Source organism: Tenrec ecaudatus, chromosome 2 (genome assembly GCF_050624435.1).
Source record: "Tenrec ecaudatus isolate mTenEca1 chromosome 2, mTenEca1.hap1, whole genome shotgun sequence".
In the NCBI taxonomy this organism is placed as follows: domain Eukaryota; kingdom Metazoa; phylum Chordata; class Mammalia; order Afrosoricida; family Tenrecidae; genus Tenrec; species Tenrec ecaudatus.
This window is the reverse complement of record NC_134531.1, coordinates 263150568-263222656: the sequence shown is the minus strand read 5'-3', so window position 1 is coordinate 263222656 and position 72089 is coordinate 263150568.

Genomic DNA, 72089 nt, shown 5'->3' with positions numbered 1-72089 from the left:
ATGCTGTGTACATTAAAAGATAAAAATGCCAGTAGGTTGTACAAATAAATTTTCATTTTTATTCAAGTTTTTATATGGACAAAGATGTTGTTAAGTGCCGTACAGTTAGTTCTGACTTATAGCAACCCTATGTACAACAGAAATAAACACTGAGCTATGGGGGACAGCACTGGAGACACAGTGCGGGAATTTTGCCCGATCTAACTGCTCCACCTGCCTTCCTCCAACTGGGGCAAAACATGAAGGGAGTCCAACAGCGCAGCCAGGGAAACAAAGCAATGAAGTCCTCCAGGAATCCTGAAAACAGACTTCTGACTCAGGGGGCAGGGCTTGTCGCCTCATCAGATCTGATTAGAAAACATTCATAAGGGTCAGCTGATAGACCTAGAACTATTTATAGCTTTTTAAATTTTCATATCTATATGTATAAGATAGGCAGGAGTGTTTACAATCCTGAGGAGTAAACAACAGGACTGATGGTTCGGGGGTGGGGGCATGAGAGAGGAGGAGGTAGAGGAAAGGTAGCATGGAGTCAACAAACCCAGGGACAAGAGAACAACAAGAGATATAAAAGTCAATGACGAAGAGGGCATAGAATTCTAGGTGAGGTTTGATCAAGTACAATGTATCCAAGAGGAATTACTGATAGCCAAATGAAGGCCTAACATAATACTGGGACAGGATGAAAGTAAAGGAAAGAATGGAAAGAACTAGGAGGCAAAAGACATTTATAGAGGTGTATATATGTAAATATAATAATATATAATGACAATGATATAGGTCTATGTACACATATTTATATGTTAAGTATTAAGATAGCCCGTGGCCATTGGGTCCTCTCTCAAGTCCTCCCTCAATGCAAGAGCACTTTATTCTGATAACCTGGCATTCTGTGATGCTCACCTTCCCGACACAATCACAGAAGACAAAATTGTGCATAAGCAAATGTGGCGAAGAAATGATGGTGCCTGGCTATTCAAAGATATAGCATCTGGGGTCTTAAGGACTTGAAGTTAAATAAATGGCCATCTAGTAGGAAAGCAGCAAAGCCCACATAGATGAAGCACACCAGCCTGTATGATTATGAGGTGTTTATGGGATCAGGTGTAGGGCATAAGGAGACACAAAACTAATAATCATATTGATGCGAACAAGGCGGGTCAGATGTGCCCAAAGTCCACCTGTAGACATTTGGACATCCCCTCACAGAAGGGTCATAAGGAAGGGATGAGTCAGTCAGAGTGGATTATAGCACTGATAAAACAAATATTATTTCCCTACTTCTTTAATGTTTCCTTCCCACCTCCACACTATCATGACCCCAGTTCTACCTTACAAATCCAGCTAGACATGAGCATGCACACTGCTAAAGGTAAGAGCTCTTGATACACAGAAGCCAGGACAGATAATTCCCTCAGGAACAATAATGGGCGTATCGATATGAAGGTAGGAGCGTAGGTGAGGGGAGAAAGGGGGAACCAACTGCAATGATTGACATATAAACACTCTCCCCACCACACACACACACACACACACACACACACACACACACACAGGGATGGACAACAGACTGTGGGTAAAGAGAGATAGCAGATGGTGTAAGATATAAAAATAATAAAAATTTATAATTTATCAAGGGCGGGAGGGTAGAGGAGGGACAGAATAAAGAGAAACTGATACCAAGGGCTCAAGTAGAAAGAACATATTTAACATATTTTGAAAATGATGATGGCAACACATGTACAAATGTGCTTGGTACAATTGATGTATGGATTGCTATAAGAGCTGTAAGAGCCTCCAATAAAATGATCTATTAAAAAACACGTCATTAGCACCTTAATTCATATGTATCAATTCTTAAATATTCCTTACTTAATATCCAACTCTCATGCATATGAGGTGATTAAAATGATCGTGTTCAGTTGCACCTTGGCCAAGAAAGTAATACTCTTATTTTTGAACAGTGTAAAGACACCTTATGCTGCAGAATCACCTACTGCATTGCCTCCTTTGATCTCTTGACTGCTGCATCCATGAGCACTGATGTGAATCCAGCAAGACAAAATCCTTGACAAGTTCAATCTTTTCCTGTTTTGCATGATGCTACCTACTGATCCAGTTGTGAGGATTTTGCTTATCTTTATATTTAGTTGTAATCCACATCTAAGGAAGGCCGCAACCCTTGATCTTCATCAGCGAGTGCTTCTAGTCCTTCTCCCTTCCAGGAGGCAGGTGTGTCGTGTGTGTATCACAGGTTGTTCAGAAGTCTTTCACCAGTCCTGATACAGCATTCTTTTTGAAATAATCCATCTTCTCTGATTATTTGCAGTGTATACAAACTATATGAGCATAATGAGAGCATACAACCGAGAGGTACACCTCTTTGAATGTTAAACCATGTGAGCTTTTGTTATGTTTGCACAACTGCCTCTAGATCCAGAGACAGGTTCCACAAGAGCACAGTTAAGTGCTCTGGAAGGCCCATTCTTCACAAAGCTGTCTATAGTTTGTGATGGCTAATACAGTCCAATGCCTTTGTATCATCAATTGAATATAAGTAAACATCTTTACGGTATTCTCTGCTTTCAACTAGGATCCATATGACAGCAGCAAGGATATCCTTTGTTTCCAAGTCCTCTTCTGAATCCAGCTGGAGCTTCTGGCAGCTCCCTGTCAATGTTCTGGTGAAACTGCTGTTGGATGATCTGCAATACAATTTTGCTTGCATGAAGCATTAGTGGTATTGTATATTTTGAGCATTCTTTTGGCCACTTTTCTTTTGCATGGATACATATATGGATATCTTCCAGTCATTTCATCAACCAGGTGTCTTCCAAATGTATTGGCATAGAAGTGAGTGCTTCCAGTGCTTTATCTGGTTGGTGAGACATTTCCATTGGAGCCTTGTTCATGAATCCCATCATTCATGGAGCCTTGTTTTTGGCTAACACCTTCCGTGAAGTTTGGAATTCTTCTTTCAGTACCATTGGCTTTTTGCCGAGTTTCATATTTTGTTTGAGAGACTTTCAATATTGAAACATAAGGATGGACATGTTTCTATAGTTATTTACTTTAAAATAAGCTGAGTGCGCTCTTCCTGTTTGGTTTTCTAACTCCGTCTTTACACATTCCATTATAATATTTTATTTTTCCTTCTCATTCTGTCAATTGAAATGTTCAGTTCTTTTTATTTCCTCCACTTGTCTTGCTTACTCTACAACTAAGAGCAAGTTTCACACCATCTTCTGATATCTACTGTGATTTTACCTTCATTTTTAATGACCGTTTGCTTCCTTCATGTATGATGTTCTTGATGCCTGTCATTCCACAGCTCGTCAGGTCTTCTGTGATTATTATCCAATATATTAAATCTGTTTTTGAAATATTATAAATATTCAGCTGGCATCTACTCAAAGTCATATGTTGGGTCTCCTGAGCTTGTTTTCATTTTCCTCCACTTCAACATGAACTTACATATGTGCAGTTGAAAATCTGTTCCAGAGTGGGCACTGGGCCTGGATTTAATTGATGATACTGATCTCCTTCATCAATTTTATTTCTGTTTATTTCTTTTGGAGAAATCCACATGTACATTCACTTTTTGTGTTGTTCAAAGTAAATATGTATGATGAAGTTGTTGGTCTTGCAAAATTCTGACATGTGATCTTCTACCACCAATGCCATATTTCCAATTATTGTTCCTTCCTCTTTGTTTCTGACTTTTGAATTCTAATCACTAATGAATATCAGTGGCTCTTGAGTACTTATTTGATCAATTCATTCTATAGACATTGGTAATATTCAACTTCTACATCATTAGCTTTTATAGTTGATGCAATGCAATAATATTTGTATTGACTGGGTATTCTTGTATCAGATATTTTACTATCACAGACAGGTCTTTAAAATGTCTTTGGGAGTATGGATGCTATGTCATTTCCAGTCAATCGGTCATTCTCAGTATAGTAATCCATACGGTTTACTGATTCAAAATAGCCAGTGTCAATCCATGTCAGCTCACTAATGCCTAGAATAACAGTCTTTTTGCATTCCACTTCACTTTGATGACTTCCAGGTTCCCAGATTCCAATTAATAGCTATTTGTAGTCTGTTGTTCTCATTTTGAGTCATGCTCATCAGCAAATGAGGGCCTCAAAGGCTTCACTACTAAAAGCTCAACTCCTGGAGGCGCGACTCCACCCATCTCCTTACGGCTGCTTTGACTTTGAGAAGACAGCTCTTCATTCATTCTATTTTGAAGGACTTCTGGCTTGATAGGTTCATCTTCTGCCATTAACTCAGACAATATTCTGCTGCTAATCATGAGCTTTTCAGTATCTCACAGTGTTTCACAGCTCTCCATAAAGGTATCCATAAGGGGATAATTTATCTGATGCGGACAGCCTACTCCTTCTTCATGGGCTTTATTTAGTCTGGAAGTTCTGCTCGAACTTGTTCATTTTGGGTGACCCTACTGGTATTTAAAAATAACAGTGGCAGAGCTTCCAGATTTCCAGCAGCACACAAGCTACCACATTATGACAGACTGACAGATAAGTGGTGGGTTGGTGTTTCTAGGTCCCACGAAGTCAGTTCCTACTCAGATTGACTCTTTATGCAACAGAATAACACTCTGCCTAAGAGTATGTGTTCTTCACAGTTGTTATATTTGAGCCCAATATTCTAGTTAATGTTTCCACCCCTCCTTCCTTCCACCCACCTGATATTGCCACTCTCAGCACTGGTCCTTAAGGGATCATCTGACCTGGATTCCCTGTGCTTCCAGTTCCTATTTGTACCAATGTACATCTTCTGGTCTAGCCCAATTTTTAAATATCATTTTATTGGGGGCTCGTACAATTCTTATCACAATCCTGACATACATCTGTTGTGTCAAGTACATATGTACATTTGTTGCCATCATCATTCTCAAAACATTTGCCTTCTACTTGAGCCCTTAATATCAACTGCTTATTTTCCCCCTTCCTCCCCACTCCCCCATCCCTCATAAACCCTTCATAATTCATAAATTATTATTATTTTGTCATATGTTACACTGTCTGACATCTCCCCCCACCCTCTTGTCAGCTATCCATCCCCCAGGGAGGAGGCTATACATGGATCCTTACAGTCAGTTCCCCCTTTCTACGCCACATACTCTCTGCCCTCCAGACATCGCCACTCTCACCACTGGTCCTGAAGGGGCCATCTGTCCTGGATTCCCTGTGTTTCCAGCTGCTATTTGTACCAATGTACATTCTCTGGTCCAGCCAGATTTTCAAGGTAGAATTGGGATAATGATAGTGGGGGAGGAAGCATTTAAGAACTAAAGGAAAGTTATATGTTTCATCGTTGCTACACTGCACCCTGACTGGCTCATCTCCTCCCACAACCTTTCAGTAAGGGGATGTCCAGTTGCCTACCGATGAGCTTTGAGTCTCCACTCTGCATTTACTACTTACAATAGTAACTAACAAAAATCTTAAAAAGCTCTATTTCAAAATATGATCAAATTTACAGGCACCAGAGTTAGAATTTCAAGCTTAATTGATACATTGCAATTCATAGTAACTATATAAAGCTCCTGTTTGATAAATTTTATCCAAAAATGATACTTAATATGTAGTTGATGTCAATACTATTGCTAGAAAGGATATGTTCTCTTGGTTCTCTTTGGTGATAATATTAAATATATGAGAAGGACCTCCATTAAAATTTCTATACCACACTCCTATAGATATTAATTTATTTTTAAGTCAAGTGCGAATCACAATATCTTCAATAACCTTTGTTACACTTATCCTCTCCTTCATTCCCCTATTTTTTCCCCCGAGCAACTCCCCTTGTAACTGAAAAGGTCTCTAAAATGTCTCCCTTTTTTAATGGCAGAATAGCAATTTCACGCTAAATGCATGAGAGACCTCATTCCTTGGGAGCACATATCTATTAATCTTTCCTTTTTTCCTGCTTTTTAAAAAACAGTAGGTACATTTTGTATTGTATTTTCTTTCAGAAATTTAAAAAACAGTTCTATTTTGCAATTATGTACGTCAATTATATCTACAATTACACTTGAAATTTTATTTCTCTATCTTGACTTAGAGAGACTCCTAATGCAGTCTCCTTCTTTCCAGTGAGAGAATCACACAAATGGAGCAAAAATAGGTTTCTGAAACAATTTACTAAGAATAATGTTGAAACTAAATATTTAATATGTTTACATCTTCTGCTTATCATTTTTATGCTTCTTAATGCTGATATGTGTTTCTTATGTAAGATAATAGCCAGTGGGAAGTGGAAGGACTGTATACCAAGAGTATCATGGCTGCTTTCTTTCTCTTGTATATAAAAGAGTCCCACAAGTATTTTCTCAATTGTATTTAGTGGAGGGTTCACATATAGGGTGTGTGACATCACAGCTAGAGCCGTAGTTCTGATGAATGAACTGGAAGGTGATTCCCCAGTCCCTTCCACCTTGACATTCAGTGTGCAGTGCCCACAAAGGAGTTCCTAGTCATTTCCCCTAATTAGAAAAGAGAAATAGAAAAATTAGTTGTGAAATACTAGCTATTACAATACATAACCTAATTTTCAATTTAGAATTTAAAGCATAATCAGTAAGACTGAGTGAAAATGGAAATGTCTTTTTATTCCAAATTTTGAGTTTCCAAAATCTTACTACTCTATTGATTATTGATTGTTCTTAAGTATACTCACTCTTTCATGATTGATTTTCATTTATTCCTAGAGGAATATATTGATTCCTTTACATTGTCTCTATCTGGATTATGAAATATCCAGCAACAAAAGATTCCAGGAAGACGACCTTTTGTGCCAAACAGAAATGAACAAAATCTTTGTCCTTTCGACTTTTCTGAAGGCACAAGTATAGGCAGCCTATAAACCAGTGGAAAAAATACCACCTGCGGCCACATTAGCAAGCAATTGGAATACAGTTGGGTGCACCAGTTTATATATTTTTCAATGGTTACGTTCATGAACAATTCCTGAACTTAATAGATTTTATTTTCACTATAAGGCTAGTTAAATGGGAAATATTCAATATTTATACATTTACATTAAAATGTTTCAACATTGGTGAGATCATTGATCATTACATTTGTATATAATTCATATACTTTATATCATCTTAAGATATTTAATTACTAAAATATGCACATAAATTATATTTTCATAATAGAACTACTGGGAAGAAATCCCATCTGTAGAAAAATTTTTCTTAACAAGATAGTTTTAAACATTAGATATATTTTATAATCCAGGATGATCATAGATTATTTTATGCTGAGTTCTTCCCATAAAGAAGAGTATTTTCATGTGTGTTATTGACTGATGGTTGTACCTATTATAACAGACATAAATTTAACTAGTCAAATGCAATAGTAACTTGATTACATTGGGCTCTCACCCAGTGAATTTAAGTGTGTAAGACATAATTCAGATGCTAGACACAAAAGAGCTGATATTTCATGTAAAAACCAAACACTATAAAATTATTAAAATTTATAGCTTACTTAGAGTTATTAGATACAATTTCTTATTAATAGTATATTGATGGGGATATGCTTATAAGCAGAAGAATTTTTGTACAGTTTGGATATTTGAATCATATCTCACAACAGTAAAAGGGCAGGCACCTTTGGAGAAATGCTGTCTGCTTAATATTAAATGCCTTGCCCTTCCGCTGTGCCATCCCTGCTCTGCATGCTGGAGCTCCCTTGGGCCCTGCTTCTTCCTTTATCACACAGTTGTAACGTAGCATTTTAGCAGAAGGGCAAGATCTTATACCTAAAAGGAATATGTGAACTTACCTTCACCTCAGCACTCTAAAAACCATGGGGAAATCTTTTTTCATTTTATTCTTGAATACTTCTTTTCTGCCACAATTGTAATATTGTGTTATGCATTGAATTGTGCCCTTCCCCCACACTGACCCCCCCAAAATGTTACATTCATAATATATAGCACTTGTGAAGTGGACCTTTTTGGGGAAAGATTATTAGACTATATTACCAATTAAATTAGCATGAGGTGTTATCTGAGAAGGTATGACCTAATGCAGCCTGTCTGAGTACCCTATATTCAAAAAGGGAAAGGACAGAGAGACAAAATAAAAAGTTCTTTTGACTTTGAAGTTTTGATACAATAAGCCAAGAAATGCTGGGGTTACCAGAAGCTGGCGGAGACAAGAAAAGACCTTTCTCGGCATAGGTTCCCAAGTGTATTTGCCTGCCACCTCTTCTTCAGAGAGATGAGCACTTACTCAGTGCCTTCTCCTGGCATTATAATTTTTGTACCCTAGCTCGTAATCTTTTGCAGGAGCCCCAAAGGGGCGCTATTGTCCACATTGGGAAACGAGGTTTCAGAGAGGATTACAAGGACCTGGTGACACAAGACCCCTAATGGGGCTCCGAACTAACTAAAGTTTAGTGGTTACACATTGGACTGTGATCTGCAAGGTTAGCAGTTTGAAATTCTGCTGGTCCAAGATGGGCTTTCTACTCCTACAGAAGAATTGCAGTCTTGAAACCTCAGAGAGGCAGTTCTACCCTGTCCTCTAGAGGCGCTATGAGCTTGCATTGACTGGAAAGCAGTGAGTTTTTGTTTGATAACACTCTGAGTTTGGATGACTGAGACAGAGAACTGTGAAATAATTAATTTTTGTTTTTAAAGCTACCGAAAAGTTGGTACTTTTTTGGCAGTACATATTGTGTCACCTCCTCAAAACCATTAAGTGAGAGATAACAAACACAATGTTTATGAAATGTTCTGCCTCCACTCCAACAATATTTGAAAGTATTATTAAATTTGCTGGAGTTAAGAAAATAAATACTAATGTGAATATGTGAATGATTATTTTTTGCTAGTTCATCCAAATGTTTAACATTAATATTACATTTCTATTGCTCGGTGGTTAAAACAACACAAATATTCTATCTTCCTTTTCAGTAGGTCAGAAATTCTAATATTAAGATGTTGGCATGATTGCATTCTGATAATCTCTCTTTACTGTTGACACTGTGTTATTAGCTCAGTGGTTAGGTGCCGGAGTGCTACCAGAGAGGTTAGTGGTTCAAACCCATCTAGTGGCTATGTGGGAAAAAGACCAATCTGATTTTATAAATATTACCTCCCCCCTCCAGAAATTAATACACACACACACAGAAAATGTTTACTTTATCACACAAGCGGTGGCTGTGGGTCAGGAATATATTTGATAGCTCCCAACAACAAACATTGTCTGCACTGTGAGACTTTTCTCCATCTTGAGAGCACATCTTTCCACCCTCCAGTTCCACTATCACATATCTATAATTGAGACCATTTGCCTTCCCTCTTAAAAGAATTCATAGAGACCTGATGTACAGTGGAAGGAACGATTTCTTAGAGATGTTCTAGTTTTACAATTGAAATTCAGTTTGAATCCATTGTTTCATTCATGGTGTAAATCCATTTTATCAAAAGCCTTCCTCTTTTTTTTTTTGCTGATCCTGTATTTTTCCAGTTCCTGTTCCCTTCTGATAATATGGCCAAAGAATTTGAGACAAAGCCTTGCCCTCCTAACTTGTGAAGAGCATCTGATTGTACTCGCTCTAAGAAAAACTTCTTTGTTCTTCTAATAGTCAGTTAATTATAGTTTCAATAGTCTTTGTCAGCAGCATAATTCAAAGGCATTGATTCTTCTGCCATCTTCCTTATCCACGTTCCAGATTTCACCTGCATCTGAGGAAACTGAAAATATCATGGACTGGGTCCAGCATACCTTAGTTTTGAAAGTGATGTCTTTGCTTTTTAGCACTTAAAAAAGATCTTGGACAGCAGATTTGCCCAATGCAGTAGGACCTCTGATTTCTTGACTGCCACTTGCATCACTTGACTGTCACTTCACACTTTCCCCCATTTATCATGATGTGATCTATTGGCCCAAGTTGTGAAGACTGATTTTCTTTACACTGATTTGTGATCCAGACTGAAAGCTTTATTCTTTTATCTTCATCAGTGCACTCTTCAAGCTCTCTTCACTTAAAGCAAGCAAGGTAGTGTCATCTGTACATCCCAGATTGTTAATGAGCCTTCCTTCAAACCTGATACTTGCTTGCTTTCTTCTTCTTCTTCCTTCTTCTTCTTCTTCTTCTTCTTCTTCTTCTTCTTCTTCTTCTTCTTCTTCTTCTTCTTCTTCCTCCTCCTCCTCCTCCTCCTCCTCCTCCTCTTCCTCTTCTTCTTCTTCTTCCTCTTCTTTCATATCCATCCCTCTTCTTTAGAAGGTTCAACTTCTCAGATTTTTGTTCAGTTTACATTTTGAATAAATCTGGTAAAATTATTCCAAATCTCTCTCTCTGAGATGTTCATTAAACTCAGGTGGGATACACTCAGGGTTTTATTTTGGTTTCCATGGATTGTTTTAATATTCTCAGCTTTAGCGTGAACTTTCAGACATGCAATTGACAGTCAGTTTCCCAGTCAGCCCCTGGCCTATTTTTGGCTAAGCATATTGTCCATGCCCATCATCACTTCCCACAGAGACCTTCAATTTGATTCCTTTGTATTCCAGCTGGTGAGGTATTCATGTACAGCCAACTTTTAGATTTTTTTTAAAGAGCTATTTACAATAAAGAAATTGTTGCTCTTGCAAAAATCTTTCATGTGATCTCCAACTTTGTTTCTATCACTGAGGTTATATTTTCACCAGTAATTACCAATGTATCTTGATTGAATGCTTGATCAATTTCAGATTGAAGAAATTCATAGCATTATTTGTTTTCTCATGACTAGCTTTAGTGATTGTCACATAGATTGAATAACACTTGTATTAACTGGACTTCCCTTAAGATTTATGGATACTAACCTACCTTTAGCATTGTACTTCAAGATATATATTGACATTTTTATTTTGACATTGTGTGCCACGTAACTTCTCTTGAAGTTGTCATTCCCACTGTAGTAAGCCATATGATTATCTGATTTAAAATGACTAATAACAATTTATGTAAGCTCAAATGTTCAGATATGAATAGTTAGATGTTACATTTCATTTTAATTTTTGATGACATCAAGTTTTCCCAGATTTATTCTTTGTACATTCCAGGATTTGATTACGAATGACTGCTTCCCACGGTGTTTCCTCTTGAATCATGCCCCATGAGGAAATGTTGTTACATAGTTTGTGCCCCATCCATGTCGTTCAGGTTAACTCTGCTTTAAGGAGGTATCCCTTCTCTAGTCACATTTTGAGTGCCCTTGGCCTGCGAGGATCATTTTCTCGCCCTGTAGGTACCAATGTTCCCTTGCTAGGCAAGATTTTCAGTAGTAATTTTTTTTCCGGAAGTGAAGCCCTGGTTCCTCCTACCCAGTATATTCCTAATCCATAAGCTCTGATTAAATTTCTTTACCATGGGAGACCCTGCTGGTATTTGAAATACAAATGACATAACTTCCAGCATCACACTATTTTGTGAGCCATAGCAAGAGTGGGATTTAGACCAGATAATTCTGTATTATGTGGTCACCCTGTGCATGTGTAAGATAATTTGCAGCTTCCTTGGCTTGTATTCACCAACAGTCCCTTCCTCATTGAGACCATGTACAATATGTCCAGGATTGACAGATGTTCCCTTTGGTGAAATCACCCCAGTAAAGAACCACTTGCTTTGACTTATGAGAACATACATGCTGAGTTGAAATCAGAGAATTCTATTGATAATTGAATAAAAGTTGGGTTCTATTCAGAAGAGGGGTGATAAAGAATATTGGTAAGTTATCTGCAATACAAAGTTGGACATTGAATAAGGAAGACTGGAAAAGAATAAACATGTTTGCATTGTGGTGCTGTTGAAAAATATTCTAAGTACCATGAACTGTCAAAGACAAATCTGTCTTGGAAGAAGCATTGCGAGACTCTATCTTACGTACCTTGGAGATTTTGTCAGGAGAAACCAGTCCCTGGAGAAAGACATCATGCTTGGCAGGGGGACAGTGAAGAAGAGGAGGCCCTTAACCAGCTGGAATGACACAGAGAGCACATAACCAGCTGGATTGACACAGAGAGCACACGGCCAGATAGTGCTTCCTTCTGGAGTACATGGGGTAGCTATGAGTCAGAACAGGTTTGAGTGTATTATACAGCATCTACGGTACCCACACTGTGTATCCTAATAATTTACTTGTCTGTATCCCCTACTCAAAACTAAGGACCTATCCAGAAGCATTGTTCTGTTTCTTATTTTTCTTATCCTCATTACCCAATATATAAAAGAATTGGATACTCTTTTATTAAGTGCATAAATAAATTTCAAATTAGGAAAGGTATTTTTAGTAGTCTTGGATGCTACCTAGGAGGTACTGCAGCATTGTATGTTTGAGAACCTATGCTTTCAATGGGAAAATATTTCCAGATTGATAGAACAGAGAGATTTGTTTGCACGGGAGAGATGAAGGCAGAGTGATGAAGTGGAAGACAGGGGTGAAGGAGAGGTGAGGTTACTATTTTTAAGCGAGGCAAACTTGATGTCTCTGTGAAAAAAGGAGGGCAGTGACCAGGATGGAGATATAAATACAAGAAGGCACCTGTCCAGACCACTCACTTGCTAGTTGCTCAGAATTAGAAACCCAACGTTGAAATTGTGGTTTGTGACACAAGATGCCACTATTGATTTTTTTCTATGAACAAGCAAGTCTTTTCTAAAGTGCTTGTCCAAATCAAAGCTTGCTTGCATGTGGGCACATTGGGATGCATGGCTGGTTTCCGAAACTCACATGCTTGACTTAACGGACTGACCAGAGGACAGATCAACTTTTGATCAGAGCTTCACATCAAGTTTTCTCTTTGCTTGCTTAGTTTCTCTAGTTAAAAGTTAATCAGTTTCTCAACTCCTCAAGTTGTTGAATTTAACCGAAATATTAGTACATGACAAAGCATGTTACACTTCTATAAGTTGACAATTTAAAACTCTGTGTTATGCGTATACATTTTGATAATTATATTTTACGTGGAAGTTTATTGTTATTTTTAAAAATAAAATAAAATAAACTTAAACCAAAACAGAGTTAAGTCTTCATAACTTGATTTATTCGAGATCATTGAATTTCACAACAGGATATGATTTCAATGTTATTGACCAGGTTTTCTTCCTAAAACCTCAAGCTATGTGACCTTTACTTCTAAGTCCCTTCCTGGATCATTGTTTAGGTGCTTAGAAATTTGTCACAGCGTGAGCTGCCGCTTTCATTTAATAACTGAAACTTAAATGTTACGTTAAAAAACTCACTGGTCTGCTGCACAGTGATCCATGGGAGAACAGTGAACTTGTGTCTCCATAAATCTGTTAGTCATCTATGAGGGAAAGCGACGGCGACCTCGTAATGTCAAATCCCATTTAGAGCTGGGGAATAGGTTAGACGAGGTACTTGATACCTTTTGAGCTGTATTAAGAAATACACTTCTGTGTAGGCGGATGGAAGCCTTGGTAAATTAATGTGGAGATTGTGGTCTACCCAGATAATTTACAGTTGAATCCTATCATGCAGAAGGAAACAATGCAGTTAATAAAGGTTCAGACATGAACAAACAATTTCAAGGGACACATACTTTTCAGTAAATACTTGTTGTACTAATTCTGAACTTCCACCTTCAGAGATTCCTACCAGCAACTTTTGCGAAAGTGTTATTACTAAGGAACTGTTTGTGGCATTTATACCTTCATCACAAGTAGAATAACCAAATTTATTGGTGGGGTATAAACTGTATTTTAAGATTGTTTTGTGTATGTTTATTTAAAAATATGTCAGTAATTTTGAATTACTTCTAGACATAATTTTTCAGTGATGTTTATCAAGTCAAAAATAGATTATTATTTTTCTAGGCAAAAAATAATTTTATGTATTTATAGATTTCAGTGTCATAAAATGATAAAAATTGATTTTTTTTAGTTGTCAGGTTTACTCTTGGGGTTCATCTTAGGTCATGGTTACTCACTGTGATGTGGGAAAGATGCTGCTCCCCAATAATTTCCATGATTATATCATTAGGGTGGGAATTTCAAGAGATCAGCATGACTTGATATGACTATATTGCACAAATCTCTGCAGTACCTAATTGTAAAAGAAAGAGGCATTATGTATAAATATTAATTGAGTGGCTTTCTATATTGAAAATCTGAATAGAAGATTACCACTTCCATTACTTTAAAACTCTCACAAATCCTTCTTTATATAACTGCAATTAGATGTCTTTTTTCAGATCCAAATAGTAATTTAAACTTTCATTGATTAACCTTATCATTTTAAAACCTGATTATATTACTCTTTTTAAAAATCTTTGTCAGATTTGATGACGTATTCCATGGCTTTAGTTAACGATCAAACTGCTGATGGTGATGAATTAGGCTTTGTTAAACTGAGTTCTGTTCAATGTTTGCCTCTCTCGCCATCTGCCATCAGAGGTCAAATGGAGCCATTTATCTCTCACAAACCCAACATGCTTTGCTGACTGTGTCTTTGCTCCTGTCGTTAGATTGGTCTGGATTGAAATCTGTTTTTGTTTAATAGCTGATTCAAATGTCTTCACAAATGCAGAAACCTACGCTGCACATATATTTTTTGATATAATAAACTGCAAGGATTAATTTGTGTTCTTTCCAGCCCACTAGTCAATGAGTTCCTTGAGAGCGTGGACGTGGATGGAAAAGATCTTATTATACGTCTGTGCTGAGTGATCATTTTATGCTTTCCCCGTGTGTGTTCCTCATTTTGTTGTTGTTTGTGACCTTTCCCTAATCAATAAAAAAGTACCATATTACCTCGAGGAGAGTTGGAACCATTACAACAGAACTGTTGGGTTTTAATGCTTATTTTCAGGGACAGCAGCAGGCTTTTGTTTCATGGAGACCTGGTGTTTGCAGTGGAGAGCTGTTCCATAAGGTTTTTGGTCTTGTTGCTGTTCTTTTTTTTTAAACCTTTTATTGTGAATTAAGTGAAGTTTTACAAATCAGGTCATCGGTTTTACTTTTAATAATTCATATGCGTTTTGTTTCTACTCATCCATAAAGCTTCACCCGCTCTACTTTCTCCTCATGTTTCTGGTTTCCCTTCCTCTTCATTTCTTAACCTCCTGAACTCAGGCACTTGGGAAGTGCAGTTCTCATGATCTCATATGGATATATATATATATATATTTCTGGTTTTTAACTGTCGAGGTAGATTCTGTTCTATACCTGAAGGGTGATTAAGGATTGTAGACTATGGAGTCTGAATTGTATATTTCTAACCAACATGATGGGATTGTTTTGGAAGCGGATCACCAAACTTATTTTGCCAGGTACTTCTGAGTAGGCTTGAATGTCCCACTTTTGTACTTGTAGTTGCGTTCCTGATGGTTTGAGTTACCCAGGGACTTTCAGTGACAACAGACTATCTTTAAAATGAAAACAAAATGTTTTGAGCAAACCGCTTCAGAGTTGACACTGAAGAAATCAATTATAAGCAGCTTAGAGGAGAATCCGTACGAAAGACAAGGCCATAAGGTAGATACATTTAGTTAACCAAGGTTTCATTTGGAAGGAGCACAGAAAAGGGCAATGGGGTAGGAACTCTGAGGACCGTGTCGCTAAGAAAGAGACCGGCTGGAAGCAGATCAGAAGGAGACATGTATGAGAAAGAAGGCAGGCAAAACAAAGTTTACAAATGTTCCATGTGAACTTTTCTCGTGGCTCTACTTCTATCTTCACAGGTTTACCACCAAGTTTTACTGCAGTACTATGGGATCGCAGTACTAATGGTTTGTTAGCAGTTTCCATTGTCCTTGAATAAGACCAAAGAAACTTAAAGGAATATAAATGAATTCTTCAACACAAGAGACTTTGTAGTTATATATTTAATTAATTAGTGGTATCTCTTTAAGTGTTTGAGAAAGAATATGCTTACTATAGATTCAATCACCCAGTCAAGATGTTTTGGCCTCTGATATCTCTTGGTTTCTACCTAATTTTAAGATCTGAGCTTTATCACTTCTGCTGTCATTGAAATTATTTTCAAATTGTTGTGGTTTAAACATAAAATCCATTGAAAAGAATGGGTACACTTGCTTTCTTTCTGGGAGAATAGACTCAGTAAATGTGATAACAAGGTGAACATTGGACCAAATGCATTTGCATCCTGTTCATCACAAGTGCGGAGCCAATCTGGAACTCTAAGAGAAGATGATAAATGTTTTCTGCCAGTCTTTTCAACTGAACAACCTCTGTTTGATTGGTATTAATCACTTCTGGCAGGCTATGCTCCAGCCTGCTTGCTGCAGTCTAGGTGAGAAGCTTGTCATCAGTATCACACAATGAAGGGAAAGTGCATGGGACAAAGAGAAAAAATGGTTCCATTTACCTAGTCATCAGTGTGTCAAATTAAATCATATGTGAACTATCTCTTGTCAAATGAACAATTTCAATTGCAAATATTTACTCCATCCATTCCTACTTCATTGTTTTGGTTTGGAAATCTACAGCTCACTGAATGAATGATTTGTTTATATGAGAAGTATAGTCCTCATTTCCCAAATTTTCTATGACATCAGACCCTCTTCCTAAAATGAATAAAAATCAGTCCCAGTTCTCCATAAACAGCCACACAAATGTAAAGAACATTTATTAAAAGAAGCTGGGCTTAGGGCTGAGCTAAGTTGAAAAATAGAACTTGAGATAGCTTAATAGAATTTAACTTTTAAAAAGTTTTATAATTCAAAATATCCTTTTATTTTGGTTTGAATTTTTGGAATTACAACCTGTCAGATTTTCTTAATAGATACTAGTTTTAAGATATTTCAATTAAACATGCAATATCTTTTGGGAGCAGAGAGTGGATCGCCCCTGTTATCCACATTCTAAACAAATGTAATCTGTGTGCTATTCTCCTAATGGTTAGATAGACAAATAGCTGGTGCTCAGTAATTCTGATCATGGTGAACTTAAGTACAACTGAATCAAATATTGCCTGATCCTGTGTTATCTTTATGATCAAAGCCATGGTCAGATTCATCTTTCCATTTAATGCGTCAACTCATTTCATTGATGCTTACTCTTCTCCTTGATCCTCTTCTGGATGTCCTCCGGCAATGATTACCTTTCCTGATAACATGCCTACAGCATCATTCTGCTGTGAACTCTAGGCAGTACTTGGCTAAAGTTCAAAGTCGATTGTCAAGGCTGTATTTTCAGTCTCTAGGTCTGGAAGGCCTACTGAATCCTCTTCACCATGGATAAAGCTGCTGAGATTTGAAATACTTGTGGTGTAGCTTGAATCACCATTGCAACACATGTCATCACAGTACAACTAGTTAACAGATAGGTAGGAAAATAACTAGGTAGCAATAGCTAACCTGGGAGGATCAGTCTGCTTCATGGAGAGCAAAACTAAAGTAGGAAGCATACCAATTTATTTGACATATTCAGCTTATTTTTCCTCAGTCTGTTAGAGAACTTATACACATTGCCTTTGAGCTAATGATCACTTCACATTGTATGTGAGAGGTGACTTGTATGCACCAATTAAAATTGATATCTTGATGAAAAGATAGACTATTTCTTAAAATAAAAATGTTAATTGGTGTCAATGCATAACCTCTATTATTTCAATTATTAATTAATCATATTAATTCTTAAGGTGCACCTTGACGCTGTCACTCTCAAATTAACTCAATTCAATCTTTTTGAAGCCCAGCATTTTGAAATGAGTGAGGGACATAGGTGAGCTCTGTATGAGGAAGAAAAAATGGTATTTTGAGAAGACTAGAGTGTACTCGGCAATTACATCTAACCTGTTCTATGAAGGTAACACAGAGGTTATCCTTAGACTATGTTTTTAATAAGTGTATGAAATTATAAGTGATAAAAACATGAAATGCTAAAATATTTAATGAAATTAGATTTTAGTTCAAGTGGAAAAGATAAAATTAGTTCTGTTAGCCTTCTATTTCTTTTTGTATTTAGTCTAGTGTCAGTCAATATGCTAAAATATGTTTTGTTTCATGTTAATTTTCATTTACTTTAAACTAGAGTTTTCATAAGATCTCATTGCTTTCTGTAAGTTGTTGCAATTCCTTAGGTTACAAATATTTGGTTAACAGTAGTGCATTTCATCTTTTTTGGTTCCGTTTAATATTCTTGGTATGCTTTAAGAAACATTAGGAATTTACTATTTAGATTTATGATGAAAGACTTTGTATGATACCCTTTTTGGTGCCAACTACTGAAGTCACATGAATCATTTCTCTTAGCAGCTTATACTGAAAGACAATCTTCCTTTTCATCTCTAAATATCAAATGCATTACCATCACTATAAAGACATTCCTTCCCTCCCAGAGTAAGAGGCCTGGTAGGGCTTGATCAAGGGCAATGTAACCAAGAGGAATTGCTGAAACCCAACTGAAGGCTGAACATGGTAGTGGGACAAAAGGAAACTAAAAGGAAAAAGAGGTAGAAGCAAAGGTCATTTATAGAGGTCTAAAAACAGGCATGCACATATGTAAATATATTTATATATGATGTGAGGGGACTAGATCTTTGTACATATATTTATAGGTTTAGTGTTAAGGTAGCAGCCGGACACTGGGCTTCTACTCAAATACTCCCTCGATGCAAGAACACTTTTTTCTAATAACCTGGCATTCCATGGTGCTCACCTTCCCGACACGATCACTGAAGACAAAGTGGGCATATAAGCAAATGCGGTGAAGAAAGCTGATGGTGCCTGACTATCAAAAGATATAACATCTGGGGGCTTAACGTTTGAAGACAAACAAACAGCCATCTAGCTGAGAAGCAACAAAGCCCACATGGAAGAAGCACACCAGCCTGTGTGACCATGAGGAGTCTATAGGAGCAGGTAGCAGGCATCAAAGACCCAGAACAACAACAACAAAAAAAAGGATATCGTTGTGAATGAAGGGGAGTGCAGAGTGAAAACCCAAAGCCCATCTGTAGGTACCTGGACACCCCCTTACAGAAGGGTCACAGGGAAGAGTCAAGGCAGTCAGGGAACAATACAGCACCAATGAAACATACAACTTTCCTCTAGTTATTTAATGCTTCCTCTTGCGCACTATCGTGACCCCAATTCTACATTATAAATCAGTTAGACCAGGGTATGGACATGGGACATGGGTACAGAAAAGAGCTGGAAACACAGGGAATCCAGGACAGATAACCTCCTCAGGAACAATGTTGAGAGTAGCCATATAAGGAAGCTAAGGGAAAGGTGGGGAGGGAGAGAAAGGGGGAACACATCACAATGATTGTATATAACCCCCCCCTCCAGGGAGATGGACAACAGAAAAGTGGGTGAAGGCAACATCGCCCACAGTAAGACATGAAAAAAATTAATAAATTATCAAGAGTTCATGAAGGAGAGAGGGGGGAAAAATGAGAAGCCGATACCAAGGCCTCAAGTAGAAAGAAAATGTTTTGAAAATGATGATGGCAACATATGTACAAATGTGCTTGAGACAATGACTGGATGGATGGATTGTGTTAGAGCTTTATGAGCTCCCAATTAAATGATAAAAAGAAAAAATATATTCAGTCCCAAGATGGAATATTGGCAACTCCATTTTGGACCTATCGGACACATAAAAGAGACTCTTAAATGGAAATTTCTAGTTCTACAATATCATATTTATGCAGGACTTGTCTTATACTTTTAGAGCTAAAAATCCCTGGCCACCTCATATATAAAAAAACAAAACTTTGACCAAGCTGAAAAAGTGAACCCAGGAACCAATAGAATTCTCTGTAACAGTGGGTTCCAAATAACTAAGACTGGATTAATAATTGCCAAATTTCCCACAGCCTTTCTGATTTGGGCCTTCATTTTTATATCGAATGAACTAAAGACAAATATGCACACCTAACTAAGGAGTTAGAAAGCCCTATTTCAAGTTCGCTCTAATACCAATTCCCCATGCTAATCTCTTCCAGTTAGGGTATACCTGAAATCTGCTCTCTTGTCCATTATAAAGCATCCCTGCCTCCTCTGACTACTTATAAGTTTCTGCCAAATGTAAAGGATGGTAAGCAACTCCTTGTTATCATACGCCCTGAATAAGTAGCCTGTGTCTGTTCTCTTTGGGTGCTCTGCTCATACAATTTGAATCGCTTTATAGATACGTCACCTGACAGGGTGCAAAGTTTTAATTTATCCCCTTAAAATTTTTACATCTGAATTGATGCACATGAGTAACTCTGAGCATTGTGGGACTTTGTAAAAGCAAGATCACCTTTATCTGTAAAGCACTTAAAGCTGTGTGGAGGGCAGTGAGGCCTCTGGAGAAGCTCAGATAATATCATCTTTATTAAGGGTACAGTCACAAAAGTGAGGATAGCAGTGTTGGGCTAGGAAGATTATGATGCCCTTTTGCCACACCCATAAAGCCTTGAATGGAAAGGAAGCCACAACATACGAAAACAATGCTCCAGCACAGAGCATAATTAAAATGCATTTTAAAGTTTAAAAAAAGAGAGAGAGAGACTAACTTAATCCTTAAGAAATCCCTAAAGTCAAAATGATTCGAGAAGAGGAAGTCAAGATGATGTCCAGGTAGGATCACCTGCCCAGTGCTCCTGTTGTTGAACTAGAAAATTAAGAGGTAAGAAGACCAATTATGGGAGATGGGATGCTAAAAACACATTCAGTGTTCTAGGGTCTGATTCAGAACTCTCCCTGTGACTTTCACCCACATAGTGATTAGACAACTTGCTGAAACACTCGATGTTCACTGTGTCTGCCTCGGGCTCCACTTACCCCAGCCAGGTCCAGAAGGATACCATCCTCCAGTCATTCCTGGAACCAAGTTCTGAGACCCGCAGCAAGCAGCAGTTTCCCCAGGCTGCTCTCTAAAAGTGTTCATAATCCCAAAATTGTGGAGAGTCTCCCAGAACTAGCCAGAGGAACTCACACCAGAGATCCCCTCTCTGTTACCTGCCTAGCTCCTGTAGTCCCTGGAGACCCAAAGCCCATTTGTCAGCCACTGGAGCTCGGTCTAGGGGAGGAGATGAGCCAGTCAAGGTGCGATGTAACACTGATGAAAAATACAACTTTCCTCTAGTTCCTAAATGCTTCCCCCGCCCCACTATCATGATCTGAATTCTACCTTGCAAGTCTGGCTAGACCAGCGGATGTACACTGGTACAGAGAGGAGCTGAAAACACAGGGAATCCAGGGCGGATGATCCCTTCAGGACCAGGGGTGTGAGTGGTGATACTGGGAGCGTAGAGAGAGAGTGGGTTGGAAAGAGGGAATCAATTACAAGGATCTACATGTGACCTCCTCCCTTGGGAATGGACAACAGAAAAGTGGGTGAAGGGAGACGTCGGACAGGGCAAGATATGACAAAATAATAATTTATAAATTATCAAGGACTCATGAGGGAGGGAGGAGTGGGCAGGGAGGGGAAAAATGAGGAATTGATGCCAAAGGCTTAAGTGAAGAGCAAATGTTTTGAGAATGATGAGGGCAATGAATGTACAGATGTGGTTTACCCAATTGATGTATGTATGGATTGTGATAAGAGTTGTATGAGCCCCTAATAAAACGATTTAAAAAAAAGACAAGACAAGAACTGAAATCCGGTAAAATTTCAATACCTTATTTTTTACATACAACACTTTCCTCCTTATCTGTTATTGCTTAGAATCATTTAGATATTCTTCCTGGGCTCTAAAAGATCATGTAAGTTCATTTTTAAATTTTAAATATTATTGTGATTTTGATTTTTGTTTGCATTGAATGTGAGGTTTGCTTATTTTAATCACTTCACTGAAAGTAGCACTTTTATTGTTCCTTGTATTTACAGGGGAAAAAATTAGACAAGTAGTTTATCTCCTGCTTTAAAAAATAATAGGCATTATATGACTATCATTAAATTGTATTATTAGTGAGGCTTCTTTTAAACATATTTCTCTCTTTTTTTATGTGCCCAAATGATGAACTCCTTGCCCTGTGATGTCTTTGAAAAGATGGGCTGGCATGATCTGGCCTCAATATTCTAATTTTAAAACCTGACTTTATCTCGCCTCACAGTTTAATAAAATGGCAAATGTCGACAGTGCAAAGTTGACAGGAAGTTGATCTTGAAAAGGAGAATGCGAATTTCTTAACCTAAATGACAAATATACATCTCAAGTGAGAGAAATACTCTAGCCCTGTCGGCCACTTTGATGGGAAGCAAACTAACAGGAGGTGGGTTTGCTTTGCTAGCCTACCTCTAAGAAAGAAGATTTATGCAAGTGATTCAAGTGTTTCCTGGCTCCAATGATGTTGTGCTAGCAGACAACCTTTTAATACATTGGCTATTTAGTTTGGTCTCACACACCCATCTTTCCCAAATTGTTCTGAGAGGTTCCCCGTCAGTGATGCTACCTAAGAAGAGCATTGAACTTCATGATTTTTGTCTGTTTCATTTTGTTTTGTTTTCCTTTGCTTTTTATGGTGATAGTTGTTATCTTACTTATGGTCCGCAATGTGTTGATGTTGAAGTTTAATTCAAAAATGGGTTTTATGTATTCTTTTTAATTTTATTCATATTGCTTTCTATTCAAGGGAGAGCAGGTGTGTGTGCGTGTGTGTGTGTCTGTGTGTGTGCTTGCACATGCACATGTGAATGTATCTGGTGCTCTAACGTTCTAGGAAAAAATGGAATTGTAAGATAAGGCACATATTCCATAAATATTTGAAAGGCTCTGTGAATGTCCCTTTGAAAGATCTCTGGGTGACAAAATTGGTTAGCATTCAATGATGGGCTTAAAAGTTGGTGTTTCAAAACCAGTGAGGAGCCACCTCAAAAGATCAGCCTAGCAATCTACTTCAGAAAGGTGCGAGCCTTGCGAATCGTATGGAGCAATCCTATTCTGCTGCCATGGAATTGTTATGGTCAGAATCAACATAACCTCAAGTCACGTATGACTAATGATACTCCTGTATATAACAGAATGATATATTGCTAAATCTAAAGTTTTCAGTCATTTGTATGTTCATGTTTGAATTGTAATTGATGTGCTGACTGTCACATAGAGGCTTTCCTCATTTTTGTATACATTGTTTTCTTGGGGGTTCTTATAGTTCTTATAACAACCCATACATCAATCATATCAAGCACATTTGTACATATGTTGCCATCATCATTTCAACATATTTTCTTTCGATTTGAGCCCTTGGTATCAGCTTCTTTCCTCCCCCCCTGTCTCCATGAACCCATGATAATTTATAAATTAGTATTTTTATCATATATTACAACATCTGCTGTCTCCCTTTACCCACGTTACTTCTGTTCATCCCACTGGGTGGAGGGGTTATACATTGATCTTTGCGATCAGTTCCCTCATTCTCCCTCTTCTCCCCCATCTTCCCCTTACCCTCAGGGTATCACTACTCCGGAGATTATGTACCGGAGGGGCCCATCTTAGACAACTGGACATGGCCTCACTGAAGGGTCACAAGGAAATAATGAGTCAGACAGGGTGCAGTATAGCACTGACAAAACACACATTCCTCTAGTTCTTTAATGCTCCCTCCCCCACTATAATGACCCCAGTTCTACCTTACACACCCGGCTAGACAGGCACATGTACACTGGTACAGATAAGAGACTCTTCATTTTTATGAACTTTCTGCTTTGCCACCTGTAAGGTCTGTGGTTGGTGATGCCATCTCAGTATTAAGAAGTGTCTGCTTGCTATTTGTTCTAGGGCTGACTTCTTTGTCTTTACAGCCATTCATAGTATAATCAGTAGTACAAGTACCAACATTTGGCTGCTTTAAAAATATTCTATTGTTTTAATTATCCAGCTTTTGCGTGCATATGAGACAACCGATAACATTTTTATCTGGATCAGTTAACCCTTAGTCATGAAAGTGAAATATTTGCTTTAAAAATCTTGAGAGTTATTTTGTCATAGGTTTGCTTACTGAAATATGTCATTTGATTTTGACTAGTTTTAATAGATTTTGATTGTTAATCCACATACGAGGATATTGTTGAAAATTGTTTTTTTCTCTGCGTATTATGAGGTTGTTTTTCAATCCACTTGTGAAAATTCTCATTTTCTTTACATTGGGGTATAATTCATGAGGCCTGCTACAATATTTATTCAGAAACACATCCCATAAAATACAATTTTCCAATTTTAAGTGAACATTATGTGATAACACCCTCCCATTTCTGCTTCTCTATATTTTGTGAGGCTCTTCTTAGTGCTACCTTAGGGGGGAAAAAAGCATAAATGTATTGTCTCACATCTCTGAAGGGTAAAAATCTAAAGCAGGACATTAGCTTCCAGGGAAGATCATTTAGCCCTGGACATTCCTTAATTCCTTGTCTTTGTCCCCCTTTCTTTTGAGGTTTCTTGGGTCATATGGCTATCCTGTGTCTGTCTAAGTCTATTCTGTCTTTTAAAATAGGACAGCACTCAGGAGGGTTTAGGGATAGGATCTAACCTGCTCTGGCATGGCTTCCTTCATATAATCGCAACAAATAAACCTCTCTATTTCCAAATAAGGTCACATTTACCGCTACATGGGTTAAGATTTTCACATTTCTTTTATGGAGAGACAATTCTATTTTCCACAGTAATGACAGTGACATATATTATGAGTCAGGCATATTTCTAATTTTCCATAATTTAAGTCATTTAATTCTCAGAACATCTCCATTTCACAGATGATAAAGTGTATGTACAGAAAAATGAAATACCTTACCCAGAATCACACAGCTAAAAACGTTCCTGAACTAGGACTGGAGACCAGGCAATCTGGTTTTCGATTCTTTTCACTCTTAATTACCACATTTCCTTTTCAGTTTTACGTGTTCAGAGAAAGAAAAAGTGGACATGCATTTAGGGAGCCTAAATCATTAAGAATTATTACTGCTGCTTAACAAAATATAGGCCAAAAGGGATATTAAAGGGAAAGTCGTGTGTGCAGCTGTCTCTCCAGGGTGAACCCCAGAAGCTTTCGTCTGCACTTCTAGGGACATCCCATTGGCCAGAAAAGACTCACATGGCTCACCTGGCTGCCAGAAGCACTGTGAGATAGAATTCATTTCAGACTGGCAATGTCCCTAGCTAGCAGTTTTCTACTACGATGGAAGGAGGAAAAAATCAAATTAGAAAGATAAGTCCTGATGTCTGCTACATATATCCACTCTTTCAACTGATTTTTTTTTAAGATTAAATATAGAAGGCATGACTTTTATTTTAAGTACCCTGGATATGGTTTCACACTTTTTAATTTGATGAGGAAATCAATATAAATTGAGTGATGCTTTTAGTTGTACATAAAGATGTCTGAATATCAACAATGTTTCCATGCTAGACTGCTAATTGAATGTTAGTTCAAATCCACACAAAAGCGCTAAAGCAGCAAGGCCTGGCTATGTTAACTACTTTCTAAAGATGAAAACCATCAAAACCATATTAACTACAATTCTACTCTAAGTACATGAAAGCTGACTAAATGGCATCTCATTTGGTTTATTTTAATACTGTATAATAAATATTCATATGTGAACCTTTCTAATGTACATATGCCATACCTTCCGTTGAGAGGATTCCAATTCATGGTGACTCTGCATAGAGCTTTTAAAACAGTACATATTTACAAGAAAGCCCGGTAGCCTGGTCTTTCTCCCATCGAGGGCGGACCACTAAAATTATTTATGTACATATAACTTATATATATACATAGATATCACATATAATTATACATTATTTTATATCATATACCTCATCATTGCTTATTGTTCCAACTAATATATTTGTGTGTGTGTGTGCGCAAGTGTCCTCTGGTGGCATAGGGCAAAATTGGCAGTTCAAATACACCAGGTGCTCTGAGAGAGAAAAAAATAAGGCTTTTGTTTGTTCCTACAAAGATTTACAGCCTCAGAAATGCAAAGAAGCAAATCTACTCTGCTCTATAGTGTCCCTGTGAGTCTTAACTCAGTAGCAGTGGGTTTAGTTTATTTGTCTACTTGTCTTATGTGTATATATTTATATTATTTATATAATTACAATTGTATCAAATGGGGGGGCAATGAATAAGCATTGAAGCTCTCAAACTATATAAATGCAAAGGTATTGTGCTCTAATCTCAAAGCTCATTGTTTTGTTCAGTAATTCTTTTCCGCGTCTGCCCCCTCTCTTTAAAACCTGAGGATGGAGTTTGGCTCTAAATCATCCACTTCATTAAGCAGCAATGTGACTCCTTCTCGCTTGTCCTGAAATGGTTGTTCGAATTGTCTTTGTGTTCTCCCACATTTTGTCTCCACTTCCTCTCCTAATCTATTTTGCAGGCAAATCTAATTTCTTTTCTAAATTGAAGTTGTGTGCTGCCAGTTCTGATATTTTACTATCCACATTCTCATCAGTGCTCTCATTCCTAAACTTCTGAATCAGAAGCATCACAGAGGATTGCTTTCAAATATATTGTATGATTAAAGAACCATCTTATTTAAACAAATCAAAAGTAATTCTGCTTTTCATACTAGTGTCTGTGTATATCTTTGCATATTACATTGCCTCTTACTTGCTCGCATGCATTGAGCACTGCCCACATAAGAAGTCACTCAGTTGAACCTGACTTGAATAACAGAGATATTTCTCTTAGGAGCAAAACTTCCTGCAGATTTTCTGAAGATTTTGATATGCTATTAATATTTAATAAATATCATAATGCAGTAATATAACATCCCATTATTTTATAGAATATTTATTATAGGTTGATTTTCAAGTATTTCTAAAAGGCATTTAAGTATGATAATATCAAAACATGCCTTTATTTTACTTGTGGCAAGTTAACTTGGTTTTGAATTTTTAAAATCTGGAGGTATTTTTAACTTAATCAGAATCCATTCATGAGGTTAAATTGTCTTATTGGTAACTTAGTGAGACTTGATGTTTGTATGTTCCTGTACTTGCATGTGAAATGTTACACATGCATATCCCTTTTATACCTGCATAGGATTACAATGCACACACTACAAATTGTCCTTATCAAGAATGTGAAATGCCAATTATGTTCATCAGTCATCAATTTGTCATCATGTGAAAAGATTTTTATGCTGAGATTTCATTTCCTTTTCTGCATTATTAATGATGCGCTATACTTGAAAGACATTTCATCTTGAAAGCTGCTTAGAATCATTACTCCTCATGATTTGTATGAAGTAGTTAAGCATTTGTATTCTTTCTTTGAAATGGGCAAGGTAAGATAGAGACAACATGGTCAAACAGTACAGCTATCAGACAAAAACACATACAGATAAAATACTTGAACAAAAATGTTGATGAATTTTATTCTATTTAATTTTAAAAATATATTTATGCATCACAAAACAATAATTTACAGCTAAATAAAGTAAAGGAATTCAAATATAAAAATACTATTACTTCTTTTTCCATAGACTGGTAAGAACTTGAGCATATCTGTTCTTATATCCAAAGTTACAGTAGTAAAAATTGAAACTGCTTTCATTGTTCATCAGTAAGCAGAAACATACAAATGTGTCAATTTAGAAAATGCCATTCAACATACCTGGTTTACTCAGAACCCCATCTAACAGAAAGTATGTTTTACCTAACAACTTTTTTCAAGTGACGTTCAGATTTTTAACTTGCTTAACTGATGTTAAAGGTGGCAGGCAGTTGAGGGGCTTCTTGGATGCTGTTTCAATCAATCTTCTAGACACAACATGAAAAACCTCTTCATGTAGATGACAGGTAAGCTTCTCCGATGTCAATATAAATATATTATAATTAAGTATGAGAGAAGAATTCAGCAAATAAGTAAGTACAAAAAGAGAACAAACAGAAATATTTCTAGAACAGGATTTCAAAGATGACAAAAACAAAATACAAGAAGAAATATTTCTATGAAAGGGTAGCATAGAAATAAAATAAATAAACAGAGATTATACTTCACTAGAAAAAAAGTCAAGGCATTGATAAATGGCACCATTATGAGTTCACGTTTGGTTATCACATGCTTGTTTTGTTTGTTTGGTTACCACATGCTTCTCTGCTTTCTTGACAATTTGTTCATGTCTTTGTCATAAGACTTAAATCTTGACAATTTCTGTGCTTGTTCAAGGTGCTCTCTCTTTGGTCTGTAGGAAACTGGATGTCGGAGACAGTGAAATCATGTATTTTTGTTTACTTAATTCTCCTCTAATATCTACATGTTGTCATAAAGTTGATACTGATTGATGGCAACAGATTAACGGATCATGTCTCGGAATCAACTGTGCTCTGTGGAGTTTGGATGGCTGTGATCTACAGAAGTAGATCACCAGGATTGCTGCCAAGATGCTTCTGAGTTAGTAACTGAGTATTGGCAATCCTCTGCAGTATTTAATAGATAGTAGTTATTTTCTAGAAGATAAATAGATATATGGAGAATAAAGAAATGACCAGAATTTCCACATGGAGAGAACGTCCAGGGAAAGTAATTGTGAGACCGACTAATTTGTGGATAGAAAATATATTTACCCTTAATTGCCCCTGCAAACTAATCCTTTGACTCAGAGGTGGGTCTGAGCAGCAAAGAATCCATCAAGACTATTTTTATTTTTTTTGTTTATGTACAAGTTCTACCTGAACACAAATAAATATTATGATATCCCTGTTCTTCTCAATGTTATCTATCTATTGTTTTCTTTGATCTACACATTCAAAACTCTTGTGTGGTTAATAAAACACAAATAAACATATTTCTGGTACTCCCAGCTTTCAGCAAAGATCTAGGTGATATCAGTGATGATATGCCTCTTTTAATGTCTTCTTCTGAAAATGACTTGATTTTTTGCATCTTCCTGTCAATGCACGTGTACGTCCTGCCAGTGCAGCATCAATGCATTGAAACATCAATGCATTGAAACATTGAAACATCAATGCATTGAAACATTGAAACATCAATGCATTGAAACATTGAAACATCAATGCATTGAAACAAAGCTTTAACCGTTCAGGTCAGGTTTATCATTTTGACCTTCCATTGTCTTACCTTTAATGCACTCTCTTTGGTAACCACTTTCCTCCATCCGCTATTATGAAGGCTTATTTTCAATGTAGTTCCCACAAATGTATCTTGGGCTCGCACTGTCATCCGTAGCCTCTGCAAACCAGATTCTGCAATTTAGGCTCTGATACTATTCCCGCCTTTGACTCTGATTGATATGAGTTACAATCCTTGGGTCACGGATATTGGTGTGCTTCTCCCATGCGGACTTAGTTGGCATCTCACTTAGATAGCTGCTTATGTGGAAACAAGCCTAGAAGATTCCAGAGGCTATTTTACCTGGTAGTTGGGCACCATCTAATTGCTTCACCACCCTTTGCTATAGCCCCATATCTTCTGTGTTCCCTTCCTGAGGGCGAGCATCAAGCAGGACCAGGATGTAAGAACTAATTGCTTTTCAATTGGAACTAGAATTTAGTGTGAGACAAAACCCATTCCTTGATCTATGGGTTTTTTTTGTTGTTGTTGTTGTCTGTCTGTTTGTTTGTTTGTTTTTTATCTGCCTTTGGCTCCCCTTCAAAACTCCCTGCTTAATTTATAACTCATATCCTTGGGCTATAAAGATCTTCCATTAATGTTGTCTTTTTTTCCCTCCCTGATTTTATCGCTTGTTTATTGTAATTGGATATTAATCCATTAATCATTCTACATTTCAATGACATCAAGTAGGATTGTACGAGAGCTACTGCAATCCGTTTCCAAATATTATTTTTCTTCCTGGACGCCTTGCCATAATCTCTCCCAGGTTACCTACCCCAAGTTATGATATTTTCACAGGCCTCCTATGGAAGGGGAAGCTGGGAAATGAATAAGGAGGAGCAATGGGACCGTTAAATTATGTCATTAGAAAAGTATACTGAATATCCTATGGATTGCCAGAAGAATTAACAAATTCTTCTTGGAAAAAAGTACAACTATAATCTTCTTTAGACAGTAGAATGGTGAAATATCTTCTCATTTGCTTCAGAATTTATCTTTAAATTTATTGTTCTAAAAAAGAATAAATTTGATTGTACTACTTATTGTGATTTCCTACAGAATTCCCCTTCCCACTTCTCTATGTTAATGTGGATTTCAATCACTCTCTAGGGCCATTTTACTGTAGCTTGTATCACTTTCTTCTTAAAAGTTTTTTGTCTCAAATACAAAGATAAGAGATTATGTTTATGCTTTCTGTTGTTTGGGGTTATTTTTCTCTTGTTCTATGTAAGGCAAACTTTAGTGTTTCTTTGTGTTTCCTTCGGTGTTTTGTTGTTGTTGTTATTAAACTGGGCATTGTTGGTAAGGCAAACCCAAATTTTACAATGAGTCACCTCTCCAGGATTCGTTCTAATTGCCAGTCTCTATGTCTAGTAACTTGGCTGGACTGGATCTCTGCGTCTTATTTCTCCCATAGTTTGTAGCTTTAGATGTCACCCTTCACAAGGTGCAGTCTTGATCATCTCAAATTTCCCTGAAGTGAAAATGATTTTAGAAAGCTCTCTTTGACCATCTTCTGGTATGTTGATTTGTCAGGTATCACACCTAGCTGTTGTTAACTGCTGTTGAGTTGTCTCTGATTCATGATAACTTTGTGTATAACAGTGAGAAATCGTGTCCGGTCCTGTAATATCACCAGGAATGTTTATTTATTTGAGAACATTGCTGAAATTCCTAAGTCTCTCCATCCCATTGAGGGTTTTTCTCTTTATTGCTGACCTGCTTTATCAAAAACAATGTTATTTTTTTTTAGCATCCAATCTCACCTTTCTCACTTCTTAGGAGAATTTTTAGTTATATTTCTACTAAAACTGATTATTACTTCTTCTGGAGTCCACGATACATTCAATATTTTAATGGCATCATAAATTAAATGCTTCAATTCTTTTTAAGTCTTCTCTTTTCATTGTCCATCTTTGACATGAATATGAAATGTCAATGTTGGCTTTATTCTTTTCATTGATATTATCAAATCATATTTATTTTATTATGCTTATATAAGTAGTTCTACAATCCAATCCAATTAAATGGAAACCCTTTTTCATTGTTAGTAGATTTATCTTCACCTTTTATTTCCCTAGTTCTCTCTGTTAAAATCACACATCATTTACCTTTAAACATGATAATAATTTTATGTACACATTATAGTTATTTGCACAGAATAATAAGCTAATGAGTATTCTCCGAGAGGGACAGAATTGTTTTCTCTCTCAAATACCATGATATAGACCAGAGAATATGTCATCATATATAGACATGCATTATAGCCTAAAGCAGCACCGGGTTATTCAATGGGCTGCAAGTTCGACAGTTAGAAAGCATCAGTTGCTCTGTAGGAGAAAGATGAGCCTTTTTTCTGTTGTAAAGAGTTAGTGTCTCAGCAACCCACAGAGACAGTTCTGTTCTGTCCTGAAGGTTGGTTAGGATTAAAATCGACTCAGTGGCAGTTAGTTAGTTTCATGGATTTAACCATGAGTTTATAGGTATATGTGCAAGATTCTAGGATTTCATTGTATATTAGATTCAAAGTAGTAATTGAAATGAATTAACCAGTGGCAGCTAAAATGAACCTTTTCATTTAAAACATATTGTGGATTTAGGCTTAAATTCCAAATATTAATTTCTTCATATTGTTTAACATTGTAGTATTTTATGCATAGAAAATGCCACCAACAGTTGTTTTATCTGATTTTGGCAGTTAGCCACAGAGATATTGCTACCACTTTCATATATACAACATTTGGGGATGCATAGAATGCTACAGAATTAACCTAAAAATAATGAGTTGTGGAGAAAAGACGAGATGAGGAAATTCACATAATTATTTCATAATGTTTGACCTCTGTAGGTACTAATGGAATTATTTGTTTAATTGTCTTATGAAAGTTCCTGTACTACAATTTAGATAGAACAAGAATGTGCAATAAACAGTTAAGCAAATGCTTTGCTTAGATGCACAAAAGGGAGAGTTAATATTTGGTATAAATTAAAATGATTTATCCTCATAAAGGTTTATGGAAGCTGACAAGAGGAAATATACTATTGTTTTCTATTTTTTCCTGGAAAAATATATTCAGTAACATTACCATCAAACACATTATGCCATGCCAGTGTGCTATTAAATGCATTTAGACTTTAAAATTTTAAGTGTATAATGGTGTGTATGGAGCCTATAATTATTTAACTGTGGTAAACAAAAATACAGTCAAGCACTAAAAACTGAAAGTATGTGAAATTCTACCTTATTACTACATTAATGCATTTATGCAAATAGAATGAAGTTATACCTCTTTGTCAGGAATAGTGATGGGTTCTTCCAAATAATACTCTGCCTCAGGTTGGTCACTTCTTCTTCAAGGATTTGGTTCCTCACCCTGTGATTCTGAAAGCTCAGTTGCCAGCAAACCCTCTGATAATCAGCCTTGGGCAGACACAGAAAGCAAACTGACAAGAAAAAGTTTAAGATAAAGTCAATTAATTTCTACTGAGGGTTGTAACTGCTTTAGGTCATATGTAACTCTAAGTGGATTGGACATCCAATTTCCCCAAAGAGATAATCTAGTATAATTATTTTGGATTATTCAAGAGGCATTGGTCTCAAAATCTCCATTCCATATGTTAGAAATAAAATTGCTAAAAAAAAGTGGTGAAGCTGATATGTTTATGAATAATTTAATCAGATAAATTAATTAGAATATAGAACATGAGCACAGCTGATGAAAATTTCCTGGGCTACTGAAAATAGTCCATTTGTAGAAGTTGACACCATTTACAAAATAATAGCATTATATGCCTGCTTTATTCTAAAATTAAATATGTAGATTGGATTAAACTGATAAGGTTGTCAAAATAGATGTTAGTAATTCACTTGGTCTTTCTTGTTATGCATCTTTAAATTTAAATATCATTTAAATAAACTTTATTGAGTTAAGGAAATTCATGTACTCAAGTTTTTGTGCAAATGGGCACAGGTTATTATAAGAATATACATGCCAAAGAAATCAGTGAGATATCTACAACCGTATCCAGGAGAAGAGAAAGTTTATCATCTTCCTACTATTACATTATTCATTGAGTATTCTCTTCAGCTTCTGTAACAATTTTAAGTTCAATGTCTTTCAGTTCAAAATCTCCATTTTTCTTGATGATATAAGTAGCTCCGAGGGAGCAATGGTTTAGTACTGCATTGTGAGCTGAAAGGTTGGTGGTTCAAACTTACCAGCCCCTCTGAAGGAGAAAGATTTACATCCTGTGAGCATGTGGGGCACTTTTACTCCTACCTGTAGAATCGCTGTGGTGGAATAGCTTCTATGGCAACATTTTCGTTCGTGTTGTTGTTGTTGATTTTGATTTGTGATTCTTAGATGGAAATTCTGCCAACCACGTGTCTTCTGTGCCAGCTGGCTCGTGGAGATTCTAATAACAGGGAACACTAGGAAGAGACTGCAACAAGGGCAGGGGAGAAGAGAACTATTCCTCCCTTTGTGTCTGTGTCACGTTCTTGTGAGTGTCCTCCTCCTACCAATGCTTGTCACCAGACAAGCAGTATTCCCTTCATTCAGCGACCACTAATTCCAGGATGTAGATGTTCCTACTCTGAAGAACCAGTTACACTCCTCTTGCCTTTAAGAAAGCATATCGGGAATGCATAGGATCTTTATGATGACTATAAAACAATCGCTTCCCACCCCCCTGTAATTTCAGGGACAATATAAGCACATGCACAAAAGCGTTCATAGTATTTGGATTGTAGAATCACAGTGAGTGGAAGATCATTGTCACTGCCAACTATGCAAATATAGTTCTGATTCAGAGTGGCTCTGTGTTGAACAGAACAACATACTACCCATCCTGTGTCATTGTCACAATATTGAGTCCAGAGTTGCATCCACTGTGTCAATTCACCTCCTTAAGGATTACCCTCTTTTCACTGGCCCTCTGTTTGCTAAACATGCTTTGCTTTTTCATGTAAGATTTAGCCTCTCCTAATAGAATCTCTAAGGTATGTGAGCCTAAGTCCCAACGTTCTCACATCTACGGAGCATTCTCTCTATACTTCTTTCAAGATAGATTAGTTTGTAATGCTGTCAGTGAATTTTATAACGAAAATTGTTCACCAACACCATACTCAAAAGGCAGCAATTCTTGTGCCCTAGACCGAGTTTTCTAGAGAAGCAAAATCAAGAGAGAGAGATTTCAAGGAAATTGCTCATATAAATTTCCAAGTTCATGTATATTTTCAAGTCAGTACATTGTAGTCAATGATTTAAAATGATCATTCAAGCTACTCACCTAAATTATGTGATATACTGTGGTTAAAGTCTCAATTTGGAATGAGTTATATGTTATGAGACTGAGACAGGGTTCGGGTAGGATCTATTTTGAGTCCTTACTAAAGAATGTGACTCAAGTCATTATCCTTCATTTTCTTAATGGCATGACCTATAGATTAACCTTCATCTTTAATATCTGTATTTAAACAAGACTTCACTTAGAGTTTTAAACTATTACTTAAAGGTAAACTACCAGCTGTTTAATTAAGAACCTTAGGCTTGGGTGAGAGAACTAGCTGATACTAGATCTGACCAGCTTAAGATGTGTTGAAGCAACAAGCATGTCATACCTAACCTTTTGACATCAGAGTCAAAAACCACACCTCCATCAATGCCCTGCTGATGTGGGGAAGATGCCATCTTGGGGCCATTTCCTCATTTCCTAACTTAATATGCACAAAAGACTATTGAAGACTCGCCCAGTAATAAGTACCAACCAGACCACAGTTAGAAAGACTGTTGGTCTAGGACTTGGGTGGCCATCTTAACATAGTTCCAGTGTGCTTTTTGTACTAAACAAATAAGTCTTGCTTTTACTTTTGAAAGTCTCATCCCTATAACAGTGCTGAGCAGATTTGAAGAAGTTTGCTTTTTTGGCTCAGTAGCCTGCCTCTGGCTTGCCTCTGCCTGGCCTCCTGTTCTTGAGACTTGAGTTGTGGCTTATCCTCTGATCTGACTCACAAATGTCTGCAGCTTGGTGAATAAGGCAGATCCTCCATACTGAAGTCCGATCTTAACATTTGGGACTTAACAACCTGCATAACCATGCCAGTCATTTCCTTGAGGGCTCAGGCATTCTGTGAGGCATTATGGTGCAAAACCCTGGAGCAGGAAGGGGGATAGTGAGCAGATAAGCTGTTGTGGATATGAGGCTGATTTGAAATTCTTCACCAACATCATAATTAAAAAGCAATAAGTCTTTTGTCCTATGCAGAGCATTCTAGAGAAGAAAAACCTATGAGAGAGTGAAAAATAATTATTTTATGGAAATTGATCACATGGTTGTAGATGCTGGAAAGTTTCAAGTTCCTGGCTCAATATGATGTAGTCAGTTACTTAAAATAATCCTTTAAGCCACAGACCTCAATTTCAGAATCTAATTTAAAGCCTAGGCTAGTGTAGTATAAAGTAGTTTTAGTTCTGCTGGCTATAGTATAGAGTAAGTACTATCACATATCAGAAAAGTAGGACATTTGGACATTTTCAATATTATTGAAACTAGTTTTGCACTAATACTTCTAAAAGAAATTATTTATACAGTCAGCCTGAAGGTTTCTACTGGCTCAAGATGAAAGCTTCTACCGGTTCACTTAGCAACAGGGAGAGACAAGCCCAGAATTAGCATATCATATCTGCTTCTAATTTACAGGGTATAGAAGCTGCCAAATCCAAGATTTGCAACAACAGCAATAACAACAACAAAATGATGGGTGAGTAGAAGTCCATGATGCACAGTCCATATATATCATCCATCCCTACTGCCATGGCCTCCTTTTTCATGACTCCATTGGACAAGGAGGGTAGCGGCTAGGAAAATCAAATGATTGGTTTCCAAAGACAAGGTAACCCTTCACTCTTTGGTATATATTCAAATGATATTTTCACTGTTTAGGCCATTCAGAGATGTCTGTCCACATATCTCTTCCCCATACCTCCTTGTCACCAATTTCCAATAATACTCCTCATCCAACCAATGCACTGAGCCCAGCCCAGGAGTCAATAATTAAATGGCATTTGGCCATTTATCCTCCCAAACAGGGTGAACAATCTGCTGCACTGATAACAATTTTGCCTTTTGGGAGAAACTTCCTTCACAGTCATCTTTCAAGGAGGTTCCCCAGGTTTCAGTGCTTCTATTGTCCATTCTGAGTGGTAATTACTTATTTGCTGAACCAGTTGAAATTGAACTATAAGTTTACCTTTTTCAGTTAACTACTTATAAGAAACGATCCATGAATCAAAGATTGCAGACTAGGAAAGAGAAGGTAACATGAAGAAACTAGAGACTTTGGAAATTTTGGTCCGCTTCTTTAGAAAATTACCTGGAGGTCCAGTTCAAACTTGAACTGACATATATCATTTCCATTTAATAATACAGCACTAGTGATCCCATTCAACTTTATGAATCCGTGAATTAAATGGCATTCCATTAATGATGGGGAGTCAGACATGGTGGCTTCTTGTCTCATGGTTAGACATTCAGTCTGTACTAATGACTAGTAACAAGCCAAATTTTGTTTGACAATAGGAAAGTAGTTAGTCATCTCCAGTGGGTGGTAGGACTCTGATTCAAAATCCTAACATTCTGTTCTGTGATTTATAAAAAGAGCTGCCAAAGACTAAAAAGCACTTCAATTTGTCACTGACACTTCAAGCACCATTAGACCACCTAGATCCTGTGGTGCAGCAGCCTGTCCTACTGCTTCCTGTTCTTCTCTTGTTATGGACCCCACTGATAAGTAGCAGCTTTTGAGTCAGTTGGTAAATAGGCCAAAGCAGAAAATCCAAAGGAGGTATATGTAACCTCCAAAATCCAAGGTCTTATCAAAAATCTGAATGAGGTATATGTTGTCTCCTTATTAGTTGTGTGAGTGATAAGATACAATGCTACATACTCCACTTTGATAAAAATATCTTGATAACTGCCATATACCGTATACCTAGAAATTTTACTGATATGAGAGTATTACCAGAATTTTTGTTGGTTAATTTTTTCTCCTGAGGTCATTTAAATGTCTCTATACTATGATCATCATCATTAATACTTTTTCCTTACAAGGTCAATTAAGTATATTGTCATCAATAATGGACAGGCAGTCCATAGTCCTTTGGACTAAATTATGACATAATGCTAGAGAGTTGCAATACCTTTGAGGTAGGGTAGTATAGGTGTGTGTTTGGCCTTGCCAGCTAAAGGTACATTTTTTTTCTGGGGGTCCCTTGAAGCAAGAATTGAATAAAATGTATTGGTCAGATTAATTACTGTACCAGACACTGAGATGTGTATTATGCTCAAGTTCTAAAGCCATACCTACAATAGTAAATGCAATTGGCCCCACCTCTAGGTTAAGTTTATGAAAATCCATTGTCATTCTTCAAGATCCATTCACTTTTGCTCATGCCAAATAAGTCAGTCAAATGGAGTTGTGGTAGAAATCACTACTTTTTCATTCTTCAAGTTCCTGATAGTAGTAGTAATATCCATAATTTTATAGGAATGCAGAATTGTTTTTTAATTATTATCCCCATTACTAGTGGCAGTTCTAATGATTATGATTAGTTATTCCCCACTATAATATCCTTTAATCCATTTATCAGGGATCCAATGTTTGGGTTCTGAGTATGTCTATTCTAATTATGCATTGTAGAACTGGAAATGACTACAAGATGGTTTTGAAGAGCCACTAGATTCAATGTTAAAGTGAAATTTGGGTGAAACATCATTAATAACTTGACCTCCATCTACTCTCACTCTAAATGATGGGCTTCAATGGTATTTTGGGTCTCAAAGAATTAATGTCAATTTAGTCACTTTTCCAAAAGTCTGATGATTTCCCCCCCAAATGAATAGTTACTTTCATAAGAGATTATAAATCTCTTTGGGAAAGTTTTGGAGCCCTTGTGGTATAGCGGTGACCTGTTGGGCTGCAATCCACAAGATTGGCAGTTAGAAATCACCAGCAGCTCTGCAGGAGAAAAACTGGGATTTCTACTCTTAGAAACAGTTACAGTCTCAGAAACGCACAGGGCATCCCCATGAGTTAGCATTGTTTGCTTGGGAAGGACTAGGAGGAACAAAAAACACAGTAGACTTTTTGGCAGTGCAGATGAGCTATTCTTCAATGATATCTGACTCTCCCTTCTTTCAACAGGTTGTGGGTCTAAATTAGCTTAATTCTGGGAATTGAATCCCGGGATTGAAATAATTTGGTCATTATTCATAAATTTGGAGATTGGAGTTGTACCATTGTCCACTTGATTAAGAATTTTCCTTACACCATTCACATAAATATTTAGTAGATTTCCTATTTATCTCACTCATAGGGACATCATCTCTAAGTAGTCAATACCAGAAATCCAAATGAGTCAGACTGCTCTGATGACTCTTTTGATATTCCTTTCCATTTGATAAGAAAACTAACTTATTCTTGTAGATTAAATGTTGCCAAGATCCCAGGCATACACGTCACCACAGTATGAAAAACTGACTGGTGGGGCTTAGTTAAGAAAAAAATTTATTATCTTGAAATTCTTTCATATTAATGTTAGAGAATTGATAAAAGAGTCTCTAAAAGTTGTCCAGCCTATTTGAACACATAGGATACAGCTGGTATGTTACCCTGAGCCTCTATTGCCAGTGGAGTAGCTTGGTTTCACTAATCTTAGGAATCTTTCCCCACTGGCAATACTATTATCTGTCGAAGTGTGATTGCAAAGAGATGCCAATTTTATTTAGGAAACACTCAAGCACCACTTATTGTCTCTAGACTGAAAACTAGATATAAAATATATTCAAGGAAGGCAAATACATATGTCCTTAGTTAACCTAGAAGATATTCCACTTACTAATATATCAATCAATAAATTAATGATTAGAAGATTAAAATCCTTGGGAAGTTTCAATGCTAGATTTTCTTTATAGAAAAAGCATGATATCAAGTCCTCTTTTATTTTTTAAAGGGCCTAAATGGAGAGCAAATGCTTTGAAAATGATTAGGTCAAAGAATGTACAGTTGTGCTTTATACAATTGATGTATGTATATTTATGGATTGTGATAAGAGTTGTATGAGCACTTAATAAAATGTTAAAAAAAAAGAAAATAAAAAGCATGATAGAAAATATGCAGAAGAAATGAATTCTGTGATTTTAGTGGTAATGACTGCATTCCAAAAATACAGAGCAAGGTAGAAGTGTTTAACTTTTTAAAAGAATTGACCATCAGAAATAAAATGCCTAATTAGCATTCTAAGCATATTTGATCCATAGGGATCTTGGTTTGTGGCTTGTTAATGATAAAAGCATGTAGTTAGTTAAGAAAGCCTTTCTTGACTTATGTGAAATAAAGCCCATACCTAATGTCAAAAACTTGACTTAATTCATCAGAATCATAAATCATTATCAACCATTCTGTTTCAAGACTTAAATCAATTCACAGACTCAATGCCCATGGAAAGGGAATCTATGGTTTATAGAGGAAATATCCTGCAATGCTGTGTTAAGTACACCCTAAGAGTACGTTTCCCCCAAACACGGCAGTCATTCATTAGCGTGCGCACTTTGGAGAAGTAAATATCTTCACTTCTTGGAAATTACTGAACCCTGACTCTGAATTAATGTCAAATCATGAGAATAAAAAGTAATATAATTGTTCATGATCCATCAGCCCAATGTAAATTTTATTTAATTCAGTTGATAATTCAGCTTTGCCCCAGGCTTATATCACAGTGAGTTGAATATATGGAATGATTCAACCTGTGGTTATTTCTTCACTTCTTGAATTTATAATCAAAATAAGTACAATTAGCAACTAGTAGTGTTTACATATTTTCCCTCTGACACATAATATAGCAGACCTATGGTAGGAAGGACGAAGTGGAAGCAACCAGGTAAATGTTTTTTTCTAATATAATGAATTAAAAGTAATACCACATTCTCATCATAGTATTTGCAATACTATAGGATTGATGGTGCAACAGGAAAATTGCCTATAGGCAAACTCAGGTAGAAGCTGAAGCAAATTGGGAAAAGTTCATAAGAGCCAAAATACAACCTTGAGCATATTTCACTTGAATTTAGATTCGACACAGTGAACATGAATGACAGAAAACCTAACAAGGTATAGAATGACAGCAAAAACAATATAGATGAAGGAAACCAAAGGTTATTAAGAAGACAGGAAAGAAAAATGACCAAAGTGGACGTCAGAAGAGATTAAAACTTGTTCTTAAACACAGACTACCATAACCCAATACAAGAAATGATTAAACAAAAGACCTGGACAAAACATTTAAAATGTCAGCTCTCAAAGATAAAGTACAGCATTATAATGAATGTTCAAAGAACTGTAGTTAGCAACAGGAAGACCATTCTCAGTATCTCAAGTTGAAAGTATTGAAGAAAAACTCCAAATCATCAGTTGAAATATTAAAGATGTTCATGACCACAATATTTATGAATACAGAAAGCATCAGGAGAAGAGAAGTTGGAAGAGACATACAAGTACTGCACCCGAAAGAGTTGGTTGACCTTCAACCATTTTAAGAGTTAGTATTTCCTTGAGAACAGTCATATTCAAGGAGGGAGTCCAAGCTGCACTGAACACTTTAGGGAACAGTAAGACTCCAGGGACTGATGGAATATCTATCAGCTGAAATGCTTCAACAAGGTAATGAAGCACTAGAAACATTTGTTTATCAACCCCCCCAGACCCCCCTAAAAAAGAAAACTTGAACAAGAGTTCTCTTACAAACAAATGGAAAGGATTCATGTTTGTATCGATTACAAAGAAAAATGACCCAACAGAAAGTTGAAGTTATTGAACAATATCATGAATATCACATTTAAGTAAAATTTTGCTGAAGATGCTTCTACAAAAATTGCAGCAGTACATTGAAGGACACTGTCAGAAATCCAAGTCCATCAAGGGCTATTGCTGATATCAGATGAATCTTAGTTTAAAGCAGTGAATATCAGGAAGATGTTTACTTGTATTTTATTGACTAAGTGAAGACATTCAACTGTGGATAAAAACAAACTATGGATAATCCTGAGAAGGATGAGAATTCCAGAACACTTCATTATGTTCATGTGGAACCTGGATCAAATGCAGACATTTGAAGAAAACAACGGAATACCACGTTGTTTAAAATCAGGAACGATGTGCAACAAGGTTGTAGCCTTATACTTAGTCAATCCGTATGCTGAACAAAAATCCAAAAGGCTGGACTATATGAAGAAGAATGTGGCATCAAGATTGAAACAAGGCTTATTAACAATCTGCAAGATGCAAATGATTCAACTTTCTTTGATGAAGGCATGGAGAATGTGAAGCATGTATGGCATAAAATGCCTTCAGCAGTGATTGAAACTCAATGTAAGGGGCACAAAAAGCCTTATGATTGTACCAATAGATAACATCCTGTTAAATGGAGAAGGCATAAAATTGTCAAGGATTTTGTTTTCCTTGGATCCACAGTCAATGCTCAGGGAATTAGTAATCAAGAAATGCAATTACTTAATGTATTGGGCAAATCTATTTCATGGGCCTTTTTAAAAGTTGAAGAGCCAAGGTGTCACCTGTGGATGAATGTGCACCTGGCCCACACCACACTATTTTAAATCACTGCATATGCTGGTGAAAATTGGACAGTGATTGAGGAACTACCGAAAACAATGGTTCATTTGAACTGTGGTGTTGTGAAGAATATTGAAGGGAATGTGGATGATCTGAAGAAAGAATTAATCCATATTTCTAGAAGTAGTCAGAATGTTCTCATTACCAGGAGAGAGCAGTGCATGGAAAAGCACATCAGGCTTGGAAAAGAGTGTCATAAAAAAAGCAGGAATACCCTTAATAAAATGAATTGACACACTGGCTGCAAAAAAACAGCTTAAATATGAACAATTGTTAGGCTGGTGCAGATTCGGGTATTGTTTCCGTGTATTGTGTTGTGCACAGGACTGCTGCTACTCAGAACTTCCTTGAGAGTACTGAGAAGACACCAAATTGCATAGGGCTAGTTTCCCATGGCTTCAACTTTGAGCTGGAGGTGCTGGTTCCAATGGAGGAATGATTCTTCAAGAGACACACGTTGATCTTGATGCTGGGTCCCATTGAGTCAATGCCAACTCCTAGCAAACGAGAATGAAATACTGCCCAGTTCTGTGCCAACTTCAACATTGTTCCTGTGGTGAAGCCCATTGTTGCAGCCACTGTGTCAATCAAACTCATTGGAACCTTTCTCTTTTTGCTGCCCTCAAATTTACCAAGCATGATGTCCATCTGCAGGGACTAGTCTCTGCTGACAACATGTCTAAAGTATGCACGATGATGTCTCACCATCCTTACCTCTAAGGAGCACTCTGGCTTTACTTTTTCCAGGACAGATTTCTTCCTTTGGACAGTTCATGGCACTTTTAATATTTTTCTCAAGTACCACAATTAAAAAGTTTTGATTCTCCTTTGGTCTTCCTTATTCAATATCCAATTTTCATATGCATATGAGGTCATTGAAAATAACATGGCTTGGGTGAAGTCCACCTTAGTCCTCAAAAACACAGCCTTGCTTATCAATACTCTTAAGAGGTTTTGTGCCAAACCTTTACCTGATGCAATGTGTCTATTGACCTCTTGAATACTGCTTCCATGACCCTTCATTATGGATCAATCAATACAAGTAAATTTATAAATATCAATGATAGTCTAAAATATGACTTAAGTACCTTGGAATACGTCACATAAGACTGAAGTTATATATATATATCAAATACAGTTTCTATATCTGCTAAAAGAATGAGAAACTCTTTGCTCTATATATTTATTGTGGTATTTATATTTCTATATTTCTCTCCTTTATTATTTCTGCATTCAATTTTCTTCTCTTTCTTTTTTACCTTTATTATTTTATTATTTTAACTATTCTGAAAAAAATTATTATCCTGGTAAGAGGATTTATAATTTAATTAATAATATTTAGACCCAATTGTAACTGAAATTGCTAATTTGAGGAGAAATTAGCACTGATCATTGGTAAAGAATGTTACAATCTTCCAAACTCAGATGTAATGACTTATGGGAAGGTATACTTTTCTATTTCAGTGTAAGAACATATGATTAAGGTTGATTTACACAGTGGCTGCAATGGGATCAATCATAAGCATGGTGAAGAGGGAGCAGAACCAGGCGGTGTTCCACTTTGTTGTCTGTATGGTTCTGACGAGTCCGAACTGACTCAGCAGCACCTAACAACAATGAACCCAACACTTATTTATTATTAGGTTTGAATAGGGTTTTTTATTTTTATAAACATTAACATATGCAGATAAAATCATGTATGTAAATTGTGAATGCAAAGATTTAGAATGTGGCACTAATTAAATTTCTATATCACAGATTTAAACCTACTTCGCTATACTCTGCCATGTTTTCTATGATGGAGATTTTGCGAATCACATTTCTGTTTTGCCAGTTGGTTCCCTTCTACTAAAAAAGGAAGCACACACACAGGGACACATCTTTGAGTCCATTCTGACTCATAGTGACCTGACTTCTACAAATAGTATCAGATGAAGAGTAGAAGGCTGGAACAGGAGAAATAATTTGTAATTTCATGGTTGTTTTCTATTTCCTGTTTCTATGGACATGGTTCTAATAATGCTTATTTTAGATGTAGCAGTTTTTTCCTGTAGTGGATGCTTAATTGAGTTTGTATTATTTTTTAGCCTGGGTTAAATATATGTTAGTGTGTCATCCTCCTCCCTACCCCCCTCCCCGCCACACACACTTTGAGAGACCAATACCAGAGGACAGTGCCCTCTTGTATGTATTCTGGGCCCTATCTAAGCCATTAATATTCCTTCTCCAATGAAGAAAGAGCAGCACGATTTTGGAGTCCTAAAAAAACTGTTTCTGTAGCATGAGGTTTTTTGGACAAACTTATAAGTCATGATAATATGAGTCCATTTGTTCCACCACCCCCCCCCCACAGTCTAAGGTAGGGCAGCTATTTTATTTTCGGGGAGACAAACAATGTTCTTTTCTTGTCTTTTACATAATTTACTTTAAAATTATCTATAATAAATCATTTATATTCAATAATTGCTGAGCTTTTCATCTTCTCATTGGATATTGGTAAATATACTACTCACTGATTGTTTTCATTCATCCCGTTGATATTTCTGCAGCATAGAATTTATTTACCCTAGCATATAGCCATAGACTTGAACCCTATATTTTTACTTACCTCACATGAGGACCTTGAACTTGAATACATAACTAAAAGAGAACAATGCAGTGAAAATCACGTAGTAAAGTTAGTTAACTTTTAAATCCATAGTTTTATTAATATCTGTAAACAGAACATTTTATGAGAGGCTATGATTATTTCTGACATATTGGCTTACAAGTCTAGAATAGGCTCCTAAATATTACATGACCAGGGTATTTGGAATATTGAAAGACCTAATATATGAAAAAAATCCTACATAATATCACCATGCGTATTATTGTGTCCTTTATCTTGTCTCTATGTGTGTGTGTGGTAGGGGGAAGTATGTGTGTGCTATGTGTATATGTAGAGAGAAGTCTAAATAAACTAAGATATCAAAATTAGAAGAAATATGAATTTTCAAATTATCTGTGTCTATCTTGATCTCAGCTGGTTATATGTCCTCTGCCAAACTTTTATTAATATTCACATTTTTTTCCTGTGGAAATTAGCTTGTTGCCTACCAGTTATAGTCTACCTAAATTATTTTTATTTATAAACATTAATCTGACTTTGATACCCCTGTATTTAAGGTCTGATACAGGCATGCCTTTTATAAATTGTTATTATTATATTGTGACTGTGTTACACTAAAAAAATTACTGCCATCTAGTCAATGCTGACTCATAGTGACCCTATAGGACAGAGTAGAAATTCCCCTGGAAGTTTCAGATGCTGAATATCATTTTTAAAAATTGTTTTCAGGTCTTACATTGACCGATGTGTCCCATCCCCCATAAAGGGGGTAATATGTTGATCATTGTGATTGGTTTCCCCTTAATTCCCCCACCTTCCCTTTAATGTCTGGTATTGCTAATCTCAATATCTGTCCCAAGGTATTTACATATCTTGGCTTCCCTGTGTTTCTAGCGCTTATACATACCAATGTACATGCTCTGGTCTAGCAGGACTGTTAAGGTAGAACTGGAGTCATGAGAGTGGGGGTGATGAAGTATATTAAAGAATTAGAGGAATGTTGTATGTTTCATAGGTGCTATACTGCACCTGACTGGCTTTTCTATTCCTTGTGTCCTTTCTGTAAGGGGATGTCCAATTGTCTACAGATGGGCTATGGGTCTCCACTCAGCACTCCCACTCATTCACATTGATATGATTTTTTGATGCCTGATACCCAATCCTATCGACAGCTCATGATCACACAGGCTGGTGTGCTTCTTCCAAGTGGGTTTTGTTGCTTCTCAGCTAGATGGTCAACTGTTTATCTTCAAGCCTTTAAGACCCCAGATGCTATATCTTTTGATAGCTGGGCACCATCAGTATTCTTCACCACATTTATTATGCACCCATTTTATCTTTAGTGATTGGGTTGGGAAGGTGAACATCATGGAATGCCAGGTTATTAGAACAATGTGTTCTTACATTGAGGGAGTACTTGAGTAGAGGTCCAATGTCCATCTGCTACCTTGATACTTAACATATAAATAGATGTACATAGATCTATTTCTCTCTATAGTTATATATAAATATATTTGTATATGTACATGCCTATATTTATGCCTCTATAAATGCCCATTCCCTCCTAGTCATTTCCTCTATTTCCTTTTATTTTCCTCTTGTCCTACGATTATGTTCAGTGTTCATTTGGGTTTCAGTAATTCCTCTCATTACATTGCCCTTGATCAAGTCCTACTAGGCATCCTATGCCCTCCTCACCATCTATTTTAGATCACTTTTGTCCCCATGTCCTGGGGTTTGTTAACACCTTCTTTCTTTCCCCAATTGCCCCCTCTCCCATCTCCCCTAAGAACAATTAATTCAATTGTTTTCTCTCCTGGATTGATTATCCCACCTATGTTATCTAGATAGGCATGCAGAGACAATAATAAACATTTTTTTAAAGACAGAGCAAAAGAAAACAATAAAATAACCCAAAACAACAGCGATAAAAAAAGAATCAAAGAAAGCAAGAGAGAGAGAGAAAAGAAAAGCTTTTAAATAGTTCCAGGTATGTTTCATGACCTTTAGGAGTTTTTTGTTTGTTTTCTGGTTGAGTCTGCTGGGGTGGCATGCCTTGGGCCCCAAAGTCTATTGTTGGTATTCCCTGAGGACTTCATTGCTTTGCTTCCATTGCTACTCTGTATTTAGCCCTGATGTGGTGAGGTCAGAGAAAGCACAATTCCCACACTCTGCCTCCAGTGTAGTCTCTCATAGCAATATGGGTCAGTGAGGGCTATCTTGTATCATGGTGGGCCAGCCCCAGAGACTGTATATCTTTATGGGAGTAGAAATTCTCGTTTATCTCCCAAGGAGCTGCTGATTTTTTTGGTTTTGTTTTTTATTTCTCTCTAAACTGCTGACTTTTCTCCAAACTGCTGATTAGTAGGCCAGTCCATAACCTGCAAAGCCACCAGGGCTCCTGAGTACATTATAGGCTATTCAGTTATTTAATATTGGAATATACTTGGGCTTCAATCAAACACAACATTCACTGTTATAACATAGATCCATTCAAGAAAATCATAGCAATAATTCTTATTATTAATATGAAAACTTGCTAACATAAGCAAACCTTGGCAAGTTTTAGATGAAATTTGCTTGTATGCCAGTGCCATTTTTATGAATGGACTCTATGCTGCTTATTTCAGTTATATTGATTTCAGTGGTTCTGCTGTCATGAAAAGATAAGGACATTGAATATCAAGGTTTAATTGCTCTGTCAGTGGAGTCTTTAATATTTTCTAGAGGTTCTTCTATATTGGATTTCAATTTTAGTTTTGCTTGTTAGATTTATATAGTGCTTTCCCTCCTAAGAACACAGAGTTCTGTGCAAAGACTTTGGCACTGTTAACATTTAATATAATAAAAATGAAAAGACAGAAGGCAGAAAATGCATAACATAGGCAGGAGAGTTGGGACAAAACAGTAGGAAGATTAGATAATAGTAAATGTCTAAATTCCAAGCCAACAATGCTTTGGCCAAGATATTAAAAGTAATTTGTGGGTCTCCTCAATAAGTAGAAAAAGAGGTAAAAACTGAGGTAAACTGACTATACTTTATGCAACATTTATATTTGTATTCTATATCATTATGATTAAAACTTGATATGGAAAAGTTTAACTACAAGTCTGTCTCTCTACACATTCTAAGTTTTTGAGCTGACAATGCTAAAGAGGAAAATCAGGAGACTTTCGGGAAGATGGTGACAGAGTGACACATACCAGAGGGACTCCACAGAATTCAGTCCAGGAGAGTTGCTTAAAGGGAAACTCAGCACTGCTGGAATGCAGGAGGAGCATAAAGATAAGTAGGCACAGACCCACGTGGTTTTGAGGGGTTTGGGGTTTTGGCTTAAAGCAGTGGAGGCCGGCTAGGCCTTGACCTTAGCATCACCATTGTATCTGCCAGAGCTGGGATCATTTGGAGCCTGTGTGGGCTTAATCTCAACACAGCCACAGTTTGGTACCACCTGCCTCAGGGCAGGGACAAAACCCTTGTAGCTCCAAGGGCAGGGATCAGGGATCTGAGCTCAGCTACAATGTTACTTTTGTTTCCCTCTCTTCTCTAGATCCACACACCTTCTCTGCAGGCTTACTTTTTAATTTTTTTCTCCTCTTTATCTCTTTCCTATTCTCTCACACTCCACTGCTGACCTTCGGACGACTCCCTTAGCCTAGGACATTTATGCCTGCACTACACCCAGCTAGGTGAGCTCCACCCTGTACAGCTAGCCCGAGTCTGGGGAAAGCTTTGCCCACCACCACCAGGAGATACTCCACCCAACTTCTTACTGAAGTATTACTGCCTGTGTGTCTAGGGGCCTAAGACAGATTGGCCAACTCTTGTCAATGTCCCAAGCTGCTGCAGGAACCTCTGCCCAACCTCCCCAATACACAAGCAGGTAACCCACCAGCCTTCTAGTGCACTCCCCTGAGAGGAAGCCACTGGAAGATAAATTGATAGGTTGATTCCATAGTGAAATTAGCTGTAGCTAGTTCAAAGAATCATTCCTACAAGTCTCCCAGAGAGAGCCAGTACTCTTTGACTCCCTGGAAAATGGCACGTGGATCCTCTAAAGCAACACAATACAAACAGCCATCAGCCCCAATGACCTCAACAACAACAAAACAACCAGGAGAAACAAGATAATGGCAGAAGATGCCATGAACATAATGACGTGCAAAGAAGAAGCAGACATTGAGCTTTGACAGAAAGAAACTTTCAGAATGCTGCTTTGATTCATACAGGATGTGAAATAAACAATACAGAAAAACGATGGAATGATAGAGGAGATAAAGCCATATAACAAAGGGAAAAACAGGAACTTAGGGAGGAGATAACAAAAACCAGTACAGAAACATGGACCCTGATAACTGACTGGAAGAAACAGAGAATCATATCATGACTCGGAGGACAGCCAAGCAGACTTAAACAATCACATAAAAAAAAATCTAATAAGATCATAAGAGAAGCTGACAAAAACCTTAGCGCTATGTCTGATGCTATGAAGAGGAACAGCATTCGAATTAATGGCTTACAAGAAGACACAACAAAGAAGTCATCTGTAACAATTGTGAGAGAATTCTGGGAGGAAAACTTTCCCAGCTTAATGAATGAACACCAAACAACCATTCAGGAGGCTGAAAGAACATCAGCTAGAGTCAGTCTTAAGAAGAAGTCACCAAGGCACATAATAGTTAAACTATCCAACTTTGAGGATAAAAATCATGAGAGCAGTTAGGGAGAAACAAACAATACATGCAAAGGTTCTCAAATAATAATCTGCTCAGACCTATCACCAAAAACTATGAAGAACAGCGGAGAGTGGAGTAACATATTCCAAAAATTGAAGGAAAACAATGCAAACCCAAGAATACTCTAACCAGCCAAATTATTTCTCAAGATAGATGGAGAAGTAAGACTCTTCCCACACAAGGAAAAACTCAAAGAATACGTTCTAAGAAACCCAGTCCTACAAAAGGACCTTGCTGACTCAATATGGGCAGAAGAACAGCACTCACCAAGCATAAATAAGAGACAGCCACATAGAACAACCTCACTCAGAGGGCAACAAAGAGAAAACAGACTCCATGATAGCATTGGCTTAAGGATGTAAAGAAGTCAATAATGATATAAACACATGCACATGTACAACAATCAAATAAGAAAGGAAGGTAGGAAACACCCAACACAAAAGGTATAAGATGATATCACAGTGTCTGCTGATTGAGATAATAACTCTGAATATCAATGGCCTGAACTCAGGCATTAAAAACGGAGACTAGCAGACTTGCTTAGAAAACACAACCCATCAATCTGCTGCCTACCGGAGACATATCTCAAGAGTACAGAAAAATAATAGGCTGAGAATCAAAAGCTGGAGAAAGGTATACCAAGCAAACAGCAATTCAGAAGAAGCGGGTTGCTATCTTAATCTCAGATAAAATTGACCTCAAAGTGCAAACCACAAAAAGAGATAAGGATGGACACTATATAATGCTCAAGGGAATGGTAGACAAAGAACAACTAAGCATTGTAAACATATATTCCTGAATGAGAAACCCACTGAATACGTCAACCAAACACTCCAAAAGATGAAAAAGAAATCACAGAATCACTCTCTGAGACAGATAGATCACAGGAAAAGAAACTCAACAAGGAGGCTAGAGAGCCAAACACTACAATTAGATGATTGACCAGATAGGTATTTACAGAACTTTTCACCAAATGAAAAAATAGTCACATTCTTCTCAACTCACATGGCACATATTCGAAGTTAGACTACATGCTGGGGCATAAGACAAATCTACATAAATTTAAGCACATTGATATACAGGTCTCTCTTTCTGACCACTGTGCCATAAGGCTGGAAAGCAACAAAAGGAAGATGGAGAAAACAAGAGCAAACGATTGGAGAATGAATAACTCCCTACTGCAAAAAGAAGTCATACTGGCACAGATCAGAGATGAAATTAGGAAATTTCTAGATGCCGATGTGAATGAGTACATGGCGTACCAAAATTTATGGGACACAGCAAAGGCGGTTATCAGAGGAAGTTTCATAGCAATTCACACACACCTGAGCAAGGAAGAGAGACTTATGATTGATATTTTGGCAAAAAGTTTACAACTAGAACAGAGTCCGCAGAACAATCCAAATAGTAAAAGAAAAGAAATAATAAATATCAGGGCTGAGATTCAGGAGAGGGAAAATAAGAAAACTATGGAAAAATCAATGCTGCTGAAAATTGGTTTTTAGAAAGGATAAACAGAATTGATAGACCACTGATAAACCAAATCAAAGAAAGAAGAGAACTAATTTCAATAGCAAGAATAACGGATGAAACAGAGGTCATAATAACAGGCTCTAATGAAATCAAAGGTATAATTATACAGTGTTACACAGGATTGTACTCCAATTAATTCAACAACTTGGAAGACATGGAAAAATTCTTGGAAAACAAATCCCTCCCTATCCTTGATGAACTTCAAAAATCTCAACAGATCCATAACAATAGAAGAAATAGACAAGGTTATCAAGGGATTATCAACAAAATAATCCCCTGTACCAGATGGCTTCACAGGAGAATTCTACCAAGCATTTAGGGAAGAATTAACAACAATATTACACAACATCTTCCAGAACATAGAAAAAGACGGCAAACTCCCGAACTCCTTCTATGAAGCTAGTAAAACGCTGATACCCAAACCGGACAAGGATCCCACAAGAATCGAGAACTACAGACCAATAACCCTAATAAACATCAATGCAAAAATCCTTAACAAAATAATAGCCAACAGAATACAAAATTATATAAAACAAATAATTCACCATGACCAAGTAGGATTCACCACATGAAATAGCTGTAGGATTATTCATCACATTGACATGAAAAACTATAAGAACCACATGATATCGATAGATGCAGAACAAGCATTCAACAACAACCAACACCAATTCCTGTTTAAGACACTTGAGAAGATAGGAATGGATGGAAAGATCCTCAAGACAATACAAGATAGATAGATATATATGAAAAAGCAACAGCCAACGTGGTAGTCAATGGAGAAAAGACTAACACAGCCCCACTGAAAAAGGGGACCAGACAAGGATGATCCTTATCCCCACTCTTATTTAATATTGTGCTGGAGGTTTTAGCTAACAGCATAAGGCAAAGAAAAGACATCAAATGATTTGTCTGGGGAAGGAGGAGGTAAAACTATCGTGATTTGCAAATGATATGATTTTATACATAGAGTGCTGGAAGCAATACAGAAGTTTGGCAGAGTGGCAGATTCAAGGTCAACAAACAGAAATCCATTGGACTGCTATACATATTGGATAGACCACAGAAGAGGTGATCAAAAAGGTAGTATCCTTCACAATAGCCAAATACAAACTGAAGTATCAAGAGATATACCTGACTAAAAGAGCAATAAATCTATAAGGAAAAAACTACTGAACACTATTACAAGAAAACAAGAGCGACCTCAACAAATGGAAGGATATCCCATGCTCATGGATTGTCAGACAGAATATAGTCAAGATGTCGGTTCTGCCAAAGACACTATATAAGTTTAATGCAATCCAGGTACAATTACCCTCAAAGAAATGGAAAACTGATTACCAAATTCCTGTGGAGAGGAAAGTAGCCCAGAATTATCAGAGAACTCATCAAGAAGGACATAGTGGGAAGGCTTGATTTACCTGACTTTAATACCTATTTTGCAGTCACAGTTGTCAAATCTGTATGGTAATGATACAAGGACAGATACTCAGACCAATGGAAAAGAATTGAAAACCCAGAAATAAAATCATTAACATACAGACAACTGATATTTGATAAGGAACCAAATAATAGCCAATGGGAAGCAGATGCCCACTTTAACAAGTGGTGCTGGCAAAAATGGATATTTACCTGCAGAAAAATGAAGCAAGACCCTTATCTTACTCAATGCACAAGAATGAATTCAAGGTGGATCACAGACCTCACTTAAAAAACCCAAATTATTAGAGACATTAATGAAGGAATTGGTACCAACTTGAGACCTTTGCACAGGGAATACATCGGCTATCAGAAATAGGGAAGGACACAAACACAGAGGAGGCACAAATTGACAAATGGGATATACTGAAGATAAAACACATCGAAAGAATTCACCAAGAGAGTAATAAGAGACCACAGACTAGGAAAACATCTTTACCAATGACACACCAGACAAAGGCCTTTTTACTAAAATCTACAATACTCTGCTAGCTTCTAAAAAGTAAAAAAAACCTAATTGCCCATTGAGGAGATGGGCAAAGGACCAGAACAGAAGTTTCACAGGGCAGAAATCTGAATGGCTAACAAGCATATGAGAAAGTGTTCAAGATCTTTAGCCATAAGAGAAATGCAAATTAAAACAACTAGGTACCACTTAACACCCTCAAAGGTAGCCCAATTCAAAAAATCAGAAAGCAACAAGTGTTGGAGGGGCTGTGGGTAGACAGGAACACTTATCCACTGCTGGTGGACCTGTAAGTATGTAGAGCCACTATGGAAATTGATCTGGCAATATCTAAAACAGTTGGAAATCTAGTTACCCTACGACCCAGCAATCCCCCTACTGGGCATATACCCAGAAGAGGCAAGAAACAAACCACAGCCAGACATTTGTGCTCTAATGTTCATTGCGGCACAGTTCACAAATGCAAGGAGTTGGAATCAACCCAAGTTTCCATTAACTGATGAGTGGACTAAAAACCGTGGTACATACATACAATGGAGTACTACACATCACTAAAAAGCAGTAATGAACGTAGGAAGCACATTGCTGCATGGGAAGAACTGGAGGAATTCATGCTAAGTGAAGTAAGCCGAGCACAAAAGGACAAGTACGTCATGATTCTGCTGAGGTAAGCTTAAAAGAAAAAAAAAAAGCAAAGGGGCATAGGAAAAAAGCTACTGTAAACAAATATTCCCGGGGTGAGGCCTAGGAAGTATGGTAGGGACCAGCCCAAATACAGGGACACATATGATAGACAACTAAAAAGGAGGTGGGGAAAGGAATAGTTATAAAAAAAGAAATGGGTAGCGGGGCCACAGGGCACTAACAACCCAATGGGAGGGTATTGTTTATAATTCCACAGGGAAGAAGGACCAGACTTCAACCCAGTGCTCCAAAATGTGAACGTAACATCTCAGCGTGGAGTAGGGAAACAGTGTAGAGGTCTGAGGGGCTGGCCCCAATCCCAACTACTATGTGTACACATGCGTCTTTCCCCCAGAAGAACTTATTTCAAAGGATGGCATTGAATCTGCAGCTTTGGGAGAGGGAGATATCTGATCGGAGTACACAGGAGCATATGAAGGGGGATGAGGAGAGAGTGGAGGACATCCTGGCTCTCCAGGCCTTAAGGACAATGTTCCAGATTAGAGCAGCCAATCCACAGAGAGGACCACATGATCGGCCCCACTATGAGACTTGGTGTCCCTCACTGACCCATAGCCCTATAGGAGAAAACACTGGAGACACTGTGTGGGAGTTGCGCCCAATCTGATTCAACCACACCAAGGCAAAGCACTAAGGAAGTATAAAATAACAGCAGGGGAACAGATTTGAGAGGTCCCCAGGTAATGTGCTGAAGGTAGACTTTGGGGCCAGGGCATGGTGCCCCAACAGACTGGACTGGAAAACACTCCTAAAGGCCAACAAACAGTCCTTTCACTAACTACAAGCTTTTTTTTTCCTTGTGTTTTGTTTTGTTTGTTTGTTTTATTGTTGCTTGGTTTTGCTCTGTCATATTTTTGTGCATGTTATTATCTCCGCAGGTCTATCTAAATAAGATAGGCTGGATGAACAGTCTGTAGGAGAAAAGAATGGAACCGACAGTTCTGGGGGCACATGGTAGAGGGTAAGGTGGGAGGTGGGGGAAAGGTAGTGGTGTTAACAAAGCCAGGGACAAGGGAACAAGTGATCCAAATCGGTGGTGAGGAGGGTGTGGGAAGCCTGGTAGGGCATGATCAAGGGTAATGTAACCAAGAAGAATTACTGAAATCCAAGTGAAGATTGAGCATGACAGTGGGACAAGAGGAAAGTCAAAGGAAATAGAGGATAGATCTAGGAGGCAAAGGACATTTATAGAGGTCTAGATAAAGGCATGTACATATGCAAATATATTTATATATGAGGATGGGGAAATAGATGTATGTGCATATAATTATAGGTTTAGTATTAAGGTAGCAGAAGGACATTGGGCCTTCACTCAAGTACTCCCTCAATGCAAGAATACTTCCTCCTATTAAATTGTCATTCTATGATGCTCACCTTCCCGACACAACCACTGAGGACAAAACTGGTGAATAAACAAATGTGGTGAAAGCTGCTGGTGTCCGGCTATCAAAAGATATAGTGTCCGGGGTCTTAAAGGCTTGATGGTAAGCAAGTGGTCATCTATCTCAGAAGCAACAAAGCCCACATGGAAGAACACACCAGCCTGTGTGATAATGAGGTGACTAAAGGATCAGTTATCAGGCATCAAAGAACAAAAAATCATATCATTGTGTGCTCACCTCCATGAAAAAATCGCTGAAGACAAATGGGTGCATAAGCACATGTGGCAAAGAAAGCTTATGGTGCCCGACTATCAAAAGATATAGCTCTGGGGTCTTAAAGGTTTGAAGGTAAATAAGCAGCCATCTGGCTCAGAAGCAACAAAGCCCATATGGAACAAGCACAGCAGCCTGTGTGATCATGAGGTGTCCAAGGGATAAGGTATCAGGCATCATCACAACAAAAAATCGTATCATGGTGAATGAGGTGGGAAGTGCAGAGGGGAGACCCAAAGCCCATTTGTAGGCCACTGTCTTGGGAAGAGATGAGCCAGTCAGAGTGCAATGTAGCAACGATGAAACATAGAACTTTCCTCTCGTTCCTAAATGCTTGCTCCTCCCCCACTATCATGATCCCAATTCTACATTACAAATCTGGCTAGACCAGAGGATGTACACTGATACAGATAGGAACTGGAAACACAGGGAATCCAGGGCAGATGATCCCTTCAGGACCAGTGGTATGAATGTTCATACTGGTGGAGGGAGGGTGGACTGGAAAGGGGTAACTAATTACAAGGATCTCCATGTGATCTCTTCCCTGGGGGACGGACAACAGAAAAGTTTGTGAAGGGAGATGTCGGACATGGCAAGATATGACAAAATAATAATTTATAAATTATCATTGGTTCATGAGGGAGCGTAGACCGGAGAGGGAGGGGAATAATGAGGAGCTGATGCCAGGGGCTTAGGTGGAGAGCAAATATTTTGAGAATGATGAGGGCAATGAATGTACAAATGTGCTTTACAGAATTGATGTATGTATGGGTTGTGATAAGAGTTGTATGAGCCCCTAATAAAACGATTAAAAAAAGATGACGTAAAAAATAAAAATTCTTGTAGTGAAATATGGGTGAAGGGAGATGCCAGGCAATGCAAGATATGACAAAATAATAATTTATAAATTATTTAGGGTTCATGAGGGAGGGGTGTGGGGAGGGAGGAGAAAATGAGGAGGTGATGCAGGTGCTTAAGTGGAGAGCAAATATTTTGAGAATGATGAGGGCAATGAATGTACAAATGTGCTTTACCCAAGTTGTATGAGCAAAAAAAATAAAAATTAAAAAAAAGTTGTATGAGCCCCTAATAAAATGATTTTTTTTAAAAGGGTGAAATCAGTAGTTTGACTTCCTTCTATTGATGATCTTAAATATTTCTCTCTTTCTTTGTTTTAAATTATGTTTTTTCACCTTCTGATAATCCATTTAAATTCCAAAAGCACAGGGAAGGGTGACGCAGTGATGCAATAACTTTGTAGAATTTTTGTTTAAGAAAAATAAATTTGCAACTCCCATCAAACATTTTAAATGAATTAAATCCATGCAGGTGCTGGATAGATGAAATACAATGCTCATTTTGGGTACCAAATCCTAAAAATCTTCCATTTTAACAAACCCTATACAAGATATAGATAGTGGATTAACTAATCCCTGAATTTAACACATATCATTATCAATTGAAAAAATTTAATTCCTCATTTATGTAATTAACCTTTTAATTAAATTTCAAATCATTATTCCCAGTTTTAGACTATTAATTCCTCCTAAATATTAGTCATTATTCTAGATCTTTCATAAACATTTATCTCATTTACTATTCATCAAGACATTGATTGTATACATTAGCTTCCGGAAGGGAAAAAGAAGCATTTTGCTTTTTTCCTTATTCCTCCAAATTGGTACTTCAAATACATCTCTGTACATCATATTTTTTTAAATAGTTATGAAAATAGCTATGAGTTGTGAAAGGCAGATAGAAGAATGCAGACAAGTCTTGAGAGCCAAGGGATAACACAAGAATAAGTCATCTGGATTTTTGTTTTCCTCATTTCCCATAGATTTGGTGCTGGAGAAGCTAGCAATCCAGAAATGCCAATAACAGCAGACATTTAAAACAGCTGACTTTTCCTCTTTGCAAATGGGCAGGAGACCAGGAAAGAGGGAAGCATAAGAAGACAAACACCTGGGCTACAACCTATGGCCACAGCGCCATTTGTGGGAGAAAAGACCTAGTGGAGAGCTAGAGTTAAACCTCTCCCAGTGGTCACTGCTGTTTCATGGCACAGAAAACTGAGGATGGTAAAAGGAAGTACCTTCTCTGTCAGGTGCTGACAAGGTACTTCCTAAATTTTAGCGGAAACAAGATGGGAAGTCTGCACTTTTTCATATTCACCCTGTGAAACTGTGACTTGCCTCTCCTGATCAGGATAATATCAGAAGTGGAGATTCCAGATTTTCACCAATGTCCAACGATAGCAGGAATCTGCGATGTGGTGAATTGTGGTAGATATGTAACCTGTTGTCAATTTGAGACGCTAAAGATTGAAGGGGTTGAGTTTAGCCTGCCAATCAGTTCACAGCTTGAATACCTCATTTGGAGGTGCTAAGGAGATAAATAGCTCTCTGGAGGCGGGACGCAGGCTCACTCCCTGGGAGACATTCCTGCTGACAAGACATATGGAGCTATGCTAGTGCCCTGGAGCTGGAGTAGCCACATAGAGACCCCTGCTCGCCTTGAGATGCTTCTGCCACTGGATCCACAAGACTTTCCACCTACTGGCCTATGATTTTCCTCCATTTGGCATCATTGCATGTGTTTCATGAGTCTGAAGAGGAATTTATAGATTGGTATCAGACATATGGGGTAATATCGAATTTATGGATTGATCTGGACTGGGGTGAGATGCTTTCTCAATATCCAATTGCTCTTTCTTATATACATATGAGTGTCTATGAATTTGTTTCTCTACTCAACCTGGACTACCACATGAAGGAATGGGACTCTTCTAACCATGGTTCCATGTGTAGTGTGTTATAATTCTGGCCTCTATTCCTTTGGTCATAATCCCATTTTGAATATTGTTCTCTGTTAAACAGAGATAATTAAGGTGGGATTAAATCCTTCTTTCAGTAGAGGGTGTGAAGCAATTCAGAACCTTTGTTTTCTTGGTAGTATGAAAGATGAAAAACACTTGTCCATAAAAGCCTGGGTAAATGGGCTGCACAAAGCCCCTTTAGAGTATTGAAAAATGAGGATATTAATTTAAGAGGACTAAGGTACACCTAACCAAGGCCATGTTATTTCAATTGCCTCATATAGATGTGAAAGTGGGACACTACTAAGGAAGACCAAAGACTAACCAATGCATTTGAGTTTTGGTGCTAAGAATATTGAAAGTACAATGGACTCCAAAAGAACAAGGAAATCTGACTTGGAATCTTGGAAGAAGTACAGCCAGAATGTTCCCCGGGGGCAAGGATGGTGGGACTTAGTTTCCTGTACTTTGGGCATGTTGCCAGCAGAGACCAGTCCCTGGAGAAGGACATCATATTTGGTAAGTAGCCAGGTGGGGAACATGAGGACAATCTTCAACAGGGTGGAGTAGTGCAGTGGCCGCATGGATGGGCTCACACATAAAAACACTTGAGGGTGGCAAAGGACAGGCAGAGTTTGGTTCTGTTGATCATAGGATCGCTATATGTCAGAATGGACTAAAGGCACCTATCAACAAAAACAAAGCAAGATCTCAATGTATAAAATATGAAACATTTTCCCCTTAGAGAAGGATCACGGAGAGGAGACGAGCCAGTCAGGGAACAGCACAGCCCCAATGAAGCATACAGTGTTCCTCTAGTTCTTTAATGCTTCCCCCCCACACCTCACTATTAGGACCCCATTCTACCTTACATAGCAGGATCCAATCACATTGATCTACATAAACCCCCCTCCCAGGTGATGGACAACAGAAAGGTGGGTGAAAGGAGGCATTGGTCAGTGTAAGACATGATAAAATAATAATCATTTATAAATTATCAGGGGGTCATGAGGGAAGGAGAGTGGGGAAAGGAGGAGGAAAAAATGACCTGATAACAAGGGCTCACGTAGAAAGAAAATGTTTTGAAAATGATGATGGCAACAAATGTACATATGTGCTTGACACAATGGATGGATGTGTGGATTGTGATAAGAGTTGTACGAATCCCCAATAAAATGACTTAAAATATATATACAAAAATTTAATTTTGTATTTTCCTATAGCAAGGAATAATCACATATACATTATAATTAAACATAAAACAGTATGCTTAATCCCTAAAAGAATGCTTATGTATAAATCTAATATAACCTGTATAGACAAAAATTAACAGCCTAGTTGAGCAACAGACATTATCCAATTTGAAACACAGATAATACACTGTTTAAAATGAACTAAAATGCTAAAAATTACAAAAATTACAGTGAACATAAGTTAACTGTCAAAATAAATGGAGAGATAGGTACTATGTTTAACGATTGAAGGACTTAACGTGATATACTAATATTCTCAAAGTCATTGTGGAGGTTTATCAGAACTCTTAACAAAATGTCCAAGAAAAGTTTGAAGATATAAATTTGATTATTCTAGAATGTATATGGTGTGGGCATATAAATAACAGTGAATATCTAAAAATATTTGAAAATGAAAATAAAGTGTAGGTTTATCTAATCAATATGAAAATATGTTATATCACTACAGTAATTAAGACTGAAAAGTATTTATGATGTGATAGACATGTAGATCAATGGAACAAAATAAAGAACTCAAAAATAATTGCTACATGTATAATGAATGCATATTTGTTTGCCATAGAGCAGATTAATTATCCAAAGACAACTTCAACCTATACTTCCCACATCAGAAAAAATCAAAGGAAATAGAGGAAAGAACTGAGAGGCAAAGACATTTGAAGAAGTCTAAATACAGAAATGTCTATATGTAAATATATTTATACATAATGATAGGGAATTAGATCTATGTACATATATTTATTTATGAAGTAGTACAGCAGCAAATGGACATGGGGCCGCCACTCAAATACTCCCTCGATTGAAGAACAATTGTTCTACTAACACGGCACCCTGTGACATTCATCTTCCCTGACACGATCACGGAAGACAAAATGGGTGCATAAGCAAATGTGGTGAAGAAATGTGAAGGTGCTCAGTTATCAAAAGATAAAGCATCTGGGATTTTAATGGCTTGAAGATAAATAAGCGACCAACTACAAAGCCTCATGGAAGAAGCACACCAGCCTGTTGATCATGAGGTGTCGATGGGATCAGGCATCAAAGACCCAAAGTGAAACAAACAAACAAACAAAATCATATCATTGGGAATGAGGGTGAGGGCAGAGTGGATACCCAAAGCTCGTCTCTAGTCAATTGCATACCCCCTGTCAGAAGGGTCACAAGGAAAGGATGAGTCAGTCAGGGTGCAGTATAGCACCAATGAAACACACAACCTTCTCTAGTTCTTTAATGCTTCCTCACCCTCCACCCACACCCCAATATCATGACCCCAATTCTAGCTAGACCAGAACATGCATACTGGTACAGATAAAATCTCATAACACAGGGAATCCAGAACAAATAAATTCATCAGGACTAATAAGGGGAGCAGCGATACTAGGAGGGTAAGAGAAGGGGAGGATAAGAGGGAATCGATCACAATAATTGATGTATTCCCCCCACCCACACCCTGTTCCCAGGGGGAAGGACAGCAGAAAAGTGGATGAAAGGAGACAGTGGTTGGTGAGAGACATGAAAAAAGAAAAGAATTTATAAATTATCAAGAGTACATGTGGGAGGGAGGGTTGAGGAGGGAGGAGAAAAATCAGGAGTTGAAACCAAGGGCTCAAGTAAAAAGAAAATATTTTGAAAAAGATGAAGACAACATATGTACAGATGTGATTGACACAATGGGCATATGTATGGATTGTGATAAGAGCTATAAGAGCCCGCAATAAAATATATTTAAAAAATCAACTTCAAGTATATAATATACTCAATATAAAATAAGAAAATGTTTCGGAAAAAATATAATGTAGGCAAAATCTTTGCATCCTAGTGATTATTAACATATTCTTAGACATAACATAAGAACATGAAAATGATAAGTTATGCATTAGTATCAAACAATTTCACCCCCTAGAGACTCCATTAAGAGAATAAAAAGAAAAACTATACAGAAAATATTTTCAAACCATATATTCAATCAAGGGCTCCTCTTTGTAATGCATGAATGTACTGATTTTCTAAGGATGCCAAAACCAATCATTGTCATCATCATCCCTCCATTATGCAAAGGGAAACCAAGCAAACACAAACAATAATAGCAACAAACAACAGTAACAACCTGGATGTTTAAAGTAAAATAAAATAATTTCCTCCAAGTTCTGGAATCTACAATTCAAAATCGAGGATGTTATGTTAGTTTCTCCAAATCTTCTAGGATGCAAACTTTCTTTACTAGCATTTTGTTACTCCTCTTCTGGCCTCTGCTAGCTGCAGGCATTCCTCAGCTTGTAGTAGCACCGATTCAACCTCAGCTTCCATTTACACCTGTCGTTTTCATTTCTGTTTCTCAAAGGACACAAACACATATTTTCATAACGACAACTCTAATCCAGTATTATCTTATTTTAACTTAAATAGGCACATCTGGAAAGGTGCTATTTCTAAAGAAACACCTTCAGAGACACCAGGGTTGGATAATTTAGCTTTTTTGAGGGCATAAATCAACCTGTAACAAGGCAGAACTGAAAAAACAAACAAATCTTCCAATTAAAAAAATGGGCAAAAGACATTCCACCAAAGATAAAATAGCAAATAAGCACATCAAAAGATGTCAAAAACTATTCATCATTATTCAACTACAAATGCATCTTCCAATTTCACCCTAGATATACTCTTTATAATATTGAAAAGCAAAGATGTTGCTATGAGGACTAAGGAGTCAAGCCATACTATTTTAAATTTATGAATGTGAAATTTGTATTTGAATTTTGGTGCTGGAGAATATTGAAAGTACCATGGGCTTGTGAAACAAAATCTGACCTGTCTTGGAAGAAGCCTGGCCAGAGCACTCCGTAGAGGCAGGGATAGTAAGATTTCTTCTTACATTCATTGGACATGCTTGGTAGGGTGGGGGAGGGCACAGCCACAGAGAGGAAGGTTCTCAAAGAGATGAATTGAAATGATGGCAGCAACGATGGCTCAGTCGTAGGAACAACTGTGAGGGTGGTGCAGGACCGGGCAGCGTTTCTTTCTGTTGATCATAATGTCACAAAGAGTGGGAACTGACTGGAAGGCGCCTCCCAACAACATCCACAAGTACGATTCCACAGGAAAAAAATGCATTTATAAATATTATGATCAACACATGAATATGAAAAACAAAACGTTACTAATACATAATGTACATTATAATATAACAAGTGATTTATACTCCATGGCAATATAGAAAATGAATGTGATATGATGCAAACTTTAATAAGAAATTATTGTGCTATGATTACAGTTCTGAAATTTATGTGCACATGTACATAAGAACTAAATTAGCAAGTTAATTTTTATTAAAAATATGAATGATCAGTTTCTATTAAAAGTTTTATTTAGAGCTGTTATGTAACTTCCTGTAATATTTCCAAGTATGGATTCATATTGAAAGGTTGCTAGGGAGTTTTATCATCCTGAGTACTTGGTAGCATTTAGGTTTACAGAGAGGAGGATTAGTGCAATGGAAATATTTCATTCATTCAGTATTTGTTGATTAAACTTTGATGGATATCAGCAATATTTCTGGAACAATAAAGAAAGTTTCATCATTTCTTAAAATTTTATTTATGGACCCATAATTAAGAGAATTTTGCTTAGAAAAGAGTTTCTTTAGGACATGATAATTGTATTCCCCATTTCTACACTTCATTAACCATCACTTTACAACTTTATAGTCGAGACCATCAGCTATCTTATCTTAATTCTTAAAGCTTAATAATCAAGTGATTGTCATTTTGAGGGTTTTGTGCACCAATTATATTTCTAGAGCTTTATTAAAGTATGCTGATACTCATAAGAATGAGTTTCAGAAACAGTATGATAATTTTTTTCAGTTTTCCATTTGGTTTTACTACCCCCCAAATGAAAAACGGAAGCTCTTAAATGTATTATATAAAATAAATAGCCGAATCTAAGGAAAATTAATTACACACACACTTTTACACTCTGAAGGATTTGCTTGAAAAATGCATTAAAGATTTTAATATATTATCAACTTTTGAGTTTATTTCCATGCTCTGTGGAGGTTTTTCCATTGTGTAAGTTTTTTTTCAATTACTCTGAGTAAAAAATACAGAACATATATTTAAACTTCGCAAGTATTCTGGCATACCAAGAAGCATAAATCACAAAAGGTGAAATAGAAGGGAGCATATTACTGTAGTAGGCAAAAGTCCATCCATATTTGGAAAAATAGATGACTATGAACTTGTTTGATGCACAGGCTAAAGTGCTCAATATCAAAATATAATGATGAGTATTAATAATAAAAACAAAAATGGCAAATATAAAATCTATTACTTATAAAACTGATGTTCATTTCCATCATTTTCCGCAAATATGTTCACTAACTTAACCATTTTTCATGTTTGTTAACAAGCAAGCTCATGCCATTTTTGATTTTTGTTAACAAACACACTCATGACATACATTAAATTAGGTATTCAAAATTGTAGATTGTAATGAACCTTGCATATATTTTTCATATTTTAGTAAGCATACACCAGAAAATTATAGACAATTAACAGCTCTATTTTTTGGTAGGAACAGATTCACTTTATTAATAACTTCCCAACAGCGTCTGTAATCATCAGGTACAAAAATATTCCATGAAACTGTTTCCAAGTGGGACCAACTTGCTCCTAGAGGTCCCTGGAGAGGCCTGCTAGGGCAATGGGGGGGTTGTCTGGGGTGGATCTTTACCTCAAGCCTTCTACCACGTCTCCACAAGATTGGAGAAAATATTTGATACTGTCATCATAAGACGGACAGGGAGACGAGTCGGTGGGGCTGGAGCAGCTGACATTCTCTGCCTCTAGGTCGCCTGCCCAGGCTTGCTGTGAGGGGGTTCCAATTTTTGTTCATCTCTAAGAGTTGTGTGAGGCAGCTCTCAAGCCCTGGCACCCTTCGGAGGGCCCCAGCAGGGTGGGCCACACTGGTGGGCTGGAGACCATGTCTGCAGGAGGAAGAGGAAGAGTGGGCGGGAGACAGCCTCAGAAACCAACGTCCAGGGACCCGGGAGGACAGACAGGAGCCTCGGGAATCTGGAGCTGGCTGCGCACCCATTGTCTCATTGTCGGTGGGGCGGGGTGTAGCCATTGAAGGTGGGAGGGGGGAGCATGGTCGGGCCTGGGGCAGGTCCTTGAAACCGGGCTTGAGGCAGAGCGAGATGAGGTCAGGGCTCCTGTCACAGAAGCCTGTGCTCTGCTCCTAGGTAGCAATGGTGGTCATGGGATGGGGTTCTCATCTTCCTCCTCTGGGATTTAGCTGGAGGCTTTGGGGTGCTGCTGAGCCAGCTTCCCTTTCAGGGTCTGGATCCTGTGGAAGATACTGTCCTGGTCCCGCTTCATCTCCACCAGGGTCCAGGTGTGATTCAGGAAGCGCTTGTTCATCTGCTGCAGGCGGGCACTCGATAGGTTATGGAAGTTCAACAGCATCTCATTGGTTTTCTCAGACTGGTCTGGCATGTTCTTCTGGGCCAGAGTGATGATGTGACATCATCTGCGTGGACCATGCTCAGGGCGTGGCTGCAGAAGACTCCCGAGGCTGCGGGTGTCCCTCTCTTCTTCCTTCCACAATGCGTGCACATCTGGCGGTCTTGCTCTTGCTTCCAAAAGTTCTATTTTTAATAAGAATTAAGGTAATAAGAGTTCACAGAAAATAAAAATTTTGACCATGTCTAGGCGTATGAAAAATACAGTAATAGCGACAATGTAATATTTGAATAGCCTTTCAGTAATAATAGGGCTTCAAAAGAAAATTGTTATCATTTTTTAAATTAATCATGGGGGGGGCACTTCTAGCACATTTCTACATATGCTGCCAACATCATTTCCAAAACATTTCCTTTCTACTTGAGCCCTTAGTATCAGCTCCTCTTTTTCCCCTCCCACCCTCACTTTCCCACTCTCGTGAATACTTAATAATTTACAAATTATATTTAAGAAATGAAAGTATTTCAATGAAAACATTCTGGAAAATATATATGTCAAACTATATATATGAGAGACCCTAGTGTGTCTTGAAATGATTGCTCTGGAAGATATGGGTTGGGAAATTGGGGAGAGTTGTAGCAAAAGAGACTGAAAATGCAGATCAGGGTTATTTTTGAAAAATCCATGGCTATATTTTATGCCCAGCCAGGGTTTGCATTTTATTTTATAAGCTCAGGATGCCAAAGCAGGTTTTTAACGCTGGTAAGTAGTTGATTTACTTTGCATTTGAAGGGCAATAACTCAAGTAGCAGGATGGCCAGTGAAAGGGAACTGGACAAACCGTGGGCAGGGACATCAGCTGGAAAGCTCATCTCTGGCGTTTCTTGTGACAAATACGAGGATCTGAACTGAGTAAATCTAAATAAAAAGGAGAGGAGAGAACACATCTTCGGAGACGTAGCCAAGGTACATTTGAATGGGTTATAGTTGGCAAATGTGCTGAGTAGTATTATCGTTAATAGAGATAAGAAATAAAGCCATTTTCTTCCCTGTTTTCACATTATTTGAACTCCAAAAACAATTACCTTAAGTTCTATCTTTGGCAGTTACAATACAATACTTAGTTGCTCTTTCCCTCTAGTTGTCATGAGACACTCAGAGTATACATAGGCATTTGTGATTGGTTATTGAATAAGCAAATGAAGCAATGCAAAAGGTGGTGTCTTTAAATCTGAAGTTCATGCAGCATTTTTTTTCTCTAAGAATATTTGGGTCAATATTGTGGCTTCTGGTCATGTTAGAGTAGAAAATCTATCAATACCTGTACAGTATTAATTGAGTGTTATTCACAGTGGTTTTGTTTTATCACGTTGCTTTGCTCTACATGGGGGAAAGGCCAGTCCCCCACGACTAATCATGGGTTCAGTAAGCACAATTGTACAGTTGAGATATATAAAGATTATATGAAGTCATAGAGAATGAGAGAGACTGGAGACAGAGTACAATAAAGAAGCCAGGCACATTTCATGGTAGCATGCTCACCTCCTGGATAGCCATGATCTCAACAGCCAGGTCCGCACACAGCATTGGCCATTAGGGCAGGGGAGAGAACTGGCAGGAGAGGTGGGGTGATTTATTGCTAACCAAGACTTATATCTACCTGGGGTTGTGAATACAGGTAACCATACATGTCACAAGAATGAGCTGTACAATAGGCAATACAAGCATTAGGAGGGGGGATACACAATGGATATAGACGTAAGAGGAAGGGGATGAGCGAGGAGTGGGCACATGATAGGAAGGGGAGGGGCTGGGGGTATACATGTGACAAGATGGGCAGATCCTAGATTGATGATGGCAGCTTAACCTGGGTCACCCTTGAGTGGGATTGACCTCTCTGGGCTCTCCTTCAGGGAAACAATTTGCTACTATCCTCATCAGAAGGGAGTGGGCCCTACTTGTGGCATAAACAGTGGTGTCTGCTTGCTCTGGAGGGCTGATAACCCTTGGGGAGAATAACCTCTGACCTACTTTTGTTGACCTCCAAGTGGATAGCCATTTACCTTGTGTAGGAAGCAGCTAAGTTTGTCATATATTTGGGGGAGACAACATGGGAGAAATCGTTATTTTCCCACATTTCTAAAGCTTAATTCCATTTGCATGCTATGTGATCAATTCATTAATAGAATTAGTCAATTCATGGTGCATGTGTTTCAAAATCCTTCATGAAACTTTTTGAAACATTGCCTACTCAACCTAGTGCAAACGACAAGAAAAGTATTACTAAGAGTTGCTCTTCCAAAAAATTTCTGACCAATCAACGCATTGCTTGTGGACTGCCCAAAGAAATAAATAGATATCTTACATAAGTGAAATTGTTTATTTTCTCATGGTTTCCCCCCTTTTTCTAAGTATGTGAATTCTGTTGTTCCTCTGAATCTCCTTAATCTCTATCTTTCTCCTGTGGAATTTTAAATTTTATTTCATGTGTTACTTTTAACTATGCTGTCTCAGTAGTAGCTCACCAAGAGGTATCATCAGACACAGCAGTTTGTTCTAAAGAGATGCCTGAAAAACTGCTTTCCTTGAGACAATGATGGGGAGAGTCTGTTCTTCAAAATAAATATTTCAAAGAGCTTATTTAGGGTTTACCAAAAAGTCAAAACTTCAGTCATTTATCTTAATTAAATGGGGAGTTCTTCTTATTACATTATTGTTTATTGCCGTTTGCTGTGTAACAAATGGCCATTGATGGAAGATCTTAAAACAAAATCAGTTTATCAGCTCATAGTTATCTGGGTTAGAAACCCAGCACATTGTGCCTTGGTTCTCTGCTCAGAGTTTCATAAAGTTGGAATTAACTCTAAGCTTCTTAAACGGTGGCCCCATAAGGAGCCTAGTAACTAAATGTGGGGTTTGCAAAAATTTAGCAATAATAGAGAGGTTTCTAAAGGTGCATCAATTCAAAATTTATACAAAATCAAGTATATAATGAATCCAAGTTATTTCTGACAGTTCTTTCCCAAGATAGAAATGTCTCAGAATCGATCATGAATGCCTATCTATAATCTATGGGACCGGCAGTGGTGGGGGTTGGGCGTGGAGCAGAGTTTCCTTTCTTTTGGAAAGGACAATTCTACTTTGAGGTTCTTGTTGTTGACAGAATAATTTCCCTTTTAGTTTTAGGCTCCAAGGTAAGGTTTGGTGGTCTACTTCTAAAAGCAGTAGCTGTGGTAACCTTAGGAAGCACAGTTCTACCAGGACACATGGACTCACGCCAGTCAGAGTGCACCGCAGCTTCGATGAAACACACAACTTTCCTCTAGTTCTTAAATGCTCCCTGCACCCCCATCATGATCCCAATTCTACCTTACAAATCTGGTTAGACCAGAGGATCTGCACTGGTACAGACAGAAGTGGAAACACAGCGAATCCAGGACAGATGATCCCTTCAGGACCAGTGGTGAGAGTGGCGATACCAGGAGAGTGGAGGGAGGGTGGTGTGGAAAGGGGGAACCAATTACAAAGATCTTCATATAAGCTCCTCCCTGGGGGATGGGCAACAGAAAAGTGGGACAAGGGAGATGTCAGACAGTGTAAGATATGACAAAATGGGGAATCAGGAGGGAGGGGGAAAATGAGGAGGTGATACCAAGGGCTCAAGTAGAAAGCAAATATTTTGAGAATGATGAGGGCAACAAATGTACAAATATGCTTAACAAAATAGATGCATATATGGATTGTGATAAGAGGTGTATGAGCCCCTAATAAAATGATTTTTTTTAAAAAGGTTGACATTAACTCAAGGGCAATTAACACTTATAATGTCAGGACTATAACATCATTTATTAGTTGAATATCATCCAAGGTCCACTCTCCGCTCCTGGAGGTCATTAAATTTCTTGCGAGGTGGCCCTCTCCATTTTCATTCCAGCAACAGCACCTTAATTTCTACTTCAAATTTGACTTCTCCAACTAGGTAGAGAAACGATATCACTTTTGAAAGCCTCAATTGTATAGATCAAACCCAATAGACTATTTCTGTATCTTGAGCAATGCTGGTATACATTCCCTTCTCAAAATTAAAAAGTATATCTACTTAATGAATATGTTATTGTGGTTGGGGAAAAGAGACGATATTGGTGTCATATAACACGGCACACACACATGCCTTTATTTGATATCTATCTCTATATACCTATTGACTCGATTATTGTTGTTAGTTGTAATGATCATGATAGTAGTAGCCGTGGTTATGGTACTGTTATCTCTTCATTCCAAGACAAAAATGTTTTCCTTCTTAGACAGAAAAATAATTGGCAGGAAATGTCTTCTGCAGCACTATTTTACCACTGTGGCCAGAAGCCTCAATAGAAAAGTTTCATGGCATTATTTCTTTCATTGTTACCATTTTATCTCATTTTATGATTTTTATTCTGTTTCCTACCTTCACTGAACTTGCCATGACCTCCTCACTCTATGGCATAAAACCAGAAATGAACATTTGAAAGTCTGTAAATAGAGTTTTATAACATTTTCAGGAAACATTTAAATTGCATTCTCTTTTCCTCACAAACAATTCTTGCTGTCTTTAAATTTAGCTTTAAATTAAAAAATATCTAATAAGCAACATACTGAAGCAAACACATGCCAATTTTCCATCAGAAACATGAATTATAGCATTTGTTTTAAATTGTGAGACTTTGTTCAAGTTTAAAACAATATCTAACCTGAAATTGAATACTGATCCTCACTTAGAAGGCTGGTAATTTAGGGTCAAGGCAGCCACTTTTCAGTAGCCACATATGGAAGCTGCCTCAATTAAAACACATGTTTACCTTTACTCTAACTACAGCGCTGTTCTGAGTCAGAATAGATATGTTGCACTGATTTTGTGTTTGTTTCCATACATGGCAAGTCAATACGTTGAATGGGAATAAGATTAAAATATACATTATTCTTGGAGAGCTGACTTTATGCTGAAATTATGTTTTCTAGTCTAGATAACATAGGTTTCAAAATACAAAAGGGAAGACTTTTTGTTAGTTCCCAAGGACCTTCCTGTTGACAGATACAAAATGCCCAACATAAAAGATAAACAATACAAGCTATCACATGAAAGTGTTTTAGGACTGAGAAATTGCATAGTAATTGATTGCCGATATGTGAAACTTAACTGAAATCCCTAGTATTTTAGTTAAAAGTCAATTAGGATATAGTTTACATTTAGGAAAAAATGATCATACTGATACAATAAAAAATTAACATCTTGTTTTCCAATGCTTTAAATAGTGTCGTCTGGTTTAACAAACACCAATTTTCTGCTATACTGGAGTGTTAATTAAAGTTCCAGTTTATCTTACCATTTTGAAATTATATCTTGAATGTCTTCTTTTAAATTTAACCTCATTTCTCTCAAAATGACTGTTGGCACCTTAGCATACATAGCTGCAAAGACAGAGAGTTTAGAGCAAATTAGGGCCTAAAGTACTTTGCATATCATTTCCATTCTTTATCTCCTTGAGATGCTACCAACATTCAGCTGACAGAAGGGAAAAATGAGGTCTAAGAAGGGTGGCATGGCAGGCTATATTAAGTCAACGTTTTGGGGGTGCACGGCCACCCTTCCGGCACGCACGTATCCTAGCCCACTCTTCTGGCATGCTTCCATTTTTATGTCCTAAACGCTATGGACCGAATGAACGCATGACTGCTGCATCGGGAAGCCTGAGGAAAACTCTTGACTTCAGCAAATCTTTGACAAGTACCGTTCATTAATCTTTGTTTCGCAATTCTCACCAGTGCGCACTCCCTGCCTTTCTGCCCCTCTCTGAAAGTAAATTGGTTTGGAAGAAAATGAAGAGGTCAGCAGAAGATGATGTAGCACACATTTTTTCCTGTTGAAGCCAATCAGTAGGCCTGAGAAACCAATGTCAATGTGTAAAGTTACTAGATCTGTCCCGCATTTTAACTGAATCCTCAATTTAGATTAGTAACAATATTGCTTCAAAATACCTGGGGCATCAAAAATAAGGTTATTCATCATAGAAATATCAACAAATTTTACCCAGGAAACTTTGAGGACCTTGAAATAGAGTTAGATAAAACAGAATTTTTATCCTGCCGTGAAATTTAGGAGGAATGTTTTATAGTCAGGCCCCAATACAAATATATACATATATATGTTATATTAATATGCACTATAGAGCAGTAATATATGTAACATATTTGTGTAGTGGAGCCATAGTGGAGAAGTTCATAGTTTGTAATCACCAGCTGTTTTGCAGGAGAAAGATGAGGCTTTCTGCTTCGGTGAAGAGTTGTCGGTCCACAAACCCACCGCGGCTATTCTGCTTTATTCTCCAAGGTCCCTGTAAGTCAGTACTGAGTGAATGAAGTTGAATAAACGTAGAGTGTGGTGGGGAATGCAGTGCTGGGAAAGCAGTAGAATATACAAAGGCAGAACACAGTAGACAAAAGCACTTAACTAAACATTTGGTACCTTGTTGTCTTAATAGGCATTCACTATTAAATTGATTCTGACTTTTTCAGAAAGTCGAATATTTGAGCAAATATTTTAATATACTCACAGAATTAAGTGAACACAAAGTCGAGTTTAAACCTGCAAAGAAGATGAGCCCTGGTGAACCAAACAGGGACCGGGAAAGAATCCCTAGATGCTATAAAATAGGATATCAATTATTCTCTCCTAAGACAATAAAATAGCAGACAGAGAGAGCACTGGTGGGTCTGTGGGATCAGATTTGGATGACTGCACAGTTGGGAAGTTAAGTCTAACAACCAGTCCAAGGCAGAAAGATGAAGCTACGTGCTGGAATCAAGATGTATCATCTTAGAAATGCAATGTAGGACTGAGACAAGTTAGAATGGACTGAGGGCAATGGGTTGATTTGTTTGTTTGGTGTTTCAGGTATTTAGAAGCAACGCTTCAAATATTATCCAAATAAGATTAGATTAACTTAGTTTGAGATTATTGCTGGCCTTAGCCACCTACCAATAAAAATGAAATGATTTATAGAGAGCATTACATCTGGGACTCAATTTATTTATACAATGTTAATGTTATTTGAATATTTAGTCCAAAAATATCATGAATACATAAAAATAATTTGGCATTCTAGATATTATAAGAACTTATTTGAGGAAAGGATCAGATAGAGAATGTTGAAAATGTGTAACTAAACTTAATATGCTCAGTGTACCAAAGAGGTGAAACATCTTGACATAGACCTTGAACTTTCAGTTTTCTTTTTTTTTTTTTTTTAATTATTTTTTATTTTTTAACAAATTATTGGGGCTGATACAATTCTTTTCACAGTTCATACATATACATACATCAATTGTATAAAGCACATCTGTACAGTCTTTGCCCTAATCATTTTTTTCTCCTCTTTTCTTCATTTACATTTTATTAGGGACTCCAACAACTCTTTCTCAATGGAAATTCTAAAACTGAGACCTATAAAAAACACAGATTAAGAAACAGATTTGATAAGTAGCTTATTCTTATCTGCAAAATATAAAAATTAACTGGAATATATGTTAGAGGGAATACTCTGAATGAAATATGTAGATATTATAAAAAGATAATCCATAAGAATTGGTCAAGAACCAGCT